Here is a 72,089-nt window from a genome sequence, read left to right as displayed (position 1 = left end):
TACGATAAAAATTTAGAATCAAATCGAATCAAATTGAATTATGATGAATTGTTAAAAAAAATTAAATAAAAAAATCAAATCCAACCAATATCACACCTATGTTTTAACCTAAACTCCAATTTTATTTCATGTGCTAGACATTTGTGCAAAAAAGTAAGGTTAATTACAATGTTAGTGGAAACCTGTTCTGTTAATGTAAGATAATTGTTGCGGGTGTTTTATATTGCAAGGATGCTGAGAGTTACGTATTGGGTTTATAGAATTTGGAGGAGGTAAGTTGAGATATGGGCAGAGTTTCAGTATATAGTTGATTGAAGGAGCTTAAATGGTTGATTATTCTATGGAGTTAGGTTGGTTTATAGTTCGGATAAACTTCTCTTGATGCATGGCCGGATTAGAGATAAAAAATCCAAACCATTCGATGGATTCTGAATTAATCCGTTCTAAATAGAACAAATTATTTCTTTTGAAAAGTGGATGTGGGGTAGGGTTGGGTGGATTTTTTCTTTTGAATAATGAGTATGGAGCGATTATAGTAATTGTTTGCCCCACCCTGACCTTCTCCACTATATCAAATTATTATTTCATCTTTTTATTTATAAATTATTAAAATGTTAGAGAGTAACAACACAATATAGAAAAAAAAATCCATGTTTTATGTTTAAATATTTTTTAAAGAATTATACTTAAATATTTACTTGATTTTAAAAATATTGAAAATATTAAATATAAGTAGTAAAATTTAAATTGAAGTGGGACGGAATGAGGCAAGAATAGATGTATCCAACATCTATATAGGTGATAGTAATTTTTAAAATTATATATTTATAGTGGAGCAAAACAAATAGCAAAATAAAACATACAAACTATGAAACAATTATGGATTTAATAATATTCACCTCCACTCTATTCCATTACCATCAAAATCAAAAGTGATTGATCTTAATTGCTAAAAATGTTATTAAGTGGCCAACTCCGAAACAAGAAGCTCATAACATATAAGCTATCATCATGTTTTTCACAATCAAAATTATATATTTACACCAACATCAAACATAAAAAATTGTTTTTTCCAATTCTATGATACGAAGATTAAATTATAGTTTTAATTAACCTACTACGTGGAGAGTGGAGGAAAAATAAGAAAGGCAATGCCATCCATTTTAGTCGTCCTTAGAAAGACATCTTGTCGGAGATTCCTACAAGTTAACCACTTTGTTTGACTACAACAAAATAGCATAAAGTGATAGTCATATTGGAAGAATGTAAAAGGAATCAATGTCTTGTCTTAAAAGTTTAGTTTGTATATCTTTATGAACTCATTTGCATTATCTTATTCTTTTTGGGGGTTATATATATATATATATATAGTGCTTCTTTTGCTAGCTTTTTGCATGTTTTGCTTAGCCTCCAAGTTCCAAACCCATCCTTACCATCTTCAGTAAATCTTCAAATGATTTTGGTTTGAATTTATCACTTGAACCTTTTTTTTTTTAATTTTTAATCAATGCTTTTGGTTTTAAAATCCAACTGTTTCACCATGCGTATGAAGACATTTCTCGCTTATATTTACTCAATTAATGTAATTTAGAATAAGCCAGTCAACCTAAATAATTCAGTGTTAATTATATGCCTTCACCCACATCTAATCTCAATAACATGCAATTTCTTGTCGAAGCTCGCTTTGGCTTAAAAGCTCGCATTTTGCTATTTAAATCATGGTGAAATATTAAAATTTTATTTTATAATTAAATTTAAATAAATAATATTTTTATTGATTAAATTTGTTTATGGATCAAACAATTCACTCCATACACTAAGTTCATCTCGACCGGGCTAGGAAAATATATTTTTTAACTTGAACCAATTCAATCCAACCCGAATTTAAATTACATAATAAAAGAATTGAACCGACTTTGTTTGGTACAAATTTTTGTTAAATAATAAAATGTTTTCATGTGAATAATAAAGAAAATGACATTAGGAAATTTGGGTTTCAACATGAAAACTTTTTAAAACCAAGTTAGAATCTATAAACCTATCTAGACAATGTGTATATTAATAAACATATCTCAAACAAATTAAATCCTAAGTTAAACCTGCATTATTACAAACTTAACTCATCTCTATTGTATAATTCTATACTAGAATTTTGTTGAGAAATTCAAAATTGACAATTTAGTATTAGAGAGAGTGTCCACTTATCTGTCCACCAAATTTGTGTGGAGACAATTTTTATATTTAGGTGTTGATAATTTATTGAACATTATTTTTGGGTTATCCTAATTACATGATGAATATGTAGCCCATTATGGATGATCTTTCTATTTGAGAATATGAATATTGGTAATTGATGGATTGAAACTCTCTAAAGCAATATTTTGTATTATGGAATTTGGATTGGATCGTGATTCTAATGTTGAGTTGCCAAAAATCCATATTTATCTCATATGTTATTATTGTATTGTAAAATTTTTATGGTATTACTGTTTTATTGAGATTGTATTAGATATTCTATGCAAGTAAGTCTTGAAATCAACATCTATATATTTGAGAAACTTGCTTAGAAAAATGTACCGATAGTTAGGCAATTACTCTAGTCTTAAGAGAATATTTTTGTAAGAGTGCTATTTTTAAAGTAAAACTTATTCTGGTTTTACTTGTTATGATCACAAGGAGTGTTCATAGTGATAAGAGTAATGTATCTTCAAAGTGCAAGGGTGAGGGAAACAATCACGGTGTGTGTGTGTGATTGAGTAGGTTCACTTTGTAATTGTTGAAGAGAGAAAATATTTCTAATTGAGCTAGCTTCCGCAGATGTAAAAAAATTGAACTGTATAATCATCTTCTTGTGTTCTGTTTTTTTATTTAGTGCTTGGAGAATTATCCACCAACTCATACACCAATATGATTGTACTATGCCTGTTCTTAGCAACGTCCTTTATGCTAGCAAATTTTGTTATTTTATTTTATTTTATATTGTATGTTTTAGAAATTAGTTTGCTTATTCAATTTATTTTTATTTATTATTCAATTTATTTTTATTTATCTACATCACATATAAAATATTTAACTGAGTTGGTAATATTCTTAGTCTTGCCTCAACTCTAAAATACCAAAAACAATTTTATTCTTTGTTCGAAAGAATAAAATTGACTTAAGGATATTTATATATATTTTTTCATGTTAATAAGTCTAGAAAAATCATAACATTTAAACTCCATTCATTATAATTGTTTTAACACAATTTTATAATTTCAACAAAATCATATTTTGGTTATACATTTATATTGTAAAATTGTTATGCCACGTTGTAAATGCACCATAATCTAATACAATATATGTGTGGGAATGTAAAGAGCATGAGCTTTAGTTGCATTTATTTCATAAATCAATTTTAGTTGCACTTATTTCATAAATGAAAATTATGTATTATTAAGCTTGAGTTGTCGTACAATGTTAGGCACCATGTAAAGAAAAGTTGAATATGATCAAAGGTAGTCCATCGAAGAGCATATTTTTTAATAAAATTAATATATATTATTATTTATCCGTTTGGTTTACTTTCTCAAATTTATCAATATTTTTAAAACATTTAATATATGCATATAAAATATATAATGAATGAGATTAAATAAAATTTATGAAAATTTATCTCATACATTAAACAACAAGATTATCCGAACAAGATTATCCCATGCTAAGCATATAAAAATAGTCTTAAATTAAATAGAATGGTGGTTAAAACTTTTGTCGGATACTAATTTGACATGGGTTCGAACTATGTTACTTTTTTCTTTACTCCTAATATTATATTGAAAAAATTTCATAAAAATATATTCATGATGCTTTTAGGAATTTAACCCTTTTTTCATTTAGTTTGTTTTATATAAATTCTGTATTTTATTTTATTTTTTGAATTTTTAATTTCAAAGTTGCTAAATTTTAGTGGTTACAGTTTTAATATTTATTATTATAAACAGTAAAAAATAATAATTTTATTAAAATTATTCATGCACAAACTGGTGCACGATATTCCATGGTGCAATTAGAATTAGCTGAAATGAACTGGTGTAATCGAAAGTATTAAAAATTTTATCGATACAAAATAGAGTTGGTCGTTCTAATTTTTTATTAAAATGATGCACATTGACCGGTGTAACCGGAAACGATATGAAACTAACTACATTGAATAGAACACCTTCCAAAACATACCAACATGTTAATATGAGTTATTTATCTTAGATTAAACTTAATTAATTTGTAGCGTTAGGTATTCGTTAAGTACATAAACACAAGGAATGTCAAAAATTATTAATCATAATTAATTTAGTAGAGAGATGGTAACATATGTTTGCAACCACAGGAGGAGTCATGCGAGATTGAAACGTGAAGTGGATTTTAAGCTTCAACCAATATTTGGGATATGTTCAGCTTTGGAAGCTGAATTATGGGCCATCTTTAATGGCTTGACTCTAATCTTGGATCGGGGGCATGACAAAGTATTGATGAACACAAATAGTATGAAGGCAGTTCGTGCTATTCAAGATACTTGTTCTAGGGACTCAAATTCTATATTGATCAGACAAATTCAACAGTTGTTAACAAATGTAGATTAATGGCACATCCAACAAATTTCGGGAGAAGATAATAAAGTTCAAAGATTATCTAACCAAAATGATTTGTAATAATAATAATAACGATAGAGTGAAGAGTTAGTTTTGGTTTAAACTTCTTTAGCTATGTTTGTTTACACACAAAAAAACCTTCAAAACAAAAGTTGGATCTTCCAAATAATCATCCAACACAATCAATCAGCTAACAAAAGACACAAACCTCAGCTAAATGGAGACTAACAATAATACCCAAAACCCAATTTATTATCTAAGTAATGATTTCAGTTTTGGATATTTAAATAGGAATGTTTAGATGGATAAAATATACCATAATTTATTGAATTTTTCATAAGTTTAGAATTATTCTTTACACTTTTTTTAGGAGTCCACATTTTAAAACTCAAGTTTAATTATTAACATTGTTAAATTTGTTGATGCAACATTTTAAAATAAAATAAAATTATTCACTTGGTAGCAATATAACTGAAAAAATGACGTTATAAGGAACCTGAATTTAACAAAATAATTTTAATAGTGTTAAAAATTAGACCTGAAAGTAGAAAGAGTAAACTCCTAATGTAGCGACGTAAAAATTTCGCTTTCGGTCGCTAATTGAGGCGATTATTTGAAAATTTGAAAATAAAATTTCGGTTTAAAAAAAAAGGGAGTCGCCACCTATCTTTTTTCTAGGTGTGATCGGACACCTAATAAATCATCTTTTTTAGAAAAGAAAGTTTATTCTTGAACAAAAACGAAGGCCAAACTTGGGTCTACGTAAAAATCCTGAGAAAAATAGGGTTCGAGAGTCGGTTATGCACGAGGAAGGTATTAGCACCCTCATGACGCCCAAAATTGGTATCTTTACTAAACACGTATTGTCTTGATTTTTAAAAATACGAATTCAATTTGCCATTTAACCATAATCCGATTGAAAAACGAGAATTTTTTAAAACACGAAAATTTTTGGGATCCGATTTTTTTTTTTAAAACATGAAAAATTTTAGAAACGCGAAAAGTTTACAGCATTAGAATTTTGACAAATTACATATTCTCATCTACATTTTAAAAATAAAGTTTGATCACTTACCAATAATCACAAAAATAAATATCCTATTTCAAAACACGAGAATTTTTAAATTTTTCGATTTTTTTTAAAAAGGACGTCCCATTTTTAACACTAGCCGATGATATTCACCCAACATAGCGATGAAATCAATGGTTTAATATTAAATCGGCACGTTGCCTTATTTATAAATAAAAAGAAGAAGAAAAAATGAATAAACTATTTTTTTAAAATAAAATTCATAAATAAATAAACAGTGCAAACATGATATAATGAAGTGATTAATAAAAAACATTATAACATAATATTAAGATATTAGAGTAATAACAAATAATATTTACAATAAAAGAAAAAAAGTAAAATGTATTAGTACCATAATAAAATAATATATGTATAATAACAATATGTACAGAAAGATGTATGTATACCAAATAAGACATAATAATACTAAAATAAAATAATAAGTAACAATAGTGAAAATAATAAGCATAATAATAAATATAATGATATATAAAAATAATACTATATATAAAAGTATATATATACGTACAATAAAATATATACTAATATTAATAATAAATATAACAGGGTAAAAATAAGTATAATAATATATTAGATAGTAAAATAATAATAATAACAATAATAATAATAATATGTGAAGGTTGAGAAAATAATAATAGAATAATAACCAAAGTTTTAAAATCATAAAGGGATATAAATAAATGGTAAAACAAAGTAAAATAAATGTATGTAAAAAGAAGGAATAGATAAATAAATATAAAAGAAATATAATAGTAATAGTAATAATAATGCAAAGCTAATTAATTTAATAATATGATAATAATAATAGTAAAGGAAAAGGAAAATCATGAAAGGGAAATACGGGGAAATATATAAAAGGAAATAAATAATAGATGGATAGACAAATAAATAAATATTAGCAGCGTGAAAATGATAAAATAACAAATATTTAAATGAAGATAATAAGAACAGCAAATATTTAGAAAGTAAGCATTAAAGTCCTTAATATATATGTGAGGGATATAATGTAACAAACAGATGAATAAACAAAAAAAAGAGACTGAAATGAAATACGCGCAAAAGTGGAGGACCGAATTGGAAATATTCCCATACCATCAAACGGTGCCACTCCAACCAGTACTAAAATGTAATTAAAATAATATTTTGGGCGGAATTTAAAAGTAACAATGAGCTTATTTGAAAGGAGCAGAAAGGAGGAGAGACCATTTACACAATTTGTCCCAAAAGCAAAAATATGCTTGGCCTAGTATTTGTGACGCCATTTCATCTTTGTTATTTTTTTTTATTTTTTATTCTTTACTTCATTTTTGTTTAAGCAAACAAAAAACACCCCACCTCCTTTTCCCTTTTTCGGTTAAGGTTTCTAAACCCATTTTTGCCGCCGTCATTGTGGCTCTTTGAAGCTGCCGGGGCTTTCACCGTCGACAGTGGTCAAGGCCACCAAAATCTAGGTAAATTTTTCTTTTTTCTTTTTATTTAAAAACGATTTATAATGAAAAACTATGAGATTGAATCAAAAGAAAACAAAAAAAAGGAAAGAAATAAACTAAAGGAACAAGAGAAATAGATATTAAAATCCACATTTTTTCTTCTGTTGTTTTGTTTTTTGATTTTCAATATATTTGTCTAACAGTCTTTTTCTTTTTTTCAAAACAGAACAACAGCCAAAGGAAATCAAAACTAAAAAATCTTCGCCCCCCCTTTACAATATTTTGCTTGGCTTTTTATAGCCATTTTACAAGTTTTTTATTACTACTTTTGCTATTTTTTTGTCTTGCTTGTTTGCTTTACTTTTTGCAAGGCATGGAAGTGACTGGTGGGGTTGTCAGAGGCAAGTGGCACCGAAAGTTGAGGCTAGGTTTAGGTTTTCCCTTCTTTTTTTTTTCTAATTTGGGCTATATTTTTGGGCTAGGAATTTTTATATTTTTTTTTAATTTTGGGTTTGGATAGTTGGGTTAATTTAGATGGATGTGGGCTAATTGAGGTTTGGGTAAGTTAGGTGGTTTTTTTTTTGTTGTAAATGGATTTAATTTGTGGTAGGCCAAAATTGACCTGCAACACCTAAAATTAAAAGTATAGAAACTAAATTCTAAATTTACGAACCAAACAAAAACTTATCACTTTTTTCAAAGCAAATTGTGGATCTAAATTTTAAAAAAAAAAATTCATATATTAATGGATGTTTACCTTTAGGTAGCGTGTGTATGATAGAAAGCAGCCAATTTTCTGATAATTTAATCAGTTGAAAAGTTATTCTAATGTTTGATATGTCAAATTTTATTTACTTTTCTTGAAATTTCAATGGGAGTTATTTTCACATGAACATGACAAAATGATTTCCATGATAAAATATGGCAAAGTTATTTTCCCATGTAGATTGAAAAGTTAAAAAAATATAAAGACAAAATTAACCTTATGTTATAGTGATTTAGTGTATTAATCTATTAAAAATGTAATTAAAAAGAAAAAGTTATTGCCTTTTTGGTTTGTGATGCTGCTTAATTTTCTCTATTGCATCAACTAATTCTTCGCAACAATCATATTCAATAAAATTATAACATTAATTATCCCCTTTTATTACCTTCAGGTTTAGGTATTAGTAGGTACATAAATACACAAATTGTATGGAGTTAATTTAGCATTGATTGGATGAATCCCCCTTTATTTAATCTCTAGCGTTAGGTTTTCATTAAGTATAATTACGAACCCCCTTCGCATGCAAATGTTGACTATCCATCCTAATCTGCATTAGACAAAAACATTAAAGCAAATATCTATTAAACAAATTAAGCTGTTGTTTTTGACAAATTATTAATAATAATAAAGTAAATTTTAAACCTCTTTGACGAAACCTCCAGGCTTTAACTTAGCAAAGGCTTGCTCTTCTTTCTGATAATTATACTACTCATAAAATAAAGGTTTAACCAAGACCTTAATAAAAAAAATTAAAAAAAAAAGTCAAATTAGGCTTTAAAAAAGTGTACTTATTTAATCTTTAATGAATAAAAATAACTAATTACTTCATTTCATTAATTAATCTTTAATGTTGTACATGTAGATGGCTACTAGCCAGCAAAAAATACCATGCGGCATGTCATATGAGTAATAGTCGATTTTTAGTAGTGTCAAAAATAGTGGTTTAAGGTCATCAAATTGGGCAAGTAAGCTCGTAAATTTTATTATTTAATATTTATGAGTCAAATATAGTTTAAAAAAGATTTTTGAATGGGTAATTTATGTTTTATAATGAATTATTAGGTTTGAGTGGTAAAATCTTAGGTTAAGTGGTTTTAGAAAGTGAGGTATCGAGATCTCGTTTCTATAAATCGAGCTGTAAATATTTTTATAAATACTTATAGAGTGAAATTAAGGTGGTATTAAAGTTTTGTTGAAAAATTTAAATGTTTCAATAGTTAATCAATTAAAAGGATTAAATTGTAAAATATGTAAAAGTTAATCACCATTTGATTAAATGAGTAATTGATAAAGGAAAGGGGACTTAAATGATAATTAAACCATGGTCAAAGTTTCCAAGCAGTGGTGTTATGATTGATTCCACTAGCTTTTGGATTAATTGTTCTTTTAGTTCTAATAAGTTTGAGATTAAATTGTAAATAAGTTTATTTAGTTAAAATTTAATTAAATTGAAGGACCAATTGTGAAACTAAACCTTCCTTTGATGGTAATTGTGCCATATATTTATGTGATGGACAAATATGGGCATAGATTTAGTGTTTTAAATTAATTATTAATTAAGGGTAATATGGTAATTTGATGGATTAAACAAAATTAAAATAAAAACATAAGAAAAAAGGTGTGGTTATCATCTTCTTTCCCAACTACACCCGAAAGCTTCCATGAAAATAGAGCTAGGGTTTGGACAAACTCTAAAATTCAATCGCTAAGTGATTTTCGTCCTATTTTTAATAAATTTTATGTTTTTTAGATCGTTGCAACTAGATTCAGCTAGTTTGTACTTTCGATTTTGAAACTGTTAAAGATTTTGAAAGTTTCCATTGATGAACCTTGTGATTTTTTTATATTAAATGATGAATTTAAGATATTGATTGTTATTTAAAAGTATTTTATTAAGTGATTTTTGATAAATTTTTCGGTCAGGGATTAAATTGTTGAAATAGTATAAATACAAGGGTTTGTTGTGAAGTTATTGCAAAAATGGGTTGTATTGAATGCCATGAATATTCGGCTAGCTTGGATTTGTATTAAAAATGGTTAAATTGCATGTTTTGTGTTCAATGACTAAATTGAATAAAAGTAAAACTTTAAAGGCAACGTTGTAAAATTTTTAAAAATGACCAAATTTTCATGAAATGAATTTTTTATTGTCTAAATTAATATATTGAATGAAATTATTTAATTTAGATCAAGATCGGGTGGAAAATCAAGGAAAATAGAAATTATCAAAATGCCCCTAAATCTTGGTATTTCTGCAATTTATCCAACGATTAAAAATTAATATTTGTATTAATTTGATGAATGATATTATGCAGTTATTTTATTGCTGAAAATGAATTATTGTTGGAATTATAATATTGAATTGAATATTCGGGTTGAATGGAACGTGAGATTTGAGTACATTCGTTATTTGGCGTATGACGCTATTGAAGGAAGATATCGGCAAATTATCCAAGTAAACCCGAGTTCAGTATTTTTTTCCAACTCTCGTGTTTTACTTTCTGTTTAGTTCTTTCGAGCTTCTGTTTAGTTTTTTCGAGCTTCTGTTTAGCTCCTACGAGCTTCTGTTCAACTCTTATGAGTTTCTGTTCAGCTCTTATGAGTTTTTGTTCAGCTCTTATGAGCTTCTGTTTAGCTTTCGAGCTTTTGTTGATGTATCTGTAAGGCCCAGCTCTTATGAGCTTCTGTTAACGATGTACTTTTATCGTGTGTCTAGCAAGTGAGGATAATGAGTTTTGTTTGAATTAGGTGTAATTGTTTTAACTGTTCTATACCAATTCTGGTTCTTTCGGTAATGTGATTATGGGTTGTTTGGGAGCGAATCGCGTGGAACGGAATTCTTCTCATGCAAATTGGTAGTCAGGTTTGTTCGTGAAGTTGGGTAAGTATCGAGCGCTTGAATTTCACTATTGATGGTTTCGTTTGTTCAATTTAATTGTGGATTAAGAACTGATTTTAGGAGTGTGTAATGTCGTTTGTAAGTTCTGATGGGCTCAAGATTGTTTACGCGTCAAAATCGAACCTAGTTTGTACACTTAACATGAGAAAAAAGGTTCGATAAAAGCTGAAAATTGAGTCTATTGATGCCACACGGGCGTATAGCCGGCCGTGTGCGAGACACGATCGTGTGACTGACGAATGTGTGACCATGCGCATGACACGACCGTGTGAAGGTGTGAGTGTGGCCGTGTGAGCCACACGGGCTAGGCTAGAATGGGCGTGTGAGCCTACACGGGTGAGCCATACGGGTGTGTAGGTTTTGGACCAGGCCGTATGGGTCACATGGGCAAGGCCAAGTTGGGCTTGTGAGCCCAAAATTCTGAAAATTTCCCTAAGGTCGCACGGGTCATTCCAATCGACTGTGGGCCTACCGTAGAGTCGGTAAGGGCTAACCAAACCTTGTTTATTGTGATCTAATACTCAGTCTGATCTGAGTAGGAAATTGATATGTATGTCTGACTGTACTGTTAAGTATGTATTTATCTGTATACGAGCATGTTAAGCATGTTTATTCTGTTATTTTGGCACCTGTATTCTGTAATTTGTGTTTATGGTGGGATTTGTATATGTGAACGAAGTGACCTGTACAATGACTTTTCATCTATATTCTGGCAGCTTGACTGCATATTATCTGTTATGTGTCGCATCGACATTATATGGTGTGTAGGGATGGGTGGGTGTTTTTAACCCCACATGGTGTGACGGGATGGACGGAGATGGTGTGTAGAGGATGGGGGTAGGATTTTGTACGTATGATTTGTTATCTGTTATCTGATTCTGATATCTATTTCTGTTATGGACTTAGGTCCTAATCTGTGTTTGACTGTATATTAAATTCTATGTATGTTGCATGACTATCTTTGTTGGGTTACACACTAAGTTTACAAAAACTCATATCTGTTTGTCGGTTCTGTTTAGGTAATCCACAAACATAGGCGGGTCGGTGCGACGGAGGCTCAGCGATGACCACTTGACGGAAACTATTTTCATTACTATTATTTAACGGTTTTATTGAAATTTCAAGTTATTGTGAGAGTTTTTGTAATTTTTAGACTCTCCGGACTTTTTGGACTGTTTGGTTTGAATTTTTGTGTTTGATTGCATTATGATTTCTAAACTATGATGATTCGACAAAATACCGGTTTTACGCGAACAAATGTTATTTTTAAAACATGAGCGTGGTTTTGTTTTAAACGATTTTCAAACTTTCGTTGCGAACTAATTGGTTAAATTTAAAGAACATGTAATGGTTTCAGTAATATATATAATTGGATATGTTTTATAAAACTCGAACGTTTTATCAAATAACTAAACATTGTTTTATCGAAGTATCATTGGTTTCAAAAATTTTTTTTGTAACACTCCCAGATTCGACTATAACGTCTAAGCTGGGTTTGGAGTGTTACATAAAAAACTGGCATATTTTCTTAATTTAGCTATTAGGTTTTCATTAATAAAAAATAAGAGTCAATTGAGGTTTTAAAAAAGTGTACTTACTGAATCTTTAATGAATAATTATTAGTTCATTTCATTAAGAGAAACCATTAATTGATTAATTTAATCATTAACGAAGTTGATGTAGTTGATGATAACCAACATAATATGCCACATGGAAGGATATTGATGTGATATGTTAGGTCAACAATTTTTCTAAATAAATATACTTTCAAAATTATAAATAATTAAAAAATTAATAAAATTACATCTTGAATAAACTTGGAGATAATTTTGTCCGATTCATTCTAGATGAACTTCAAACTATAAAGAATTTAGAAATTATAAAAAATATTAATAATTATTTAAAATTGAAACAAATAACTTTTTATATATTTAATTTTATTAATAATTTATATATATTTGAATTTAAAAGTTCAAATTAAAATTGAAATAATAATTTTATATTTAAAATTTGTATATGTAAATTATTATTAAAATGATTCGAATTGTATATAAAAATTATTATACAGTCTTTTGCATTGTAATAATTTTTAAATAATTATTAATAATCAACCTTGCAACAATATCATGCCTTCTTAACCCGTTTTCTCACCTTACTTTACCTTTCAAAACATTGTTCACAATGGATAAAAGGTGTAAGCTTTAGCACGAGTACAACAAATAATTTATGAAATATTTTAAATATTTTAAGTATATTTTCTAATTTTTATGTTTCTTATAATATTTTTAAATATTTCATTAATTTTTAAATATTTTAATAATGTTATATATATATAAATTCATAATTTTTTACAAATTTCATATTTTCATAATTTATATTTTTAATTTATATAATTTATTATTTTTAATAACCTTTTACAATTTGAACTATTCTTATATATTATTTTTTTGTCATTTCTAATAGTTTTATATATTTTTATATTTTTGCACTTCAATATTTTATAATTTTAAATTTTTTATGATTTTCTTTAATTTTTTTAAAGATTTTTAATGATTTTAAATATAAAATATCATTTTAAATCACATGGTACAATTTTAGCATACCACGTGGTGAAAATATCTAGAAAAAATTATATTTGTTGTTACTTTGTAACAATTGACCGTTAAATTTAACGATAGAGATTAATTGAGTAGGAAAAAATATAAAATTTAATTAATTTTGAAAAATTTAGGAGATTATAAAACCTTTTAATCTTTTTTTTGATAATTAGAGGAGAGGAATAAAGTTGCTTAGAATTAAACTCAAATTTCTATGCGTATATCAATATAGCCCTTGCCACCGAATCAAGAGATTGTTAGCAACAGTCTTTTCAACTTTTTAATTATACCTAAAAATAGATAACTCTAAATTCCTAATACTAAAATATAATTAAATCATCAAAATTCTGAGGATCATGTGTTATCTAGAACTAATGCTGGGTCCTCACAAATGAAGAGAGTTTGAAATCATCAAAGCGAATATGCTGAAGATCATGGTTTAGGTTAAAATCCTTACGTATTTTCGTTATCGGAGATCTCAAGTCTTCACCAAACCATAATTAAATTAATTAATTAACTAAGCTGTCTGAATGTGGGGTACAATGGCTTTGAAATTTTGATACCCATCAACACTGCCTTTCTTCATAATTTGAGGTCAAACATATCACCAACTCATTGAGAATAGATCTTTTCAAACTAAGTAAAAGACGTGTTTTAAAGTTTTCACCCTGCAAGATTTTGTATCAAAAGTTAAATTTTATTTTCATCTCTTTGCTAAGCAATTGAGTAAATTAGTTAGATCAAAGAGTAAATTAGTTATTCTGTTAAAAGTTTTACTCATTTCTAATATTTAAAACGAGTTCTTGTACGCTATAACGAAGTATACATGGCACACAATGTGTAACAGCCTGGTTATTTAGTCAGCTATATTTGTTTTTAGCAATAGAATGGACCAATTCCCTTTTTAATTTAACATTTAGTGACTAATTTACCTATTTTTCGAATAAATGAGACAAAATGCAATATAACTCATAATACAGAGACTTCCATAATACTTTCACCCGTTTTAACTAGTTATGTCTTCATCTACAAGTTTTGTCATTCGTAATTAAATTGTTACTCAAAAATAAACTTGGAGTTTAATTAAGGCGATATGTATAAGCATATTTTTTTTTTTTAAAATAGATAGAATTAAAAATGTAAATGAGATATTTGTACTTATAAACCACTCAAATTTGACTCTAAAAGAACTAGAATAATTAGGTTGATTATTGAGTCCGACTTATTTTTTTTTCTGATTTATTATTATTGTTTTAATTAGTATTGAAACTTGTAATTCAAACTACAGTTGGAGTCAGTTTTTTTTCTTTTTTTTTTTAGAAAAAGAAAAGTAATGAAAATTTTAAATTGAAATCAAGGTGGAGTTATGAAGCAAGCCAATTTAAGTATGCTAATGCTTTGAGTAATTAATAAGGCTAATCAAACTTAAGTTGAAGCCGATGTAGAAATAATCTATATGAAGTCAAGCATCAAAGTTTAACTAGTTTTTGGTTAATCAAGCATTAGTAAATAAAAATTTACCTTGAACTAAGTTTGACTTAAGCTTCTTACTTGAGGTAAGCTTAGGTGGAATATATGTATGTAACAAATATAAAATTCAAATAAATTAGGAATAGTCAAAAAAGAGTTTCCTTTTAATAGTTTTAAATTATGTAAAGTTTTGTTTTTTGAGGACGTAAAATATAGCATGCACATTGTGAAGAGTATTTAATTAACCTTGAGGACATCTCTATATAAAGCGACGATTTGGCAACCTTGAACGCACATTTTTACTTGAAATTAATCCTACATATGGCTTCTTCTTTTTCCAAGTTTTCCCAGACTTTGCTTCTCCTTGTGCTTTTCTGGGGAATCACCAGCAGCAGCAATGCTCAACTTTCAACCGATTATTACTCAAAATCATGTCCAAACTTGTTTTCAACTGTCAAATTCACTGTTCATTCTGCTATAATGAAAGAGGCCCGCATGGGTGCTTCACTGCTTCGACTCTTCTTCCATGACTGCTTTGTTAATGTAATTTCTTCTACTCTCAAAATTCAAACTTTTTATCATACTTGGAGGGCATGTTCTTGCTTTAGTATCATTATTTGAAATATCATTTATCGTAAACGTTTAAAACATAAGACCTTTTCATTAAAAAGTAAGGATTTATAGGACACATTTTCTCACATCCCGATAATAAGGTATAATTGTGGGTGATAGGGATGTGATGGATCATTGCTACTGGACGATACGTCGTCATTCACGGGAGAGAAAAATGCAGTCCCAAATCGAAACTCAGCTCGAGGATTCGATGTGATTGACGACATCAAGTCTGCAGTAGAGAATGTTTGTCCCGGTGTTGTTTCTTGTGCAGATATATTGGCCATTGCTGCTAGGGACTCTGTTAAACTTGTAAACCCTCTTACTAAGTATCTATAAAAGGAAAGGGTAGTTGAGAGAATTAATAATACTCATTTGGTATATATATGTATGTAGTTGGGAGGACCCAATTGGGACGTGAAGCTTGGAAGAAGAGATGCAAGGAGTGCAAGTCGGGCTGCTGCAAATAATGGCATTCCTGCGCCAACTTCCAACTTGAATCGACTCATTTCCAGGTTCAATGCTCTTGGTCTTTCCACCAGGGACTTGGTTGCTTTATCGGGTTCGTCCTCTCTCTAAATATAAATGTTTATATACCGTATCTTGGATCAATATTTGTAGAATCATAATGTAAATTGTTCAGGAGCACACACAATTGGACAAGCAAGGTGCACATCTTTCAGGGCTCGCATATACAACGAGAGCAACATCGATCTTTCCTTTGCTAAAACCAAGCAAAGCAACTGCCCAAGATCGAGTGGGTCAGGGGACAACAATTTGGCACCACTTGACATCCAGACTCCAACATATTTTGACAACAAGTACTTCAACAACCTCATCGGCAAGAGGGGGCTGCTCCACTCGGATCAAGAGTTGTTCAATGGGGGATCCACCGACTCCATTGTAAGGGCTTACAGTAAAAACCCGAGCTCCTTCAGCTCTGATTTTGTTACAGCCATGATTAAGATGGGAGACATTAGTCCACTCACTGGATCAAAGGGAGAGATCAGGAAGAACTGCAGAAGGGTTAATTAATTCATGGGTTATTATTATTAGAATAAAGGCATGGAAATTTCGATTCCTCAAGTCGATTTGTCGTGTTTAAGATTATTATGCTTTAGTGTTGTGTGGGTTTTTTTGTTATTATTCAATTTTATCTATTTCGTATTTGTGCAATGGCTTAGGCCCAGTTTCTGAGAGACTTTTGTGATAATTAGCTTTGATCAGAATTATGATTATTTCAGCATTAACAATGTTTTTCTTAGGCCCTGCTTTTATTTTATGCTTTCAATATTTAAAATTAATACATTACAACATATAATTGGGGCATTGATAATTGACCTTAGTTTTTATCGATATTATTAATATCGAGATAATAAATATGATAAGATCATTTTAGAGTCGTTTAAAATGAATACAAATTATGCAGTAATTTTACTTAATCCTATTATAATCAAAATTTTAGCTGATTTTTTTAAATATAAATCTTTAATTCACATAAAGATCACATACCATTTATTTTCCTCCTAAAAGAAGAAATTTTAAAAATTATAAGATGTATATGCAAGTTATTAACTATTGGAGAGGCTTTGTTATGTGCATAAAGATGACAAGCCCATTGGATAAGCTTTGATGGAAAACTAGGTCTAAGGGCTTTGCACAACCTCTTAGCCCATACCTATATGTTCCATTTTTCCCTTTCCTTTTTAACTTGTAGTAATCTTAATTTTTTTTTTGAAAATGATATAAATTATATAAAATAAAAAATTAAATATGTTTTATTATTTATAATAAATTCTAATAATATTTGTTCTTTTGACATAATGTCTGAAATTACTCATAGTCCTCTCCAACTCATAAATAGAAAGATAATACGTTTTAATTAGTGTAATCAAACCCATATTTTCCTATATTGACAATAATATTTATGTTAATTAAACTAAGATTCAATCGGCAAAATAATTTTAATAATTGATATATAATTTATATTTAATCAATTAAGCCCAATAATAGAAACCCAAATTCCAAAAAGATAAAATAGGTTTTATACCAATAACTCAAATAAATCTAACCCAATAAATTAGAAGTCCTGAATCCAACAAAATTAATCTAAATATTAAAATATCTTATAACACAATCCAATTTTTATTATTATTATTTTTAAATGCTATAAGAAAAACCCTAAAACTCCCCTAAAACCACCACGGTCAAAACTTCGGAGTCTCTTTCTAGTTCGTTCTCACTGTCAAAGCAAGCGGTGGTACCGGCACCGGCGCCTCATTCACCTCAGTTCTCACCGCTCAGATTCCTTGTAGTCTCCCCGTTCATTCTCATTTCGGTCTCACCGTTCTGCCTTCCTCTTTCAGATTCACTAAGGTATTCTTTGATTTAGGCTTCAACCTCCTTGGATTTTTTGGGTTTAGGGTTAATTTTTGTGGGTATTGATTTTATTTGTCTTTATAATTACTACTTAATTTTTGTGTGTTTTTTAAAATATATATATATGCTGATTGGAGACAACTTGTTTTACATTTGTTTCTCTTTACTGCATAATGCTTTAGTTTGCATGGTGCCTTCAGTTTTAGTGAATTTTAAAACGTTAAAGAAAGTCAACGGGGTAATTAACCAAAGTTTTCGTTACATCTATGCTTGTTTAATTTCACTTTTATGAATGTTGGGACTGGAAAATTTTAGCATATGATAGGGTTTATGGCTTTATGAACTTATGCTTTTAGGTACTGCACGTTCATTTTGATTGGTTTGTTTGATTTTGAGGCAAATCAAAGAATTAAAAACTCCAATGAGATGAATGTTTAGATTTTTTTAAAAAAAAGTTATATTGTACAGGAAAAATAGGCATACGAAAGAAGAGTTGGTTTTACAGACGGAATTGACCAAAGTTAAGTCGGGTCGGTCATGGCAATTTGAGTCAGTCGATTTGGTTATTATAGATTAGTGTCTGTTAAATAAAAATAACAGACTGAACCAACCGAGAGAACCAAATGCTCATCCCTAGAACAGCAGGCTGTTATAGCCCCTATTGATGTGAAAATTTTTCACACGTATATTGAGTTCCTTACCGGTGGATGACAGTGCCACTACTGCAAATAGTGGCTGCAACACCACTATGCCACCCCTATTTGGAACCCTCGTTCTGCTCCTACTGCTATAGTTGATTGAATTTGTCAATTCCTTTTATATTTCTATCTAATGCTATGATTTTATTTGTTTATAGGATTACTCAAAAATGTCTAGTAATGAAAATGTTATGATCATTGAGGACAAGAGTAAATGATATACTTGGTTAATGAATGCCTTGTAGACAAAGAGTTAAACTGTATTATTATAGAAGGTATACAATATAATTGGTATATTACATTTTAATTTGCTTTTGAAAATTAAACTGTATTATTTCTCATCTACAAAGTTATATTATTATTTTTATTTGTTGTATCATGTCCAAATGAGGATTGTACTTGCATATTTGGGGGAGATCATGAATAAATTTTCATGAGTTGATATCAACTATGGCTATTTTAGTCTTCTAACAATGGATTCTTATTATTTTTCTATTGGTGCTAATGTGTTTTTATTATCTTAGTTGTTTGTTGCATTTTGAAAGTCACAAATTTGTATTTGTCTATTCTTACATAAACAATTCAAGTTGTTTGTTGCAATAGTTATAAATGTATTGTTTATTTTATTCAGTATAGTGTAAAAAACTAAATGGATTATGATACAGGTACCAAAATTAGCTTTCGTGCATGTTGCCATCCCTATTCTTCATGCCTCCTGAAACTGTTTCCCCACACCTCCCTTTATCTTTTCTCTTCCATTTATCCTTGTCAAATCTTGCTACCATCTTGATTATATCCTATGATCTTTCTTCCTCTGTTTCACACCTTTTATATTTAAAATTTTTGATTTGGGAAGTGGACAGTTTTTGCAGATAGTGATTTTGACCTTTTATAAGCAGTCAAAGTGAATACAGAAAAGAAACAAGATGAAATCGGTTGTGGGCATTGTTGTATCAAATAAGATGCAGAAATCAGTGGTAGTAGCGGTGGACAGGCTCTTCCACAACAAGATTTACAACCGCTATGTCAAGCGCACCTCCAAGTTCATGGCCCATGACGAAAAAGATGAATGCAACATCGGTGACAGGGTATGTCTTTCATTTTCTTTCAGTGTATAAGTATCTTGTACTTTAGTGTCATAGTAATATTAACAATACTTGGATATGTACTTTTCTTAGGTTAAATTAGATCCTTCTAGGCCGTTGAGCAAGCGTAAGCATTGGGTTGTTGCTGAAATTCTCAAGAAAGCTAGAATCTATACACCCCCATCTGTGGATACTGCTGCAAATGCAAGTGCCAAGAATGAAGCACCACTTTCTTCAACCTCATAAGGTTCGGTTTGATTTCGTTGCACTTGGTTGTAAAAATCAAGTTTTTGATTTGCATTTAAAAAACCCCCATTACTGTCTTTGTCGTGCTTTTGAGCAATAAAGCACTAATTCATTTATGGAGGTTGGTCTTTATGAAAACAAATTCTCCTTTTGATGTGTTGTGAGTGTCATTATAATTAATTTGACCAACATGAGAGCTGTTTGCAAATATAGTATTTCTATTGCTGAATTTGGTCGAATGCGTCGCATGCTTTGAATAGATTTATGGACTACCACATGTGATAATCTAAGATCTAACTAACAATGTTCAAGATGGCATGCTTGTGCAGCTGATGTTTGTTGAAGGTGTGTTCTGCTTTGCATTGATATAGTCTGCCTGTGTTTACTGTGTTGTAGAAAAACAGATATGGAAGAAACTTCCTTGTAATTCGCTTCTCGCTAAATAGAATAGTATAGAAGTGGAACCGTGGGTTATTTTAGATGGGAAGTGAATGAGCTAGACATTAGTTAAAAAATGAAGAAACAAAATAGGTGTGGTTTTATTATATTAAATTATCCTTCTCTGATGAGAGAGGGAGACCTTATTTTTTCAGTTACCTTGTTCCAAAGAATTCTTATACTGAACCCTTTTTAGATGCTTACCTTCAACAATTGAAGTGATTTTATGATCCCTTTCACACTTGCAGCGCCACCTCGACCACCCCCCCCCCCAAAAAAAAAAAAAAATTATTGCATTTAAAATATTATTTCATTTTGACTAATGGTAATCACTAAGAATTGTCTGTTCAGATATGATGAATGTTTGAACAATTAAAGAATGAAGGTCTAGAATTAGCTGGTTTTGATGGAAAAATTATTATATGAACTCTTTCTACACAACACATAGGCAACAAGACTAACAATTTTTATATTCATGACATTGTTACATGAGGATTGTTTTCCATATCAGCTCCCACCTCTTCTCTACAACTGAGACTTGCGAAGCTCTCAATTAAGTTGTTCAAACAGAAACTGATGTTTCGTCTTATCGATGTAAAAAACATGGTGTAATACACTAAGCTTGTTTCCACAACTGGAAACCATGTATAATAATTTCACCCGCGAAGCTTACGTGTAAAATAAAAGATTCATCGTCTTTCTTTTCCAAATGATGAAAATGGGAATTGGCTCCATTGAGTTTAACAAAACTATCAAACTTGTATATGGTTAGGGTTGCATTTTCTAAAAACCCGAAGAAATAGCAGGATTTCAAATTTCATGAACAAGAACAATGGAATTTGTTGTTGACATGATCCAAAATTTAGGTTAAGAAGTTGGAATTGCAGAGGTGTGAGTAGAATTGGAGAGGGGGAAAAGAATGTTGGCATGTATTAATTTGGGTCCATTTCTGAGAAAGGTGTATATAATAATTTCTTGGGCATAATGTAGCATCAAGTGAACTACTGAGCTTTCATCTTGAATAAACAATTTTCATTCTATACTAAAATCAATTTCAAGAAGGGAGTTCAATTTTCATAAGAAAAAAAAACACCAATTAAGTAAAGTGGCTTTAATTAAACTGAATTTGTTAGCGAACAAAAAGAAGAAAATATTTATAAATAAGAAATGTGAGAAGAAATGACATTAATTAAATTGGGGTCAAACTCTATTATTTTATAATGAGGATGGAAAGAGAATCTTGGGGTCCATGTTGCTTTACGATTTTAATGTTTTATTTTGAGGGAACATCTAAAACATTTATGTGCTCATGCTCTCTTCTTTTTCTTTTATGTACATTAAATTTTGTATCTTCTTTTATATTAAAACAATGTATTTTAATCAAATTTATATTTATGTAACTTATTGTAATAATTAAGAGGAATGAGTTTTGAGTACTTTCTTTTAATTTAAAATTTGATAAATTTATTTATAATTTATTTCATCTACTATAATCCATATTTTTACATGAAATAGTGACATGTAAAATATTAGAGCATTAAGTAGTACAACAACTTAGAAGAACGGAACTCAAAACTAATTATAGGTAAATAAATGATTAAGAAAAGTGGATAAGATTAAATCTACAAATATTTTCGTGGAAAAATTTCTCAATAATAAAAGATGGAAAATTATAAGTAAAATGAGACTTTACTACTGAGTAAATAACCGAAAGTACAATATAGAGGTATTCAAAACAAAAAATTTTAAACCCCGAAAAACAAGCTCTCTGGCTTAAATATAAAATTCCCTACAAAACTCTCTTAAAAACTTTTCTCTTAACTTTCTCTCTACTGTTATGTTATGATCTTTTTTTCTAAAATTACTAAAAGCTCTTTTTATAGGTTAAAATCCGTGGGTTAATATGATTAAAATATTCTTAAAATCATCAGAATTCAATTAGAAAAAATAATTGAGTTTAACTAAGAGAAAAAATCCAATTTTGTGAGGAAACATGTTGCATCGTTGTGACGTCGTTCGTCATATCGTTGAGACATCATGATCTTCCTCATCGTAATGTCCTGTTTTAACTTTGTTTTAACATGAACACACTCTACATTAACAAGTATAAATAAAATAATTCTTACTTTGAATATATTAATTATAACAAATAGGAAGTAAATATCAGTTTCAACTGTAATCACAATTATAAAGAAATTCTGCAAATGATCAGTTTGTCACATATTAAATTGATGTCTAAATGTGTACTTGTGGAATCTTAGTAAGGGATGTGTCTCCCTAATAATCACATCAACTTCACTTAATATATTACTTAAAACAACATCTGACATTGTTGCGATTTTTATTTACCACCTGACACCTTAATTCGCCAGAAATTAATGTCATAAAAATATATATATATATATTTATATATATATAATTTATTATCCTTTTTCTTTATTTCTGATCATAACTATAAATTTTCGTACATATTAATCTAAAAGTTAACAAAAAATCTTCAGACATCTTTCCCTAAGAGCATCTAATATGTAACAGCTGTCTCTGTTATAAGTTGCAAAGATTCCTCTTATCATCCCCTTAATTACACCTACTGTTTTTTTAATTCTAATTTAATTTTTTTAGTTTCAATACCAAAACCCCATGCAAAATCTCTACGCTCTTCTCTCTCTCTCTCTCTCTTTTACTTGTAGAAATTTGAAGGCAAACATACTTAAAGAAACATAGGTCAATTGGGTAAGAACCTAGGATGTTGTCTTTTTACTTCTTTTTTTTTTTTTAATTTTTAATTTTTTCGGTTTTCACCATTATGTTCACCTTGGAGGCTTTAATTAATAACTTAGCCTACAATTCTTGACCAAATTTCTCTCTATCATAGCTATAATTAATTTATATTTCGTACTCGTATATTAAATTTATAATATTTTTATAACATTAATTTTTATAAATTTCTTTAAAAATCTTTAATAAACTGAAAAAGTAATATAATTATTTTTTCAAAATATTTAACTAATTTAGAATTAGATATGTTATTGTTATTTAATTTTTAAAATATTTAATATTAAAATAATACAAGAAATCATCATGGTTTGAATATTAATATTAATATATTATCATTTAAATAATATTATTAATAATTTCTTTCAAGTTATTTATTTTGTATATATGGTTAAATTAATTTGTTTTAATGTCAATTTTCAAATTTTGATTTTTTTAATTTTCTAATTATCTTTTCTCTATTTTAATCAATTGATTTAATTAATTCTTATTATATTTGAAAACTATAAATTTAATTTGATAAATATTATTAATATGTGCCTTTCTTAAAATAATATATTTTTGACACAATGTCTAGAACTACTCATAATCCCTCTCCAACCCATAAATAATAAGATAATTCGCACTCGAACTCATATCCTCCTATATTGACAACTATGCCCATGTCAATCGAGCTAAAATTCAATCAGCTTTAAAATTATATTTTAAGCTTAACAATTTAATGTTAATATGATAACATTAAAAGTTAATACAATTAAATAAAATCTCAAAATAAAATATACTTTATTTTAAATTAACTTTATATTTAACATATACAAAATTATAAAGAAAGAATTTAAACAAAAGGCAAGGGATGACTTAAAAAATTAAACGCAACAAGTAAAAAAGTAATTTACCCAAATTGTAAATAAATACTTTAAAAAGAGTACCATGTATTAAAAACTGTAATGTAAATATGATTATTTACTTCTTTTTTTTAATCTTGTATTACTAGAGTATATATATATAATAATAATAAAATTTTTAAATTTTTCATGAAAAAATTGTTTTTAATATTTAAGAAAAACCAACCACTTGAAGAATTGATCCCTTTTAATGTTTTTTTTTTCTTTAATTCAAGAAAATTCCTAACAAAAGTGAGAAAGAGGAAATATTGAATTGGTCGACTGGTTTTGGATTCAGTGAATTTGATGAAAGAAAATATTTGTTTGGAAATCCCTAGATATCAACATTTACTAACTTTTCACTCTATCCCGCATTTTACTCTACGATAAATGCTTTTACATATGCATAGATTAGAGCACTAACTTTTAACTCCACTTAATTTTAATTATAAAATATAATATTTATTCTTTTCTCCATTAAGGATTAATTTTAAAATAAATGAAATTTATTATTTCCAATTTTAGGTGTTTCCTTTTAATTTTTCAATCAAATTTAACTCATAAATTTTATTTTTTTAGCATTTTAAGTGAAAATGTCCTAAAGAAAAACAAAATTACAAAAGGACTAAATTACACAATGTGTAAAGGTTAAGGATTAGATTTTTAAAATTAAGACTAAATTGACATAATGTATAAATGTTGTGGATTAAAGTTGTTATTTTGCCAATTTTAAAAGTTGTTACTGTCACACCCCAGTATCGGTGAATCAAAAAGATGAGTAAAATACGTATGTAAATTGTTTAGCGTGCTGTGTAACATAATCCGCCACCCTGTTGGCTGGACGACATGTCAGAGTATTGGAGCATATTAGCGTTACAGTATTTGCCCGTTGGCGGTATTTAAGGAATTTATTGCAAGATGTTTTCAAGTGAAGAAAAATTATGCTCAAGAAAGTGCACGCCTATGAAGAATACGCCTAGAGTTTTTTTTTAAGCACTAAGAGCATGTCAAGTTTATGAGAAAGTTGTAGGAGACTTAATTGTCCTTAAGACCACACCAAACGTGAGTCATTGCCAAGACATAGTACGCCCAATTTGCATAAATACTGTTCAAGTGGGTCTTGTATCGAGTTTAGTTGGGAGTTGTTGGGATTCTGCAGCAATAGAAGTAAAGATCAAAGTAAAGAGCTGAGTAGCAAGATGTATGAAAGATTGCTTGTGCACTAAAACAAGTTAAATGAACACACTATCACAGCGACATGATTGGCCACTTTTCAACGAAAGTCAATTTGATTGATTTGATCCTTCCCATGACTAGTCAACAATAAGGTAAACCTTTGCCGGATTTTCTTATACCTACCTTAGATTTGGTAGGAAAATTAGGGGGATCGAGAGTATATTTATGGGAAGGGGACATTTTAAATGGTTATCTATCTACTTAATGTTCAGGTTCTTCTATCTGACCTCAATATTCTCTTCTTCTTCTTCGTTAAAACCGAACTAAGATATCATTTAATGAGTAGATGATTTAGCTTTATGGTAAGTCTTACAGCTTTACACGTTACGATTATAAAAGGAAAGGGTGTTACAGGAAGGCCTTACTTGAGGGTCGCATGTAGTTGAAACATTAGTAAAATATCTATAATGGGGATTCTAATGGAAATTTTATGATATTTTAAGTAGTTGCTGTTGTTGGTTTAGGACGAACATTTGAAATGGAAGCTCCAGGCCGAGTTAAGGTAGGTTTCTAGTGAGTCTCTAAACCCAACTTCTACACATTATATTATAATGAATCCTTGTATGGTCAATGTGCATATCTTCTTCAGTAGTTGCTATGTGTATGTATGGTTATATGTTCTCCGTGAAGTACTCATATGTATACTCTAAAGTGTATGATGCACTGTATGAATATGACAATGTGTGGTAAGCATGCATGAGAAGTTATATGTTAGGAAGCATGACTTTGTTAAGATTATGAGCAAAATCTGCGTAGATGCGTCCATTATGTCAGTTGAGTTGTAATGACCTAAAATTCACAGGCATCGAAAAAGTGTTATCGGGCCTCCGTTTTAGTAAAACGAGTTCATAAATATTTATTAAAAATATTTACGAAGCTAGTTATGTATTTAATTAGATTTTGGTTAGGTAAATTTGTCTTAATTAGGAATAATTAAGAAAAAGGACTAAATTAAAATTGTGGTGAAAGTTGAATTATAGATTAAAGAAATGCTAAAGGGACTAAAAAGGTAAATAAGCCAATTGCAAAGATTGAGGCGGTTTAAGTGTAAAATATAAAAGATACTTTTTAGTTAAAATATGTATATTATATATATTTTCTTAATAAATAAGTATGCAATAAATTAATTATATTATTATATAAAATAAATAAAAATTTTGACAAATTTTGACAATTGTATGGTGATGATAATATACATGTGTAATAAGTATATGTATACACTTGTAAAATATATATAATTACTTATTGTTTAAGAAATTATTATTATATTATATTATTATAATATTATATTAATTAAATAATAAACAAAACACATAAAATGGAAAAGAAAGAACAAAGAAACAGAGAAGCAAACGAAATAGGGCGAAAGAAAGAAGAAAAGAAAAGAAAAAAGAAAAATTAGGGTTTTAAGGTTTTAAGTTTAAATTGGTACGTCAATTTAGTCTATTTTTCTTATAATTTTGATGTTTTTGGAATCTTAGAATAAAGTATCATTGGATTTATGTTGAATTTTTGTTAGTTGATAGATTTTTAGACGTAGTTCATGATAGGAAAATTGATGAATTGGGGATTTATTTGATAGATATCTAGTTAGAATTGGTTAAAGGATTAAATTGTAAAATAAGTTATAAGTTTTGTGCTAGAGGGACTAAATTGCAAGATTTTTGAAATTAAGAATTTATGATGAAAATTAGTTGGTTAAGTTTAAGTTTAGTAGAAAATTGAATGGAAATAAAGCATGAATTGTGATAGGAATATAAATGAATTTAGTTAGGACTAAATTGGAATTATAGTAAAAGTTGAGTAGAAAATTCAAGTATTAGATATAAATTGGTGTTGTATTAATAATTGAAAATTATTTTAATTTTCGTAGCTTACGTCATACCGAAGACATTGGCCAAAAAAGGGAAAGAGAAAGCAGACGGGGAGTAACTCGGGAAAATTCTGGTTTGTATTACTATAATTTGAATTTATTTATTATCAATTATTAAATTTTAATTAAAGTACTTGGTAAGTGAAATTGAGGTGAGTATGAATATTGCATTGAATAAAAGTGAATGAAATTATGAATATGTGTGAATATATGAATTGTATATTGATTGGAAAAGTGAATTGAATTGAATTGAATCTAAGTGAAATTATCTAAAATGTGTATTGATCAGATATTATAAAGTGATATAAATACCCTATTAACTAGTCGGGCTAAGTCGGATATAGTTGGCATGCCATAGGATTAGAAGTGTTCAGGGATACTTCGACCTCAAATCGATGAGACACTGAGTGTCATTATATTACTTCGGATAAATTTGATGAGGTACTGGGTCTCAACTTACTTCGGCTTGGCTGATGAGACACTGGGTGTTAACTATTGTTTCGAACTATCCGATGAGGCACTGGGTGCCACTCTGGTGTGTTTGGTCAGATCCGTGTATCCGCCAAAGTCCGAGTCTTGTTAATAGGGGCAAATAAATGAAATAGAAAAATTTGAATGAAAATGATCGACTTTGTTCATGAAATGGAGAGTGAATTGAAATTGAGAAATAAGAATGAAAAGAATGAATCAAAGATTCATGAAGAGATTGATGTTCAAATGAGATGTTATATGATATTAAATTGGTGAATAACCAAATTGAGTTGCTATTGTTGAGAAATGAAAGTTAAGAATAAATTAGTTTATTTATGAATTAATTGTTATATAATTTGATATGTTTATTTGTTATTTTACTTAAATAATTTAAATTATAGTAATACCACTGAGTATATCCATACTCAGCGTATGATTGTTTTCTGTGCGCAGGTTAGTAGAAGTCAAATGATCCAGTCTAGCATCTAGAACCGATCCCGACCTCAGAAACTTGGTGATGTATATTTCTTTTGGTAAAGGTGGCATGTACCTAGGTTAAGTATATGGGTCAATGTAGTTTTGGTTGTGTATCTTAATATATATAATGTTTTGAAATTGGTTATGAGGAATGATAAGTCATTAATATAACACATTTGGTACTAAATTTGGATTGAATTTGAATAAAGCTTTCTAAGTTCACTTTGATAGATACATATGAATGATTATTTAGTAAGTTTTAGAGATTAAATTTTTTTATATAATTTAGGTGTATTTGTAAATAAATTGTATAGGTTGTGATATTGGTTTTAGATTGACTGCGGTTTAAATTTGCAGGGTTGGTTAGGTTGTTACAAAGGGTTTATATTGAGTTCATACGGCCCCATTATATGGGCGTGTGAGCCCTGTACTTAGAAAGAATCTTGGAATTTTACGAAAAAGTTTTCGAGCACTCAAATTGGTCTCGATACACTTCTAACACGTATTTTGGGCCTCGAAGGTCCATTAAAGGGACACTATTAATATTTTATAATATGTATGCTATTTATTTGTATAATGTTCGTAATTTGTCTGAAAGGTCTGGTAATGCTCTGTAACTTTGTTCCGGCGACGATTTAGGGTTAGGAGGTGTTAGATGAGTGATGCATGACAATGTATGTTGACATTAAGGGGGTTCGAACGGAGTGTCGGGAAAGTATGTGATACAATAACGGACCTCGTGGTGGTACTTTGATGACATCAATTAGGATAGTAAACATGATGGTAATTATGGAGAGTATGTTGTCCGTCGGAATGGTAAACACGAAGACCAGTGAGGCAACTATGTGGAAAGACCATGGCCATGACATATTCTAGAAATGACGGATGAGCTGCATTTGTCTACTAGAGTTTTTGTGTGTCTCGGGAGCGATGATGGATAAACCTCAGGTTATGCTGAGTTTAGGCAAATCCATATCGTCAAAGACGACAGTTGGTCTGGTGCCTTGATGGCAAACCAAACCAAGCCTTTGTGGTGAATATTCTGTAAAGCCTTTGTGGGGACTTCTTTATAAAGCCTTTATGGCGAATATTTTGTAAAGCCTTTTTGGTGAGCTATCTGTAAAACCTTTGTGACTAATATTCTGTAAAGCCTTTATGGTAGACTCTCTGTAAAGGATTTTTGGTGAGCTCTCTATAAAACTTTCTTAGCGTATTATTCAGAAAGCCTCAGTGGCGGAGTAATCTAGGGAATTCTTGTGGCAAGTTTTCTAGAAGGTCTGTATGTATTGTAAATTCTGCAACGCCTAAATGACGAGTTGATATTCCACATTTGTGGTAAGACCTGGGCATGTCTATATGAAAGAGTTCTCGACAGAGTACCCGTTTAATGATTCAACTATAGTGATCCTCTATGTCAGGGAACTTTGTGTATTTGAAATATTAGTAGTGCAAATTTCTGCCAAACTCGAAATTTCTTAAGTTCTGTATTAAAGTCAACCGAGATTCTATTGCCTGAATTAAAACCTTATATTTTTTTAAGCAAGTCTAGTTGTCTGGACTGATTTGGAAACACGATGTAACTGGTGTTTTGATAGTCGCTAGATCCAATAAAAGAATTCGCCAAGAGTAGCATCAGTTGGGTATCATTCTGAGAAGTGCATTAAACTACTATCTACAAAGAAATTGTGTAATGAGATTTGAAATATAGGGTGAAGTCTGTGATTCGCCAATTGGGTGAGAAGTGTAAACATGGTTAAGTGAAGAGATTGGCGTATAGTAATTCGCCAACTATGAATCAGATAAGTATCCGCCAAGGTCTGAAAGGAAATCCAAAACCCTTAAGTTGAGAAATTCTCCAACATAGCTTAAAGGTAATAATGAATGAGGCTTACTAAGTTATTTTGAACTTACATGTGTCTTTTGGTATACAGGTTCCGAGAATCGAACTAGTGCAGTGAGAGGGACCAAGCCAGGGATACGTCATGGTGGCAGATTGAAGACAATATTATGCATACAAAGGGACACTTTTAGAAACCTGTTTTCAAATGACAAATAGTAATACACACCACGAATATGTCTATTTTGTCAAAGTTTATGATGTAAGGCTTTATACTATCTTTAAGAGTCTATGACAAACGAGAAATGTTTCATTCAAACCTTTTGTCTTAGAAAGGATTTTAAATAAATAAGATATACATTGCGAATATTGTGACATTTTATATTTGGGTTTGGTAAATTGGGTTGGGTATAGGGTATTACAGCTACTGTTAGCCAGTTGGTGACTGAAGAAGACAAAATTGAATAGTTATGTGTGACCATTTTGTAAGTTTTAATAGTTGAGTGACCAAAAAAGAATTTTGGTGACTACTAATGTAGTCTAAAAATATAGTATTTAAAAAAATCTTAAAAAGTATAAAATATCTTCTAATAGAATCAAAATAAAAAAAATCAAAAGTTAATTTTTAGTAATATATCAAGAATTAGTGGAATAAAAAATTTCACAAGCGGGTCTAAGATGATTTCAAGTGTCCTTTTAATTTTTTATGAAATAATATTTGGTACATTTTAATGAAGTTTTAGACTCCACAAGTAAGGTCAAAAGATTAACAAGTGTACTATAATAATATAGTAAAATATTTAAAAAAAACACATGGTAATTTTTTAAGGTTACTTGTGAAATTAAAAAAATACACAGTCAATTTTAGACCTATCCATGGGTCGACCTATGATTGAGTGATGATTGAGGGGAAACGTAAGTGATGCTGCTGATTAATCAAGCGACATCGAGTGTCACTATAAAAATCGAATCATTTTCTTAAATAATTTTTAGTGTAGATCATTTTGTTAATTAATTAATTTTTTTAAGTTATTTGTATAAAAAATCCTCACAATAGTGATCATAAATAATAAATAATAATGTAAGGTTACACCTGTTTGTTTTCTATAATAGGTGGCAATCATCCTTATGTTGAATAGAGACCATAAATTGTAAAATCTTAGGCAGATTGTGAAAGGAAGAGCGGAATATCCTTTTGGTTATTATTATTATTATTATTTTAATCAAAGTGGGAATTCTTTTTTATTTTAAAGAAAATGAAAGGATTGTATATAGAGACAAAGGTGAGATGCCACGATTTCAAGCAACCATGACGTGAGACCAAATTCCATCACATCTCTTACAATTCTAGAGACTCAACAACAGTAGATCATCTACTTATGTAATACATATATATATATATATATATATTAGATTATTACATAACCATGAGGTAGTTAATGTAATAAATTTATAAATGATTTAATTAAAAATAAATGTGATTTTGTTTGAAACAATAAAGCTGAGTTAATAAATATTATGATGTCTTAGGTTTAAATTTTATTATATGTATTATTTCTTTTAAATTATAAAGATAAAAGTATCTTCAAAATAATGTTTGGTACTTTATAAAAATAATGAGTTTTATTTTTTATAATTTCACAAACTGAATTGAAATTCGATTGATAGGTGAAATAATCTTAATCAAACACTGAAATATTAGTATAGATAGTTAGTACTTGGTTTGAATTTTTAAGGAGTTTACTAGTATAAATCACGAATACAACTACAAATAATACATATTTGATTATTTAGAATTGAAATCAGATTAACACAAAGCACAATGAATTAAAAATCAAAATATATTTAAATAAAGTTCACACATAATAGGATTAAACCCAAAATAATTTAAAAGGAATCTATATTTGACATTTAGGTACGATGGAACTTGAACTTAAAAGGCGAAAAATTCATTCACAATACTCAGTTTAATTTAAATGATAATGATGGGGTTAGGTTTTAAAACAAATTAGATAGTATAAATGTGTATGTATACTTATATTTACTTCGCTTTATATATTTTTTGTTATAATTATTTTTGATATTTATAAATTTTAGTATACTAATAATATATATTTAAATCTTGAGAACAATATTACTAAAAAAGATAATTATAAATCTTTAATATAAACCGTAAAACGAACTTATCCAGAAAAAGAAAAAGGGGTGATGAATGAAATAAAAAGTTTGCCATTGCTTGCTTAAATGAGCAATACAAGTTCCAAAATGCCACTTAATTTCCCACACGCCAAGCAAACCCATGATTGAGCAAAATAATCTTAGCTAGCTGGCAAATGGCACTATCATTGACTAAATATCAATATTTTTTTTTCACTAAATACTAGCTTATTGACAAGATTCAGTAGTTTTTATTAAAGTGTGCCCAATTAATACAACTTTGAGATGGGTCAACCCAATCAATAATTGAACCAAATTCATCAGCTGTGATTAATTAATGAGGGTTAGCATTGGCCTAGATTCTCACTTTTGCTGGCTAGGTCCTTTACTATATAGGGAGCTCGGAGAAATTCATATTTTAAAATTAATTTGCAATTTAATGTAACTGCTGAAGCACCCATAATAGTAATTAAATTCTAGTGTGCCTAAAAGAATTATTGGAATAAATTTTAAAATTTTAGGTGCAATAGAAATAAAATAAAATCTAATAAATTTAAAAAGATAAAATTTTTGGTTTTCTTTTAAGAAAAGTAAACATTTATGTCTAACAATATTAGCTCGATCGGTTTCTATAATAGCTAGACTTACCCCATTAAATCATATATTATATCATTCTTATAGCATATACATTCTAAAATAAATACTTAAAATTATCAAACTATTGACTAACAGGAGAAAGGAGATGAAGATATAGGCATAAAAATTATGGGTACATTAAAAAAGTAATTATTTACAAATATAATTATGAAAAAAGTTGATATGTTGAAGGCCTGAAAATGAGCAAAAGGGTAAAATATCTTTAACATGTAAAAATAGATTAACAAAAAATTATAATAAGAGTTATGTATGATAAAAGTATTTCATTTGTATGCTTTCAACAATCCAAACACCCAAATAATAATAATAAAAGAAAAATTCTTTAGAAGTTTCTAACCCTACTTGGGGATGATCAAAACTATATATACCTTTTGTCTCCCCTTCCCAAATTCATGTCAATATTAGATCCTTCAATGGCACAGAATAGCATGTGCTAACAGCCTGTCTTTCACATGCAACACATTCACCCTCCCACACACACTAATTAAATCGAAAAATTGGTGATATTGGGAGACTGAAATAAAATTATAAAATTTTAAAGTTCACCAAAATTGCTATTATTCCATTACTAGGATCTCCCAATTTTACACCCCAATAACAAATTCTCACTTGTGTTTGCCATTGTCTAGGGTTGGATATGTAAGTCACTCAATAGCTATGCAATATGAAATTCTCTGGTAAAAGTAACATTAATGCCCTTATACAATGAGTCGGATTGTATTTTATTCTCTTTGGCAAAAAAAAAAATAGACAAATTAGTTCATATATGTTATATCAAAGAGCAAAATGTCCTTCTGTCAAAAATTCTATCCATTCCTACTTTTAAAAACTGGCCATTGTACGTCGAAGGTACACATGGCACACAACATACCACAATCTGGTTATTCCGTCAACCACACTAGGTTTTAACAATACAAATGGATAAAACTTTTAACAAAAAGGACTAATTTGCACGTTAAAATAATGTACAAAGACTAATTTGCTCATTTTTTAAGTAGAGAAGGAAATTTGTAATCTAACTCTTAATATAGGGGCCTCTATAGTTTTTAAATGAACTTTTCTTTTATAATCAGTACTATCTACTGGACATGCATGTCACCAAGGAGAAAAGTTATTAATGTTGCGGGAATTAGAATATATATTGTCCATTCACCGTATGATAGTGGCCATATTATTGAATGAGGAAAATTTGAAAGAGGAGTGGAAATCAAGATAAGAAAATAAAATGTAGAAGAAAGAAACACATCAACCAACAAATTTATAGGTAAAGGGCATATATATGAAAGTTTATCAATTGTTGAGCAAGCTAGACAGTAATGTTTTGAGTGAGTAAATAAAACCAAAAAAAAAAAAAAGCAAGGAAACAAGAATACTCATTTCTTCCTCATTTTTATTCCATGTTTGTTTTGCATCATTATAGAGAAAAATAAATGGGGATTCTTTTGGTTGTCAGTCTAAGGTAATAAATATCTTTTTATCCAAAGTAGGAAACATTATCATTTGGAAGGGTGGTATAGTCCGTAGAAGTGGTGGGTTGGGTGTATATGGAACAAGTTGTAACGGCGGTGGTAGTAGGAAGAGGAGGTGGTGGTGGTGGAGGTGGTGGTTGAGTGGTGGCTGGCGGTGGTGCAGCCACCGAAACAGCCCCAGATGAGAGCATGGCTACATGGGAAGAAGGTGGTACAAGGTTAGCTTCCCTACACTTGTATTTTATTATCTCAGCCCTTACTGCATTCAGTTCAGCTTGTAAAGATTGAACTTGCTGTTGTAAAGCTGAAATTGCACCCATGCACCCATAAACTGGATCTCTTAACCTCACATTCGCCTCATAAACAAGACTGTTGGCCGCGTCGACTCGTTGGCTCTCCGGTACTTCCTGTATTAATACACCATGAAAGCCACCATTAGAGGAAAACAAGATCTAAAAGATAATAATTACTACGGGTTTAGGGTTAATTTGAATTATGATCAATTCTTACCATTAGCATCTTTGAGACATTGCTAGCACCAAACACCTTGTGAACAGAAGCAAACTTCTGGGGTTCATGAGGGGAGAAATATGGAGAAAATGGGCATTCTTGAGCACACCTACGCCTCAAGAGTTTGCAGGCGGCGCATGGTGTAATCGTATTTAGGGTTCCAGGAGGACCCAACATATGCCTTCTTCCCATCTGATAATTGGCTGAAACATCTGCTTCTCTCTTGATCTTCTTGCCTATCTCATCAAATCTCTCCCTAAAACACCCACGAACCCAAAAATAAAAAATAAAATCGAATTATTACATTATATATCTATAAAAACCAATACATTAATTTGATTAATATAAATGAATAATCTTCTTATAAGAGACAATTAAGCCTCAAAACCTCCTGAAAAAGCTAGTCATCGTATGTATTAGGCTCCTACAAAGCCTAAAGATATCTATGATCACATTATCCGAAAATATTATGACAAAATATATCTCGATGAGTAAAGAAGGAACATGAAGACATAATATATATATGTGTATGTGTGTATTTATGTAGAGATAGAGAGATGGAGAGAAGAGAGAGATAAAGATTTGTACTTCTTACCTTTCTCTGGACATTCAGGCATGCTCTCAAGTATGGAGAACAAATTTGTGAAGCTGATGAAATGAAGAAGAAAAAAAAGGGAAAATGAGAGAAAGGGTGGGAAAAGAGTGCTTAAAAGGCAAGATATACAGAGGGAAATGGTATGGTCCACTGTTTATATAAAATGGAATTATATAAATAAATAGACAAAAAGGGGATGCAATAATTATATTAAGTTGAGAATAGAAACAAAAGAAAGCTAAAAATAAAAATTTATGGGTAGTTGCTAAAGTTGATGTACGAGGGTTCCTGGGATTTTTATGATTTGCCACTTTGAGAGCAAAAGCTTTAAAGGAAGCTATAAGGGGAGAGGGGGATTGAGTTTGGTGAAATTTATGTTTTTATCTTTTTTTAGTGGAAAAAACAAAAAAAAAAAATAAATCTACTAAGGGTGCTTGTATTCTTTTAAAATTTAGTTTTATACTTTAAATTTGAGATATTAAATTTCTGTATTTTTTATTTATAATTTTAGTCCCTCTGTTTAATTTTTTGTTAAAGTTAACAATATCACAACTAAAATAAAATTTTAGCCCTCAACATTTATAATTTTCTTATCAAATTTGTCCTTTCCTTTAAAAATACATAAAATTTTAAAAATTAATTTTTCATATTAAAAAAACATAAAAATAAAAATTTTAATTTTAAAATTTTAAAAACTTTAAAATTCAAAAATAAAATATAAACAAAAATTGTAAAATTCAATGTTATGACAAGTCAGACTCGAAACCAACTGGAGTATCAATCTGGTGAGGTGTAAAAATTAGTTAACTTGTGAATCGATATGAATTGATTGAATCAAGTAAAAAAAATTAATTGAACTGACCATTGAACCGATTTCGAATTGGTTTGACTAATTAGTTCCCAAAACAACCAGTCCAACCAGTTCAAAGCAAATAAATTATTAAAAAATCAAAATAAAAATATATAAAAATTGGTTCAATTGTCTTTTTAGCTTGGCTCAAGCTATCCGTACCAATTTGTGAATCTACCAAAATTTAAAAATTTTAAACTTTTTTAAACTTCAACATTTACATTCTTTTGTCATTTTGGTCCATATCCTTTAAAAGTATCGTATTTTTTAAAAATTAAAAATATTTTTCTTATTTAAAAATATTATTTAAAAATAAAAAATAAATAACTCTTTAAAATTCAAAAATAAAAAAAATTTAAAACATAAAATTTCAAATTTCAATGTTATCTAAACCGAACTGGCCTTGATTGGATCAAAAAACAGTTGGGGTATTAATTCAATGAGAGGTAAAAATTTGGTTAACCTATGAACTGATACAAAATAATTGAACTGGGCTAAAAACTAGTTCAATTGGTAGTTGGACTGATTTTTATATTTTTAATTTTTAATAATTCATTTGCTTTGAACTGATCGTTCTGGAAACCAATTGGTTAGACCGGTTCAAAATCAGTTCAATTGGTTTTTAGCTTGGTTCAATTAGTTCGTACCGGTTCATAGTTCAACTGGTTTTTACCTCTCGCTAAACTGATGCCCCAACCACTTTCCGGTTTGACTGGCTAATTTAGTTCGATTTAGATAACATTGAAATTTAAAATTTGAAAAATTTATATTTTAAAATCAATTTTTGAATTTTACAGATTTTTATTTTATTTCATTTTAAATATATTTTTATTTAAAATATGAAATAAATAGTTTTAATTTTTTAATTTAAAGTACTTTTAAAGGGTAATGATAAGATTAACAAAAAAAATATAAATATTGAAAGCTAAAAATTATTTATGATTAACATCATTAACTTTAATAATAAAATTAGATGGAAAGGGACTAAAATTTTAAATAGAAAATAGAGAGATTTAATGTCTCAAAATTGAAGTATAAGAATAAAATTTTAAATTTAAAAAGTGGAAGGAGGTTTGATATATTTGAAGAGAAAAAATGCCAGCTCTTTCACTGCTTGCACACGTGCGACTCCTTAAATGTTTTGACTTTTGGAAATTATCGAACTATTCAATTTTTGGCTTTGCCCACATGTGGTCTTTGCTTCTTCCTTAGGAAAGACCCTAATCTACTCACCTTTTATATATATATATATATATATATATATATATATAAATTAAGTAATCAATTATGTAAATTATCATGTTTATGCTTGAATACTTTTCTTGACTTAACAAAAAAAAAAAGAAAAAGAAAAATGTGTTTTCATGTCAAAACCTTTCTATTACCTATAGTGGTAAATTATTTTAATTCAACCCTAATTATTAATATAATTGTCTTTCACTAGTGTTAATTTAATATTTGAATTTGCGGCTTTCTTTGAAAAGTAATATAACCGCTAATGAATCTGAATCTATGCAGGAAAGTAAGAAAAGGCTTTGGTCTCTAGAGTATAATTTTAATCCCTCTTAAATAATTTAATTTAAGTTTTTTTTGTTTTGGATAAAATAAAATAAAATTGTAGTTTTAGCTTTAAACTCTTGAACTTTATAATTTAATAAAATTGTAGTTTTTAGCTTTAAACTCTTGAACTTTATAATTTAATCTCAATTTTTTGTACAAATTTCTTGATTTCTCTTTGACATGAATGTCTGCATACATAATTTTTATTCAATTCTCAAATATAATTTTCTTTTGACATTAAATGCGATTTGAAAAATATATTTTGTAAATGTTGAATTACTGTTTAAGTTGTTACAACTAATTGCAATTTATAAAAACAAGTTAAAACTAGAAAAGAAAAATAAAGAATACAACTAATTAGTTACATGGTTCGGATCCAATCTTACATTAGCAAGGTCTTGTTCGAAGAGTAATCTTCTATAATTTTCATAGTACAATAGATATTTAGCTTAACATCACTCATACTCATTGTAAGCTTACTCTCATATAATTATAATGATTGAACTCTCTCACTAGCACTTTCTCGAATAAAAACTTAGTTAAAATTAAAAACTTAATTTGAATACATAAAAAAAACCACTCAGTGATGTTCCTCACAATGAACAGAGTAAATATGTTAGTTAATATTAGGCACTATAATTTTCATGAAGCAAGTTATTGTGATGAGAACAAAATTTACAAAATTTCAATCCATATCAACCATTGAAATCTTATTTATGATAAGTGAATTTTTTTTTGATTCGCATGTCCATTAAACATTAAAAGATAATGGCACTAATTTTTTTCGAGTTTCTTTGCTTGATAAAAAATTCTACCACAATATCTGCAACTGATTATTACCACAAGTTGGAAACATTTTTTTTTTTTTGCATGTTTTTCTTTTTTGTTCAAAAATAAAACAGAAATTTATCGGTTTTGTCTTGTCATGATATTGAGAGCTTCAGCCACCACAATATCATTTGCAGTTTAGCAAGATTCGTCAAAATTCTTTCATTCAATATTCATTTTCATAACAAGGACGATCATACCATTTATTTTTTGCATGTGTAATTTCTAACAATATTACGACTAAGACGATATATATATATATATAAAAGAAAGGTTAGGTTATGATCCAAATACATGTAATTGAAAAATGGGATGATCATAGAAATGAGGTTTAATTGTAAAGGCCAGCCAAGCATGTTAGTTTCTTGTCAAAATCAAGAAGCCATCTCCACTAAAAAGGACCAAATCTTGGGATCTTCTAGTTTCGAAAATGAAATTTAATTATTTATCAGGATTGCCGTGTACTACCCGCAATTTGTTGTTTCAAGATATGACCCAATACACCTTAAGTGTTGTAACCTCTATTTCAAGATGTCAGCTAAAGCCTCATACATGCACACATCACATGAACTTTTTTTTTCATTCCCCTAAATAATTTAATCATCACAATTTCAATCCCATTTTTATTTTATTCCTTTTAACCAAACTCGGCCCTTATCACCCCAGTAGAGCTTGAAAGCCCATTTCATATATATATATTTTTATAAATCAACATATTAGAAATTAATTTCTATTAATAGTTCTAATTAAAAAGATTTTTTATTGAAAAATAGGAATTGGATTATAATATACCATATCTAGATTCAATTCAATTTAAATCTAAGGTATAATCGGACACTTCAAAATTCTATATTGATTAACTGAAAGCGTTTTTTTTTTCCATTTTACATAAGACTATCTCTAACTTATAGAGATGTCACTATCACTCAATTTTAAGCTGAGGCTAGGGAAGATTTATTGAAATTTTATCATGATGAGATGTTACAGTCTCCGATGGATTAATTTGCTAAAGAGAAAATGTCAAGGAGGAATATACATCCATGATGATGGCGGTTCACCTTGGATTGGAGCAGAGAGTTGCACTTCTCAAAGAAGAAGAGAATTGGAAGGACAAAGCACAGTTGGTTGGAGAAGAAAGTTGTAAGTATCTTGCTGTGTGCTCTATCATCTCTCACGTGTTGTGATTAGGCTAATATATGGGAGATAAAAGAGGCCACGAGTCTTGAGTTTATTGGCAGCAGCCATATCTTATCTCATTGAAGTGGCGGTGATGTGTCATTCTAAATTGATGATACGATATCTTGGGACAATTAGGTAATCAATGGGCCCAAGGCTCCATACGCATTTAGCGGAGATGGCTTAGCGAAAGTTCGTTATGGTGTTGCTTGATGCCTAAGGTTCATTTGATGTGAGGTTTGCCCTATAGGGACACATGTATGGTATGTGGTTCGTTGATTGAGGACATGTAAGAGACTTGTGGAAGAGGTATAACAAGACTCAAATTCAAACTTTGGGAATTGAAGGGTAATTATAAAAAATTTAGAGGTTTTCTTTAAAAAAAACTTGAAATGTAACAGCCACAATTTCCGATTTGTCATATATCGACATATTGAGAAGCTTAGTAGAAATCTGATTTAAAATTTATAATGCTTTTAATTGGTTTATTATTATGGAATTGAATATATTATAGTATATCAACATATTATGGACATGAAAATGTGGTTGATGACAAAAAGATAACTTTATAGATAATTTTCAAGCTAAATCTCGTTGTGGAGATGTTAATGAGAGTTTGAATCTTGACTTGGTGTTTTAACATTATGAATGAAACTATTAATTTGTATTATAGTGATTATTGCCTCGAGTGTTATTCTAAACTTGTAAATTTGATTTAGTACTGACATTTTGGAAATACTGAAACAATGCCCTATTAGCTTAGTTAAATGGTTAGGATATAATTGGCATATCAATAGGGACTCTTGTTTTGTACTACAATACTCTTGTTACTTTCACTTCGGTGCTCTTGCTCTTGACACTTTGGTGCGATTCTAATTTGGTATTCAGCCCCTTGAGCTTCTGTGTTGCTGCTATTATAATTCTAAACAACTCATCTCAATTATCCTATCTTTATTTTCTAGGCGTACTAAGGGTTGAAGTTAACTAGCTTTGATTTCTAATAATAACTTGATTTTGACTTTAAAAAACAAATACTTGAATTGTTTTATGCAAATTCTTGTATGTGTTCACATGGTACTAAATTGTTCTTTGTTTCTTTGAATTGTCATGTAGTTGTCATTCACATTATTTCAAAATGTATTATATAATCTTCTTCTTGACCCGAATCTTAGTTTTGAAGGCAAGTATATAAGGTATTATCCATACTATCTTACTAAACTTTAAGCTTAATGCGCCTTTGTTTTTGTACATAAGTCTTCTGAATCAAGGCTCGATGCATCTCGAGGATCAAAAGCAAACACCATTATCAACATCGAAAAGTATGAAATATTTGCATTTGCAATTGGTACCTAGTGACATCTACTAGAAAAGTCATTTAGCGATACAATATAAATGTTTCATATAACTATTAGTTGTGATGCTGATGATATCTACCTCTATTTTGTTTATTTTTTATTAGCCTTGAGTCAAATTCCATATCTTTTGAATGTATGCATACAAGCCTTGGTTTTCCATGCTTTAGATTGGTTAATGGGTGATTTTATAAAGGTTTTGTACAGCCCAATTTTGGGCCCCCCCAAAAAAAAAACCCCTAGCCCAAACCTAAACAATTTTCAGCAAAGAAAAGGGGTGAAGAACCCTAGCTGTCGCCCTACCTTGGCCACCTACTCCACCACCCTTGTCGGCCACCCACCTTGGCCACCTACCCCACTACCACTGTGCCACCACTCCACTTACACCTGCAAAAGGAAGAGAAAAGATAGATAATATAAAATAAAGCATGTAACAAGGCTATAAAAGCCATCAAAACACAATGTAGAAGGGACTTTTTTTTCATCAATAAAAAGAATAGATTTAAACACAAGAAAGAGATAAAGATACGGGCATAAAATCGCAGCAAAAAAAAAAAACAAAGAAGAGTTCAAAGGCTTCAATAAAAGGTTTATTATCTTCGTTTTTGTTATTTCATTTTATTTTTTTTAGAACCTATTTCCCTTTTACTAAATACATATATATACATATTTAAAAAAAAAAATTACCTTTCGGAGTTCCGGCCATCAGGCGCGGTGCCAATGACAGTGGCCGTGATGGCTGACGGTGGCGGGACGAGTGGATCCATGGCCAGAATGAGGGCTGAAGAAGAGGGGGAGAGAGCTTCTTGAAGTTTTTTTTTTTTAAACAAGGGATGAAATGATTTTTTTTCCAAAAAATTGACTTATATAGGCCCGCCCCCAAAACAACGTCGTTTTGGGGCTGGCCTCAAATGTCCAAAACGACGTCGTTTTGCTCTTGGACCGACCCGACCCGACCCGTCCGGCTTTAGATCCGCGTGTTTTTTAAGCGGAGGGGTTATTTGCGCTTTTGGCCCCTTCGCTTTTTCATCATTTTTCAATTAAATTTGTTATGCTTTTAAATTCGCTCCTTTAGTTTTATTTCGTTTACATTTTGGTCCCGATTAAAGTGCAGCGTTTTGGGGAAAGGAAAAATTTCCTTTTTAGTCCCCCATGTTATTCGCGCACTCCAAATGGGTCCTTCCCCTTATTTTTATTTTTTTGATTTGGCCCCAAACTTTTACTCTAGATTTAATTTAGTCCTCTTTCTTATTTTTTGATATTTTAATTAAATTAATGAATTAAATATATTATTATTATTATTATTGTTATTATTATTCTTGCTTGTTATCTTTATTACTATTACTATTGTTATTACTACTTCCATTATTTTTATTTCTAACTATTATTTTTATGTATATATTATTATCTATATCATCGTTATTATTACTATTATTAAATATCTTTATTATTACTATTATTTTTGTTCCTTTTATTATTGTTTATCATCATTATATTATTATTATTACTCCTATTATTATTATTATCATTACTTCTTTTTTGTACTATCATTATTGTTCACACATATACGTTATTGTTTATTATTATTACTATATTTTTGTATTCTTTCTATTATGTATTACCCATATATTATAACTACTATTGTCATTATTTTACAATTGTATTTTAATGTACTATTAATATTAGTCTTATTTTCATTATTATTATTACTACCATTATTCTTTATTGCCATGGTTCTTATTTTTATTTTTATAGATATTATTTTTTTTCATTTTTATTAACGATATCACTATTGTTATATTTAGTATTATTCTTACTTTTATTATGACTACTACTATTATTATTATGGTTTCTCTTTTATACACTTACGTTTTTTATATAATACTTTGATTTTATTATGTATTCGTTTATACTTTCATGTAATTTGAACTTTGAAATTTTTTTATTTTGTATCATTATTTTGTTTCATATAATACTTATTTTTATTTATACCACTATTATTATTTTATCATTTTTAAGTTTGTTTATTTTCTCATATGTTTATTTGTTTATCCTCGATTTAAAATCAAATTTACACTACAATTTGTTTTGTTATTTCATTTATCATCGTATTTATTTCATTTTATTTCGTTTTATTCTCATTATCATTATTTCATTATATTTATTTGTTTATTCATACATGTATCTATATATCTGCAAGTTTATGTTACTCGTCATTATTATTGTGTTTATATCATCACCTTTGTTATTATTATTATGCATGTTAATGCTGCGATTTGTTTCTCATTTCACCATGTGATTATGATTACGTTGGTCCTTTACTCGACGCATATAATTGTGTTTTCTAAAACAAAACAAGTTTCGTATTTAGACAATTTGAGAAAATTGTGCCCTAACTTACTGGGTTTCGATTTTTTCTCATTTAATTTAAATAATGGAATACTCTTTTAAATCGCTATACGAGTTTTTTTAAAAAAAATAATACTTATTTTCGGAAGTACGAGGTGTTGTGCCTTAACTTACTGGGTATGACACTTTGTCACCTCGAAGTAAGAATATGTTTTAAAATAAAGGCAATATTTGGTATTAGGAAATTCGAGAAAACGTGCCCTAACTTTCTGGGTTTCGACTTTTCCTGTTTATCCTAAATAACCGAACAACCTTTAAAAAATTTTAGAATATATGAATTTTAAATAAAGGCAAGCTCATTCTCGAAGTTTGAGATATAGTGTCCTAACTTACTAGGCGTGACATTTTATTACTTCGAGATGAGAAAGTCTTTAACATTTATTTTAATTTATTTGGTCATTTTCAAATTAGCGTTTTTACGAAGAAGGATCGTATTTCAGTGTCTTTCAAGCTTTCAATTTTTGACACTAAGACATTAATTAATCAACTAGGTACCAATTTTTGGGCGTTACGAGGGTGCTAATCCTTCCTCGTGCGTAATCGACTCCCGAACCTGTTTTCTTGATTTACGTGGACTAAAATCGTTGTTTAAATAAATCAAACCATTTGTTAAAAACAACCACTTTTACAAGGTGATCCAATCACACCTAAAAAGATTGGTGGCGACTCCCGTTTTCGTTTTTTGCCAAGTCGATACCCGTTTTCCACAAAAAAATGGTTACGACAGGTTTAATATGCTACCTTAATGTTTTGGTTGTTTTGACATGTTATAACTCATTTTGACCATGTTACATGTGCAAAATTTTTTATTATAATATCTATTTTCAGAAATAGAAGAACATGTATTGGGTTGGATTAAATTGTAAAATGATGAGTTAAAAGTTCAGTAAGCACATACAATTGAACCCAATACAAGAGAGGCTTGAATCTCTATCATAATACATATAAGGGAAGGCACACCCAATTAGTCGTCCCTCTCTCCTAGTTCAGCTAAGGGATTGATTTTTTCTATTAAATAGACATTAAATGTATTTTACTAGGGTTTCACTTCCTCTCCTTATAAATAGATGGCACTGGTAAGGCTAAAGATATAATAAGTGGTATACAACTTTGAGATGTTGTTATTCTACCCGAAAATAGTGAGAATTTATTTCAAGCATAAATTATATTTTCCCGGAATAACAATTCTACCTGTTTCTATAATAGAGAAGTTTTTACTTTCCCACTGAAAGTAAATAAAATATTTTTTGGTTTTGTATTTGATTCGAAAGTGTTCGAGTCTAAAGTCGAAGCAGTTCATGGTACAAGAATAACGGAGAAGATCGTTCAATTGACAACAGGTAATGACAAGAATCCATCTCGCTCAAAGCACAAATATATTTCAGGAAAAGTTTATTGCTATAAATATTACAACTAGTTCAATTTTCAAAATTTATTTTTCCGCTGTACAGAAAATCGTTTTCGAACTAGATTATTTCCAACAATGTTAGCTTTTGTTAACTTTACTAATCACATCCACATGGCAACTCACGTTTATGCTACGTTAACAATTAATTAATTTTTTTACAATTAAAATATTAAAAAATATGTTTTTTTTTATAATTTGTAAACTTTTTAATAATTTTTTAGAATTTTTTAAAATTTAAAAATTAATTAATTATTGATGTGGCATCCATGTGCAATCCACGTGTAAGTCACGTCTGTAAAGTTAACAAATATTAATTTTTCATTCGTTTTTTAGTGATTTGACAAATCGTATAAGTCTAAAGGTTAAAAGAGGCAAAAAATTAAATAGTGATCTAAAATAATATTTTTTTATAAAATTAAAGAGCCAAATAAGTCATTATACGTAAGATAGTATTTCATATATTGATTCCATCTACCTTGATCAATTTTGTACCTTAAAATTCCTGGAATGATTTAGAATGACCTCTTTATACTGCAAGAGAGTAACGTATAAAGCAAGAGTGCGCTTGTTGATTATCCATTGAATATCAATATAGAAATACGCTTCTCTGAGCAAGGAGATCGAATTTAAAACGAAGAGGTGTATTTGAAAATAACATACAATAAATACTGAAATTTATAATTTGAAACTAATTAATAATAACACATGAAATATATACGATATTAAAATGGAAGAAATCAAATTAAATTGTGAGTAAAAAAAATTTAAACACATAAATACATCATATTAAGAACACTAATAAGTAAAATCAAGTTGTCGCCTATTTTTCAAGTTCATCTTTCCCGGGAATAGTTTGGATTCGAATTATCATTGTACCAAAACAAGAATACTAATGCATACAATTGTTCATCATGGTGTTGCCATCAACTTTGAGTTGGTATTGAGTTAGCTTTTGACACCAACTCAATTAACAACATTATTAATACTAGAAATTCTACCACACATATATATGTGTGAAAGTTACACACTTAGAACACAAAGGGTGTTTAAAAATAATATAAAATAAATAATAACACATGAAATATGTAAAATATTAAAATAAAAGAATAGATTAAATTGTGAGTAAATAAAATTTAAACACGTAAATACATCACTAAAAACTCTATCATACACATATGCGTGTGGCAACCACTTATTTAGAATACGAATTTATGTTTAAAATAACATAATGTGAATAATGAAATGATTAATATATACAATTGATGAAAGTAATAAAGTATATATAATATAATTAAAATAAAAATATTATATTAAAATAAAGCTTTGGTTCAATAGTAAAGGTAATATTTCATTGATGAAATAATAGAGGTTCAAATTCAATCACATGCAAAATTTTATTGATTTTTAAAAAGTAAATGACTAAAGTACTCTTGAATAATATGATTTATTTTATTACGAAAAGACATTTTGTAATTTTCATAATCGAGTTGGTGTCAATATATATAAAGATTCTGACTGAATTTGTGTCACTCATAATTGGGTCTCAATTCGGTTATTAAATTACCAAAATGCTTTTAACAAAGCAATAAATATTAATTTAAGGGTACTTTTGTCTTTTTATATAGATTTAGAAGAATTCTAGCTTACAATGAGATTTTAACCCAAAACACCAAACATACACTCTCTCAACTTTGTCATTTTAACTAAAACAAGGTTTGGTTTATAAGTGAATTCTTAATAAATATATCGTATAATTATTTTCATTCATATTGTGGGTATGCCATAATTATTTTTCAATAAAATACATACAAAATTATAAAAATATTTATTAATAAATGAATATCTATTTTTCTCATTTTCTAACATGACATTTATTAAAATAATAATTTTAGAAATAAAATAAATTATGAAAACATATGAAAAATACTTAAGCACATTCAACTTTTCTCATTTTTTGTAACACTAACAACTACCATGTTCAGGTTGGGTCAAAAACTATATCCTGAGGCTAAAAAGCGCAACAACTGCCATGTTCAACTTTTTCCTTTTTTTCCATCATTGACTAGAACAAGTTTGTTGCGTTTGAGGTTATGCTTTAAGGTAGGCATGATTGGGGGAATATATAAGTGAGGATGAGGTCTTGGAAACCTAATAGATGGAAAGCCATGCCGGCAACTACACAACTGATTTCTAGTCTAATGGCACGATGATGAAAGATATGAAAATCGAGGGGTTCAAAATAAAGGTTATTAGTATTGATAGTTGTGAGCAAAGACGGTGCCCAATGCTAGAGAAATTCGACGAAAACTAAGGAATAGGGCTAGGCATATAATAAATTATTATTTATAAATTAAAAAAAAAAGTAAATCTTGTTTGTGGGTTTAAAAAAAAAACTATTAAATCTTGTTTGTGGGTTTTAAAAAAAAACTATTTTACTTATAAATTATTATTTTAATAAATAAATTTCGGAAAAAGATAAAAATAAGTATTTATTTATTTATGTATAGTTTTGTATGTATTTTATTGAAAAATGAACCATTAATTTTTTATTTTAAATTTTTTAAAATTGTTATTTTAAATTTTAAGAATAAAAATTAAATTGACAAAATATGTAAAGTTGAAAGTTAAATTTATTGAAAATTTTAGAATTAGGACTAAATTAATAAAAATCTATCAATATTATTGGGCTACTTTTATTATTATGCCAATAAAATCACCACAACAAAATTCAACAACAACAAAAACACCCTATAATAATAGTTGAGTTATTATTTGTATAGTTTACCTTCTCACATCTTGAAAATCAAGTTAGAAGGAATAGGTTTAGTGAAACTTAAAAGAATCACATATTAATTCTTGAGTTAAGATTTCGAAATTATGTAAGGTAATTTGTTTTGGTTTAATGGTTAAGAGATGTGAGTTGTGTGTGTGTGTGTGTGTGTGTGTGTGTGTGTGTGTGTGTGTGAGGTTTTGGGTTTAAATCCTGTCTTATGAATTTTTGTTACTTTTGTCTAAACCCTTATATTTGGGCGTATGATTTATAAATTAATTTCGTTCAAATAGTGACAATGATGACTTAATTAATGATTAAGTGGTAATGCTTTAGCTTACTTTTTAATTATGTGTTCGAATTATTGTGTATACAGAGTAGAATTATTATTATTATTTTTTTATGTTTTATGTTTTAAACTCCGGGAAAGATTTTAACTAACCAGGGATTGAGTGGGGAAAGTGAGTGGTTTAAAAAAAAATTTCTAATTAATTTTTCCCAAAATTCCCATGTTTCTCTCCCACTCTATTTCACGTTTCTCTTCCCCATCTTTGCAGTTTCTTTCTTCTTTTTTTATTTTTTTTGTTCTGCCGTTCTCTATCCTATTTCTTTTTCCCTTCTTTTTGGTTCATATTTTGACAAGAAAATATCTTTTACCCTTTACTTCTGCTAGTTCCATCTGTGCTGGACCTTTACTTCTGCAAGTTCAATCTGTGTTGGGGCGTGATCATAGTCTTCTTGTGTAAGCCACTTTTCCATTTGAATAAGCTCGTACATATTTGTTGAGAGTTTGTCATGAAAATAAGTTGATTTAATTTCTTGAACAATTTTATAGCATCTGAGTTGCTTGGGTCAAAATTGGATGGCTAAGTTTATCTCTTTAAGTCAGGTTTTAAAATGGTAGTCTTAATTACTGGTTAGTATACACATTATGCGATGGAATCAATTGTCTTCACTGTTTACTAATAAAATCATTTACTTATAAGTTGTCGTTGTTGCAAGCTTTCCAGCATCTTGAATTGTGTACTGTTATTCTTTTTTATCTTTTTGGTCAAATGCTTCTTGGATATGCTTAGAAGCTGGTAATTCGATTGAAGTGGTTTTGCATTAAAACCCCTCATATGCTTTGACATTGTTTTAATCCCTCCTACCATCGGTTCTAAGAGTCAAAAGTCAAGAAAATTGTTCATTGTTTTCTTTGTTAATTTTATGTATTTTAAAGCTTGCCACTCAATTGCGACCTATCACCACCAATTCTTTTTATCACTATCGTCCAATTATAGGTAAATAATACTTGATTTAATTATCACTGTATTATTCTTTCATCGTATTTTTAGAATCACCTTTGGTAATCTCCGAATATCGTGTTTTGGCATGGAGATTAAGTTACCCTGCGATTGTTTATCTTTGCAATATATCTTTAATATAAGTTTGTATGATTTTCTACTGCAAACCCTAGAAATGTGGGTCGTGTAAATTAAATGCTTCTAAGCTACGAAAATTTAGAAATTCGGTTTGTGATTCTTATATTTTAAAACATTTTACTCTTGTAGTTGAATTATTAGTTTAGTGACTATGATGTTATCACTCAGTTCATTTGAAATTTTACTTGTCTGTGATTTATTAAATTATTTTTAATGATGGCTACTTTGGTTAAATCGTGATTTTTTATATTTAATTGATTTTTTTTTTGAAAATCGTTGCTAAAGTTAGGACTTTAATAATTGATTAAATTCTCAGTAAAATTAGTTGGAAATTCTTCGGATATAGTTGGCATATTTTAGAGCGTATGGTACTCCATCATTTCTTGGTGTTCATTGTGCGGACTGTTTCGAGCATCTGAGAGCATTGTTATAGTTGCGCTTTGTGCATTTGGTGTATTAGTTGGTCATTGACTAACTCACATTTATCGCACAACAAAGTATTGTCATTGTTGGCGCTTGCACCATTTTCATCGGTCGTTTGGTGTTCGGTTGGACATTCATGTTTCTGAATATCTTTCCTCCTATTACTTGGGCAAAAGGGATTAAATGATTTTGCACATTGAATTGAAATGTTCTCGCTATTTATTGAATGCATTGATAATTTGTCATTATCGTTTTAATTGTTATTTTTGTTAGTTCATGGGTTGTAGATGATCTGTAATGCGTTTAGTCGCCTTTAATGGTGTTGGGGTTTTCTAGGTGAAGTTTTTGAAACAACAATCCTTCGGTGTTGTGATTGCGGTTGAGGACTACTATTGCGATTGTTTGGGGTATTGGTATTCTTTTCATAGTTCTACATCAAAATTTATTCAGGTGTATAACGAAAATCCAAAAAAATAACAAACGGAGGAATCGAAAAAGGAGACTGCCAACTCCACACGGCCATGTGCTAGGTCGTGTTGTAGGCTGTGTGTAGCACACGACTGTGTAGACCACACGGGCTAGGCTATTTGGGCCATGTGGACCACACGGGCATGTGTATGTTGTGTGTTAGGCCGACTGGGCCACACAAGCATGTGTAGGTCGTGTGTTAGGCCGTGTGGGCCACATGGGTTGACCAGTTGGGTCATGTGGGTCACACAGGTGTGTAAGCCCATTTTTTGCAAAATTTCACTTAGGCCTATTTAACTCGGAGATTCGTAATTAGAGTTTTCGTAGGGGCCATACTGCTTAATTAAGGCTTTGAAATAAGGTATCTGTTAATCTAATTCTGTGTATGATGTGTTTAAATATGTGAAATATATATTTGCATGATTCGATTAAGTTTTGATGAGTATGATATGTTATTCGTTAAGCATGATTTGTATTTGTCATAAAAGCATGTGTGACACGTATATTTTTGACATTTGTTAGTTCTGCATGTGCATTGGGATGAAATTTGTGTTTATGGAGGAAATGTGGGCAGTTTAATTTATCTGTAATTTCTGGTGGTTCAGCCATATATATTTATACACGTACATATGTATTTGGTGATAAATCGCCTATTGATCTAAAAACTAAGTTGCATATATTCTTAAAAGTGTCATATTGACCCTAAGTGGTGTGTAGGGCTGTATGGGTATTTAATATCCTATACGATGTGTAGGGATGGTCGAAGATGATGTATAGCGGATGGGGTAGGATCTGCATATGCATCTGTATCTTAATATGAACATGCATCTGTGTCTGAATCTGAATATGAAATTGTATTCGATTATGAAATTTATCTAATTATGTATATGAGAGTATGTTTGAGTTTGTATCTGAAAACGTAACTATTTAGTTGTGCATATCTGATTTGTTGTTTGGGTTGCGTTTTACACACTGAGCTTTATAGCTTGCCCATTTATTTTGTTTATGACTTTTTAGGTAAACTTTGAGTTTGGAATCGGATGGCGTGCAGAAGCTCAAATTGATTTCAATTCATAAATTAAGATAATTTATATGTTTAATTATTTTGGACTGTAAATTTGTTTAGACTTCGTTTTGGTTTTTGGTTCCGTTTATTTGGTTTTCAAAATTATAGCATTGAAAAGTTTTTTGGCAGCAAAATTAAGTAACCCCTAAAGAATTTTTTTTTCTATAAGTAAACAAATAGTTTTAGCAAGTGTTTGTCTTTAAGCTGGAAATGTTTTGCCAAAATTATTGCTTTCAAAACACGATTTTGAATTCAAATTCTGGGTTTGAGATAAGTGATTCTAGATTTAAGTTTTTCTAAACATCTGTGAAAGTTTTGCCAAATTTTCTGTTTCCAAAACGCACTCCAAATTTAATTAAAACAAAAGTTTTTAAACAAGTTGATGTAATTTCTCAAATATGGCTATAATGTCTAGGCCGGGTTTGGGGTGTTACATATAGTTTTTTCTTTATTGCTTTTTTCTTTACGTTTTTTTTTTTATTTTCCTTTCTTCTTTTCCCCATACCTTGAGCATCGCCCAACTTCTTTTGCCATCGTAAGTGGTCTGCACCAACCAACCATCAGCACCACGCTCCTCCTCTCCTTCCCCTCTCTTTGATTATTGGCTTGGATTGGCCAAGAAATGATTTGAAATCCTCGAAACCAAATCTATGTTCGAACTCTTCTTTGGCTAGACATCCATTGTACGCGGCCTGATCACAATGGAAATTCAATATCTCTCCCTCCTTGCCGTGAGCCACTTTTCCACCATTGGGATCGTCCAAGAGACACCCCGAACCCCTTCAACTATGAAACGAGGAGTCTTCTCCTTATTGTTTTTCGAGTCGAGTGAATAAATTCCGTGTTAATTGAGTTGACGAGTTTTATTTTATCATCCTAACTCGATTTGAATTTTTTTTGAAATCAAGTCGAGTCGAATTGAGTGAAATTGTTCGAGTTAAATTAAAAATATTAAACATGTCAAATTAAAAACTTGTTAAAATATAACTAATTCCATGTTAGAGCACATAAATTTGAAACCATATATATTTGAAAACTTTTTCAAAACAAAATAATAAAAGAATAAAATATTTTATTATGATAAACTTGAATCATTAATTAACATATTTAGGTTCTAAAATTATTATTTTAGAAAAAATTAACTTTCTTTATATATTCTTTAGAATTTAAAAAAATATAATTTTTAAAAATATAAAATTTGAAATTTTTATAAATATTTGGAATTTTAAAATTACTTTGTATTTTTGAAAATTATTTGTAATTTTGTTGAGAGAGAGGCTAATTTGCTTATTTTCAAAATTGACAAGGACCAAATAAGTATTTACACTAATCTGTTATTCAAATTATTCGAGTTGTAAAACTCAACTCTACTTAAACTCAAAATTAAAATTACTTATTTAAGTAAACTCAAATAACTCAAAATTTTAAAAAATAATTAATTTTTCGAATTTTGCATTTTCTTAATTTTGAATGTATTGGTGGTGTATAGTGATTGCGAGAGAGTGCGAGTAGGAGGGGGAGGCCAAAAGTGATGTTAGGGAGCCCAAAGTCAAGGGAAAAATAGGTGAAAAGAGTACCCTTTTTTTCTCATCATTGTTGTTAAGTCAAGGGGGGCAGGGTGTTTTTAAGTCGAGGAGGCAGAGCTAGGATGATGGTTGATGGTGAATTGGTGATGATGTGGGTGGCTAAGGCAGGGGTGTGGTGGCCGCGGAAGGCGAGCTGTGATGGGAGTGGACAACTTGTAGGGGCCAAATTGCAATATTTTCATAGCTGGTGCGTTTTCATAATTCACATATAACTTTATAATAATTTTAATTCCTCTGATAATATTTTATATTTTCAATTTTATATATTTTGTAATTTTAAATATTTATAAAAGCTTAAATGTGACATGGTAAATTCGTGGCAATATCTTATTTTCTAAAAACTTTTTAAAACATAAGTCTCTTTTTAAAAAATCAGATAAGATTGATATTTTCAATACAATCTAAATATCATAAATCCAGTAAAACAAAGTAAACTATATCAAATAAAAATTGATTTTATGAATAGAAACCCAAAATTACAGCTTAGTCATAACTAGTTCAGAACAAAGAAAGTCGTCATCTAATATATTATCTAACCTTTTAATACATATATGTAGCCATCAACTATATAGAAGTATAACTAAACATTGCTTCATATTTCTAACCTAAGACTCTAGATTTGATATTTGGTGAAAACCAATACATGTATAAACAATGATTTTGAGTCTTAATACTTGGGAGGCAACGTTGAATGCTTCCATCCTCAAGGTAGTAAACACCAGCTTCACGAGAAATTAATGGATAATCTTGTTTGTGAAGGCTATAATCCATGTCATGTAAGAAGTAAATACAATTCTTATAAAGTTTGTCACAATTTTTTACTGCTAAGCAATCTCCGGCTCCCACAAATAATGATTGATTACCCACATCAGTTAATACTGCAGTATGCAATGTATCATCAATTGTCTGAATCTTCTTTACTTGGAACGTAGCTGCTTGAAAATACATGAATAGGCTTGTGCGATCACCGTCGTCATTGTCATTGTCGCTGTCGCTGTCGCTGTCACTGTCGTCCAAATCCATTATTCTGTCATATACTTGAGTAACCACCAATAATTGACCATTTGATTCCACCAAATAAGGCCACCGGAAAGAGTCCTTATAGTACAAAATGCTCTCATCGGCATCTGCGGCAAAAATTAAATTAGTGGGTGGAGGTGTGGAGCTGATCAACTTCAGATTCACACGTTGACTTCCTAAAGTTATGGAATGAGTTTGAAAACAAGGATCTTGATTATTATTTTCCTTATCTGAACTCAAGATGCAGGCATATAATTCCCCATCAAAGAAGGAGAAATTCCCATAATAATACTCATCACCTAGTAGCCCTTCAACGATGGTCCACCTCTCATCCTGTGGTCTACAAAGTGCCAAAATTCTGTTATTAATAGAAAATTTTATCACTACTATGCATTGTGATGCATCAGAGGAAGATATTTCAACTCCATTTATTATGCAAGCAGCAGGGTTCCATCCAGGGTGTCTAGCAGTGAAACTATCTTTAAAACTTGATATTGTCGACAATGGTGGAAGCGGAATTTGAGACCTTGAGATGGGATCAAACAAAAATATTCGTAGATCATCAACATCCATGCCTGTGACGAGGAAAAGCCAACCTTTAGAACACCCAGAAAACCAACCTCCTTGGGCGGATCCAGGGAGATTAAACTTACGAATTTTGCCCTCACACATATCAAAGAAACTCAAATATTGAGAATTTCGGTCGTAAGGGAGCATCAGCCATAGTAGCTGTGGCGTTCGCTTTATATTTGATCTCCATTGCTTGCAGACAAGGTCGAACCGGAGACGATCCTCTAAACCCAAACGCTCAAAGATTGAACTCCATATGTCATTGGGAAGTTGGTTCCAAGGTGCATGAACCGTCATCTTGCTTGTCGATGACTTCAACAATGGCCTGGTCTTGGAGAACGAACAGCAACCTCTCAATAGATTAAACGCCAAAGTTTTATAGGCAAGAAACATATATTTGATCATCCTCATTGTGTTATACGAAAAAAAGAACAATTTGATGAACCATAAGTGCTTCTAATAGCTATGATATAAATATACATAAATTGATTTAAGAGTTAAAAGTATGATTAGGACTTTAATTCCTAATTTTAAGATGTAATAGTTCCAATGAACCACTAGAAACAGCACAGCAAATTGTGGTGGTTCATTATTAGGATTTGTCATTAATATTTTCAGTTCTAATTTTTTTAATAACTATTATCTATTTATATTATATATAATATTTAATTGAGTTGATGTGATCCATTAATCGAGTCTCAATTCAGATGTAAATTTACTAAAAACTCTTTTATTTTACAAGGCAATAAATATTATTTTGAAGGTATTTATATTTTTTACATTGTGATAAATCTAAAAAAATATATGCATATGATATTGTTTGAACACAAAAGAGCTTAATACTTATCCTCTCAATTTTACCAATTTATCTAAAGTCACATTTAATTTTTACGTTAATTTTAATAAATTTATTACATAATTATTTTTATTCATATAAATGTGTCATAATCTAATATTAATAATGTTATTGATTGAATTACCATCAAAATCAACCTAAAATTAATAATAATACCCATATATTTTAAATATGTAATTTATACATGCGTAGTAATTAATTTATACTTATACTTTGTATTTGAGATTAGATATTGGACTTTTTTTTAAAGAATTGCCTTTTTTTCTTGAAAGAATTATATTTCAATATTTTATTTTGCTAAAAGAATTCAATTTCAATTGAAATCATTTAACCGCTTTATCAACATGCTACTTATAAATAGATCATTAATGGGTTTTGGATAAGGTTTTTTATGTCCGGATCCAGTTTAAATATGTAAAAATAATAATAATCTGCAGTTTTTTACTGTTTTATTTCTTCTTTTGTTTTTTTTATGTTGTTTTTTCACTATTTTACTATCATTTTACTTATTTTAGTTTTAAATATACATATATTTTTAAATTTATTTTTAATTTGTTAAAAATACTTTTAATATTTTTAATATTTTGATATATTATATTTTTAAAAAATTATATAAAATTAATATTAAAAGAATTAATACTGGTCGGGTCAGTCGAGCCCATTTAATTTTAACATTTTTATCCAGTCAAACTTAGAAAAATTTTAAGCCTATTTTTAAGCCGGACCTAACAAATGGGCCTAAAATTTTAGTTGGGCTCGACCGACTTAGCCCATAAGCACATATACTTATAAACCGCACCTTAGATTCAAATAAATTCTAAATATCTATGTAACAATTTTTAAAAAGAATTGATGAAAAATTAAATGTGCTTTTAGTGAGATGCTAAATACTATCTTTAAGGTTTAAATTCAATCAATTTATATATATATATATATATATATATATATATATATATATATATTTAGATTTTATAGAAAAAAAGTCAAAAACACTTTTAAAATAATATTTATTATTTTGTAAAAATAAATTTTCTTTCTTCTCTTTTCTTTTCTTTTTAATTTCATAATTAAGTTAGTATTCTATTAATGAGTAGTACCAACTCAGTCAAACTATTAGGTATATTTGATTCACATTATATAACATTACACTCCCATAATCTCACACTTCAAATTAAGATTACCTTGTCTGATTCAAGCCATTTCCACCACCCATAACTTCATATTCTCAAATATTATTAAGATGTTGGAATATAGGTGTAATCTCACTATCACTCATTCATTAAGTTATCTTTCATTATAGGTAGAATTTGAAATTTTAGATCAATTTACCCTTTATTTTTTATTTAATATGTTTTGTTCTATTTTCTCTAATAAATTTAAGTCTAAATAAAAATTATATTTATTTATTTTAATAGTGAAATAATAGCTATCATACTTTTAAGTGTGTTTAGTTGGTCAAATCTTACATTATGGCTAATAATATTATATTCTCAACATTTCCACTGTAATCTTGTATTCTCAAATAGTGTCAAGACATGTAATATACTATGTAATGTCATTAATGCCCATTACATAGTTAATCTTAGATTACAAAGTAATATTAAATTTTGAACCAATTTATCTTTTGTTTTATTATTTTAAGTAATTTAATTTTTCAAATAAAATTAAAGTCTAATTAAAACCAAAAATGTATTCTTATTATATTTACTCTAACATTTTATTTATTAGTATATTAATTAGGTTATAATTATAATGACGGTTGGTGTTGTAATAACTTTTCATGAATTATTATAGTTATGATTTTATAAAAAAATTTCTACATCATATATTTTAATTATTAATATATAAATTGTAATAAAATGTAATATTTTATCATAAATTTATGAAAATTGAAACTAAAATTATTAAATGAACTAAACTTTTGAAAAAAATAAATTGTATAACAATGATAAAACAGTAAAATGTACTTCTAAGTAATCTTGCATTTCATCAACCAAGTATATGAATCTTACATTTTGACCAAATGAATCAAACAAGGTAATGTAACATACCGGACATTCCACCTCATAATCTTACAATCCCATAATCTTATTACAATATGTAATCTCACATTTTTGAACCAAATCTTCTAAAATTATAATGGTTATATATTTTAAAGATTTATTTATTAGTATATTTATTAAGATAATAATTAGAGAGAGATCCACTTATAGTGTAAAATAGTGTAAAACTAAATGTAGTTTTTCACTTTTTGTATATATTTTATGATTAATATTTAACTATCCAACTTTCATATTTCATATTGCATTCATGTAGATCATGCATGCCAAATTTGAATAATATTAAAATTTTCTAACTATTTTTATGTAAAAAACTTTCGATTGTTCAATAAATATTATCATATACATTATCTTAGATCGGTATAATAGAGATATGGGATCAGTTCAAAATTTACATGCATGACAAGTACAATTATATTGTTAAATTCAATAGTTGGAATGTTAAAATAATATACTGAAATTCCTCCCTTATGATTATGATTTGTATATTTATTTCAACATCATATATTCACTTATTAATATATACATTGTAATAAAAATAAGAATTATCAAATTTAGCATAGTTTTATAGAAATTGAGACTAAAATGTAAGAGCTTGATTTTTAATGGTGTCGAAAAAGACGATTTCAAAACCTTATTTCCGTAATTCAAGATCGTAAATATTAAATTAGAATATTTATGGAGTCAGTATAAATGACTATTAAAGTTTAGCACTTCAATTTTGTCTATCTATTAATTGCTTAATTGGGGTATAAGGACTAAATTGTAAAAGTCTTATCACTATATATTTTTAATTGGCCAAAGGTTCAAGGACTTAACTAGCAATTATTCAAAGGACTAAAGTGACTAATAAACCATTTTTAATTAGTGCATAGTGGATGATGATGTACATGTCATTATACTTAATTAATTTAAGTTTAAAGTATAATAAACTAATGTTTAATAAAGAAAAACTTGATTCATTAAATCTTAATTATGTATATAAGTAAAGTGAGGGGGAAAAGATGAGGGTTATCATCTTTCCCACTTTCCATTGAGAAGAAAAACATAAAAACTCGATGGTTGAAGGCTTGAAGCATTCCACCACACATTAGGTAAAATTTCTAAGTCATCTTCTTATAATTTTTATATTTTTGAAGTCACGAGAGCTTGATTTAGTTAGTCCATGTACCACTTTGTAAAACCGTTAAAGTTTTTGAAAGTTTTCGTTGTTGATTTCTTGAAGAAATTGGTGTTAAATTGATAGATTTTAAGCTTAGATGTGAAAAAGGACTAGATTGTAATGTTTGATTGTTAGGTTTGTACAAAAGGAATAAAGTGAATAAAATGTAAAATTTATGTGAAATTTCAGTAATTCTAGATAGTATAGGGCCCCTAAGGTATGTACTTGAAATCAATTTTAAAACCAAAGCTCAAAATTGAAAGTTATGGCTATTTCAATTTTAAGGACTAAATTGAATAAAATATAAAAATTTAGGGTATCAAAACTAAAGTTTCATATGTTCATTCATATCATGATATAATGTATAATTTTTTATATTTATGGATTGAATGAAATAATCGAATAGATCAAGAATTGGATCAAACAAGAGATAATCGCGGAAAAGCTAAAATTATCGATTAGTCCTTAGAGTTTCAACTTGTTTTCTATTTTGACCAAGTAAGTGCATATGATATATATATATATATATATATATATATATATATATATATATATTTAAGTTTTCATGTATTTGATTGTTGTATGTATGTTTGATTGTGAATTGATTGGTGGTGAATTGATTCAAAAGGCTAGATTTGGACTAAATTGTAATGAAATGATTTTATGTATAAAAGATGCCTGGGAGAACTTAGTAAATGTTAGGATACGATTGACATGTCAATAAGTTCTTGTGCACATATGTACAGATTAATGACATATATTGCTGAGGTACTACATTTGTTATGGATACTCAAATACATGTGGGACAAGTTTAGCTCGGATGAGTAACCCGATATCATTTTAAATGTTTAATCTGGACGGGTAACTTGACATATATACATGCAATTGGAAGTCTCATTATAAAGGTTTAGCCCGAACGAGTAACTTGGGATGAATATATTCAGCTTGGACGAGCAACTGGTGTAGTATAGTACTTGTGTATCTAAGTTCGTTTACTAGGGATTATTGGGTGGAACAATTCATATGAAATTAGAAATTGAAATGAGGTATAATGATCTCGATGTTCACTTGTGAAATGTTAAATTGAACTTGAACAATATAGGTATCATCCCATGATTGAATAAGTTTTGAGTTTTGTTAATCAAAATGACATGAATTGGAATGATAAGTGATTGAGATGTTATATATTACATGATGAAGCTCACCTTGTTGTTGTTGTGAATTGTTATGTCTAGCCAATCTATGTCAAGCTAAGTAGCTTATTGTGCTTAATTGAAATACAATGTAAGTTGTGTTTAATGCCTATGAACTTACTAAGCATTTAATATGCTTGCCCCGTTATTTTCCCTTTTCCTTGTAAATCGTCACCTTGCAGAACACGTCAAGCCGGACCGTCTCAAAGCTCACACTATCCTTATTTCGGTAGCTAATTTGATTATCTTAAGTCAAGGAATTGTGGGATGTATATAAGTGTTTTGGTATATACTTTGATATATAAGATGTCTTGATGATTTGGTTTTTTGATTCATATATGAAGATGAATGTATAAGTACTTCATACTTAATAAGATGTGATGTTCTATAACTATATGCATGGTAGATAGAATGGCATGAAATGAGATAGGATTGGTAACTTTCTCGGTTGGTGAATGAGATGAAAATGTTTGTGAACATACATAACTTGTAACATGCCTAAATAATGTGACCTAATCTTGATAGATGAAGGTTGTGCTTAATGCTTTTAAGTTCTATATGTGTATATGTTTTTATAAGTGATTATAATGAAATTGAAATGGTATGTTTCAAAGTAGTTTGACATAGATAAAGCTTAGAAATTGCATGACTTGAATATTAGGTTGTAATGACATTGAATTGTTTCGGTTTAAATGGTGTAGAAGTAGTGATTAACTTGATAAGAAATTAAACATAGATGCTTGAACTATTTGGCATGTTTTTGGCATGTTTTGATTAAATTGAAATTGGTTTTTATTGTATAAGTTGTATGGTTTGGCTAGAAATAATGAACTAGGTACCAAATGACTCGTTTTTACCAAATACAAGGTTCTCATCTCGATGAACATTTTTCCTCTTTGCAACGCCGGACAATAGTATGTGATGTCGCAACGTCAAGTGGCCTAACGTCTTGAAATGAAAAACTATTTAGAAACATCACAACATGGAAGAGATGGCGTCATGACGTCGGCCTTGAAGTTTTAAAACTTTGCAATTTGGTCCTATTTTGCACTTGGGTTGACAAAAGAACTTTCGTAAGCTTGATTAAGGCCTGAAAATAATGTTATTGTAATTTAATCATGATTGATGTTTGAATGAATGTGAAAATGACTATTTTATTGTGGATCTGATTAGTGTTGCTCTGGAAACAGTTGTAACATCCTGTAGCTCGGACCCAACGATTGGGTCGGACGAGGGGTATTACAAAAAAAATATTAACTGAGCTAAACTTGTTAAAAATAAATTCAATAACAAGGACAATTTAGTAAAGTGTGCTTCTAAATAATCTTACATTCTGTCAAGCAAACACTAAAATCTTATCTTCTAGCCAAATGTATTGCATCAGGTTGAAATAGCAAAAAAAAAAAAAAAAAAGGTTGTCCAAAATCATGATAAAATGAACTTGAATTCGACTCAACTCAATTTGATCACAAGAAAGTTAACAGTCCAAGTTTGCTTAAAATGAACCCGAAATGCTTTAAAGCTAAAATAACACAAATTTGTAATGATTCAAATTTAAAATGTACTGTTGGATTTGGGGGAACTCAACTATAAATAGAGGCATTCCCCTTCATTTGTAATCATTACATTCAGAGTTATTAAATATATTTTGGGAGCATTTACTCAAATTCTTGGTATGTTTAGTTTTCTTGTGGCTTTTCTATTTGATTCGTGCTTCGTTTTCTTTTGCGTTTGCTTCTGCTTTATTTCGGTACTTTAGAGAATTTCATGGTGAATTATCAATTTCGAGAGTAAAGCTGAATTAGGCGAATTTAAAACAAAACCATTGCTTTAAGGCTACATGGTTTGCCGGACTAAAATTCTAACCTCATGACAAAAGTTAAGGGTTAAGAAACCCCTTTCCTTTCTTTTTTTTCAAGTGAAACCCAAGGCCTTCTTTTCTCTTTTCTCCTTTTTTTTTCCTTTTTATTTCATTTCTCTCTCTTTCTCGTTTCTTCTTTTTCTTTCTTTTCTTTCATTTTTTTTCCTTTTATCTTCTTTTATTCTCCATTTCCTCTCTTTTTCTTCTCTTACCCTAGGCATTGCCCAACTCCTTTTGTCATCATAAGTTATTTGCTCTGACCAACTGTCACCACCAAACTCCTCTCCTTCCCCTTTCTTTGATTACCAGTTGGATTGGTCAATAAATGGCCTAAAATCCCTCAAAAATTGAACCCTTGTTTGAACTCTTCTTTGGCAAGATCTCCACAATGCGTCATCCGAACATCGTTGAAGTTCAATCTCTCTTTGCTATGGTCCACCTTTCCACTGTTAGGTCGTATGAATGTCTAATTCAAGTTTTAAAGTTGATTTGATGAAAATTCATAACTAGCTAATAATATTAACAATTAACATTCATCAATAAATCCTCAAACTTGAATTAAACACTAAAAAGTCAATATAGTTATTTTTGGATACCAAAATATATAATTTTTATCAAATACAAGCATCGTATTTGAAAAATGTCAAACTTAAATACCAAATAATATGTTAAGCATATAAAATAACATTAATGATTTTTTTATTCCTGTAGAGTTAAAAAAATGGTCAAAAGACTTCAAATTATCAAATTCAAATCAGCATTAATTTATAATTTAAAAGTTTCGTATCATTTAAAAATTGAACTCAATAATTAATAGATTGGAACAAAGTTTAATATCTACTATTAATAATTAAAATTTTAAAACCTATAAATCCATTAAAACAAAGTAAAGTTTATTGAATTGAAAACTGACTTTATCACTGGGAACCCAAAATTAGAACTTAATGCTTTGTAATCAGAACAAAGAAAATCGTAATCTAGTATATTACCAAACCCCCTTCGTAAGTATAACCAAAGGGTTTAACTCGGCATTGCTTGCTTCCTATTCCTAATCAAAGATTCTGGATTCAATATTTGGTGAAAACCAATACATGAATGAACCATGGTTTTGAATTTTAATGCTTGGGAAACAATGTTTAATGCTTCCATCCTTAACATTATAAACACCAGCTTCACGGGAAACTAATCTATATTCTTTCCCACTGCTATAATCCATGTCATGTAAGAAGTAAATACAATTCTTATCAAATTTGTCACAATTTTCTACTGCTAAGCAATCTCCGGCTCCCAAAAATAATGATTGACCACCCAGATCAGTTAATCCTGTCATATGCAATGTATCATCAGCTGTTGTTTGAATTTTCGTTATTTGGAACGTAGCTACTTGAAAATACATTAATAGACTTGTAACATAGTTGTCATCGTCATTGTTGTCATCCTCGTTGTTATTGCCACCATCGTCATTGTTGTCGTTGTCTCTGCCATTATCATTGTCGTCGTTACTATGGTCACCACCACCATCATCATCATTGTCACTGCCGCTATCATAATCATTGTCGTCGTTGCCGCCAGCCTCATCATTGTCGTCGTCACTATCGTCATCGTCATTGTTGTCATCGTGATAGTCCCAAGTGCTTATTGTATCACATATTTTTGTAACCACCAATAGTTGACCATTTGCTTCCACCAAATATGACCATCGCGAGCAGTCCTTATGATACAAAATTCTCTCATCGTCCACTGCAGCAAAAATAAATAAGTGGGTGGAGGTGTGAAACTGATCAGCTTTAGATTCACACGATGGTTTTCTAAAGTTATGAAATGAGTTTGAATATTAGGAGGTTGATTATTGTTTATTTCACGATCTTCACATAAAATGCAGGCATATAATTCTCCATCAAAGAAGGATAAATTTCCATAAAAATATCCATCAGGTAATAGCCCTTCAACAATGATCCATCTCTCATCCTGTGGTTTACATAGTGCCAAAATTTTATTATTGTCATAGAATGTTGTCGCTACTATGCATTGCGATGCATCAAAGGAAGATACTTCACTTATTATGCAAGCGGCAGGGTTCCACCCAGAGCGTCTGGAAGTGAAATTTTCTTCAAAACTTGATATTGTCGACGGTGGAAGCGGAATTTGAGCCCTTGAGATGGGATCAAACAAAAATATTCGCAGATTATCAACATTCGTGCCTGTGGCCAGGAAAAGCCAATCTTTAGAACACCCAAAAAACCAACCTCCTTAGGCGGATCTAGGGAGATTCAACTTACGAACTTTTCCCTCATACATATCAAAGAAGCTCAAATATTGGGAACTTGGGTAGTAAGGGAGCATCAGCCATAGTAGTTGTGGAGTTCGCTTTAATTTGTTCTCCATTGCTTGCAGACAAGGTCAAACCGGATACGATCCTCTAAATCCAAACGCTCAAAGATTGAACTCAATATGTCAATAGGAAATTGGTTCCATGGTGCAAGAGCCGTCATCATCTTGCTTGTGAAGAACGAAGCGCAACCGTTCAATAGATTAAACCACACAGTTTTATATGCGTGAAACATATATTTAATCATCCTCATCGTGTTATATGTCGAAGGTCGACTAAGCACGAAAAAGAAAACGCAATTGATGAAACACAAGGTGCATCTTATATATATTGACAGACTTGCTTCATATATATAGATAAACAGATTTGTGTCAGAGTCGAAGTACCTTACGGACTTTAATTCCTAATTTTAAATGAACTAATTGGGTTTTTTACCCAAATAATATAAAAATAATAATTAATTACGAAAAAGGTATGGAAAACAGAATAATTACGAAAATAGACATTTGCTACAGTATTCGGATAATGTGATCTAAAAACTCCAAGGACCTTAAATGCAAATTTCCCATTTTAATTAGGTGCTGCCTATTGCGGCACCAAACTATAAAAGGGTAAATTGCACCCTAAACTCCCTTATTTATTATTATTTTTATCCTCTTTTAATACCAAAAATAGATTGGCCTCTTATCAATTAGCCTAAAAAATTTCTACCAAAAAGTATTTTTGTAAGTAAGCCGATTACAACTAGAAATCAAATTTTTTATTTTAAAAAAATATTTATAATTTTATCATCAATGTGATTTACATGACATGGTATAGAATTATAATTATAAAAGTTTTAGAAACATCTTATTATGTATAAATTATAATTATTAGTTAAATTTATAGTTTCTAAATATAATGAGAGCAAAAGAAAACTACTATAAATATCGTTAATTGTTATGTCAAATAAAATTTGAACAATAAAAATATTTTAGAAAAATAAATAAAATTTATTTCAAGTTGAAGTAGGCTTACTTACAAAAATACTTTTTGTAGAAAAACATTTTAAACTAATTGATAAAAGGTCAAACTATTTTTATGTTAAAGAAGAATAAAATTAATAATAAATAAGGGTTTAGGTGCAATTTACCCTTTTAAAAATTTGGTGGCGGCACCATTAAAGCGTTTTTTCACTGCCAATTAAAAAGAAAATTTCATATAAGGTCCCTGGAGTTTTTAGATCATCACATTTTAGTTTAGTGTAGCAAATGCCTATTTTGTAATTATCCTGTTTTCTATACCTTTTTGTAATTAAATATTAATTTTATATTATTTGGATTAAACCTGAACTTATTCGATTACCTTTAAAATAAATTAATTGAATTAGAAAAAACAGTAGGTTGGTTATTTTAGAATTCGTGATTAATATGTCATTGTTGTAATGAAATTGTAAAATAAGAAGAAGCATTCTATTTCAATTATAATTACAATTATACTTAATTTTTATTTGTCATTCTTTGAATTTTTGGAAGAATAGGATGATCTTGAATGGCGGTTATAAATTATACGCCTAGCTAAAATATGAACCAAAAGAAAATTTAAAATATACCATTAAGTACTGTAATCTTCACAAATTCAGATTTTAGTTTTACTTTTACTAATTTAGTTTATTCACTTTTTATATTTTTAAATTTAGGCCCAATTAATAACCGTGTTAATTTTTTGTTAAATTTGTTAATGTGACATTTTGAAGTTAAGAAAAAGTACTCAATTATTAGCTATGTAATTAAAGAAAAATTAACATTATAATGAACTTGAATTTAATAAAATAATTTATGCAGTGTTAATAGTTAAACTTAAATTTTGTAATCTGAAAAACAGAGAGACTAAATTCCTAGAAATAAATATACAAGAATGAAATTTTAAATTTATTAAGAGTATAAAGACTTATGGTATATTTTAACCAAAAAGTATACAACCTACCTTTATTATACAACAATTGTCTCATCACTTTTGTAATTGAGTTGAGACAATTTATAATGTTGAAAAGTTTGAGCTTGAGTTAAACTCAAAATTTAGAATTCAATATTTGATTCGAACTTGATTGAATATCTATTTTTAAGTTTGAGCTCAAGCTCAATTAAGCTCGATTTGATAATTAAGCTTAAGGTTAATAATATAGTATAAGCAATAACACAATTTAATAAGATAAAATATTAAAAATATATATTAAAAATAAAAAGTTTGTGAGCTATCCATGTCGAGTATTACTATTCTCAAATTCACTGAATCAAGTTTGAGGCTTTTTCTAATCGAATTTGAGTAGCTTGCAAGCATCAATATCTCATTTACATCCTTAGTTGCTAACCAGTGAGGTGAAGAAAGAGAAGAAGATAATGGTTCAATGAAGAAGGAAGGAATGGATATTGGGAGGAAGTCTCAATTCTCTTAGAAGAGATGGGAAATTATGTGGGTTTTGTACATGTTTTTGTGAGTTATTTGCATGACTCTTTCACAGTGGAGGACAAATTTGGCTACATGTTCTAAGATTTTTGACATAAAAGTCTGATTTGATACCCTTGACAGTGATGGTGATGCGATGTCTTAGGATGAGACATGTTAAAGGGACTAACAATTAATTACTTTGGGTTCCCATGTGGTCCTTGTCGAAACTATTTTTTTGAAAAACGATGTCGACTTGATTTTGAAAATAAAAACGAATAAAAATAGGAGTCGCCACCAATCCTTTTTTGATGAGGTGTGATCGGGTCACCTCGTAAAAGTGGTTGTTTTTAATAAACGATTTTATTTATTTAAACAATGATTTTTGGTCCACGAAATTCAGAAAGACGGATTCAGGATTCAGTTACGCACGAGGAAGGATTAGCACCCTCGTAACGCCCAAAATTGGTATCTAGTTGATTAATTAGTGTCTTAGTGTTGAAAATTTGAGAACTTTGAAGAAAAAATACGATCCATCATTAAATTACTACTTAATTGAAAATTTTCTGAGAAAAAAGACGTATTTCACGTTAATCGAGGAAGAGAATTATGTCCCGTAAGCTATGACACAATATTTTAAATCTTCCAAACGAGAATAAACACCGAAAATTATTTATTTTTTTGAAAGATATTTGATTATCTTGGTTTTAGAAAGAAATCATATTCTATAAGTTAGAATACAATCTTTTCTTAATACCCGATAATATTTAAAATTCGGGCTTCAAAAACGTTCGTTTATTCGGATTCATCGAGAAAATTGAAAACCCGTAAGTTAGGGGACGACTTTTCAAATTTTCAATTGTGTGAAAACGAAAATAACATTTGAAATGCCCTTTTTTTTATTTATTATTCGAGACATGATAGAAACGAATAAATATTTAAAAACGGCTCATGGCATGATTGTAATAATAATAAAGTGATGATACATACACATAAAATGATAATATAACTAAAATAATAAATAAACAATGGCATTAATCAATTAAATCTAATATTAATTAAGCAATAATAGTAATAAAAAATAAAATAATGAAATAAAATGGTGATAAGAAAATAAATGAAATGCATATATATAAAGTTAAATTTAAGTATTTAGAAACGAAAGAATGAAAAATAAATAAATTAGTATAAACAAATATAAAATTTAGGTTAAAATGGACATAAAATTTTAATAACAATAATAATAGTAAAATAAATAATAAAAAATTTGAAAGTATAAAAGATATAAATAAACAGATAATAAAATGATAATAATAAGGGTAAAAGTAAAAATAAAACTAATCTATAAAAATAATAATAAATAAATAAATAAACAAACAAATAAATATTAAATATTAACTAAATCAGTTTAATAGTATTATAATAATAATAATAATAATAATGATAATAGTATTAATAATAAAAATAATAATAGTAAAATAATAATAATAATGTTAAAATTAATTAATTTAATAAAATAGCCGAAATAAGAAAAAAAATGACTAAATTGAATTTAAAACAAAAGTTTAGGGCAAATTTGAAAATAAATAAAAGAGAAAAGGACCGAATCGAGTGCGCGAATAATAAGGAGGGACTAAAGGGGAAAAATATCCCCGCCCTCTAAAACACAGCACTTTACACGGGGCTAAAATGAAATCAAAGCAAAATTCTAGGGAAAAATTAGAAATAAAAGAAACTTACTTGAAAAACTATAAAAAAGTGGAAGGGCTAAAAGTTCAATTAGCCCTTCTGTTAAAAACACTTTGATCCTAGGCCTGGAGCTAGTCGGGTCGTGGGTTAAGGCTCAAAACGATGTTGTTTTGGTGCTTAAGAACGCCAACCAAAACGGCGTCATTTGGAGAAGTTATAAAAGTCAGATTTTTTTTACAAAAATTTCATTCTTTCATTTCACAAAAAAAAAAAAAACTGAAACCCCTCAAAAATTCTTTCAACTCGCCTCCGGCAGGATGAACATCGGTGACTTCTCCAGCACCGTTCGCCGCTTTCAACTGCCATGCACGGTGGCCGGGGCTCAAAAATGATAATTTTCTTCTTCTTTTTTTATATTATTGATATACATATATATAAAAACAGTTAAAAAAAGAAAATATAAAAATATAGATATATGTATGTAATTTCGAAGAAGAAATATAAAGAAAAAAATGAAAAAGATGATAACCTTCATTATTCGAATCAATCTCCTCTGTTCTTTTTTATTCAAAAACTGTCTGAAGAATATACAATCGTTTTTTGCTTGGCTTATAGAGCCATTTTACAAGATTAATTTATTATTGTTGTCACTTCTGTCTTTATTTCTTGTAGGTGGCAGTGCAAGCGGACGGTGGTAGCAGTGGTGGCAGCGGCAGTAGTTCGAAGGCGCACCTAGGGTTTGAAAAATTTGATTCTTTTTGTTTTTTTTTTCTGTTTGGGCTAGGGTTAGATTAGACTTAGTTGGGTTTAGTTGGTTGTTTGGGTTTTAATTGGGTTGATAAGTTTTGGGTTAGATTTAGTTTAGTTGGGCTTGGTTTGTTGGGTTTGGTTTGGGTTTGCTTATGGGCCCGGGCAGAATTGGGCTCGTACAACTACCCCTCTTTGCTCATTTTCGTGTAACAGGAATGAAGTAAAGACTTTTAAGAAAGACCAATTTTGCCCGGTCTCGCCGAGTCTTGACTTCTTTTGGTGCTTCTCTTCTTCAAGTAGCTTCATTCTAATCCACTATATCTTGTTGCTTTGATCCACTCCACCGCAACTTCAGAGAAATAAGACTTATAGTTTCAATCTACTCCGCTGCAACTTCAGGGATATGAGATTTGTAACTTGTAGCTTCAATCTGCTCCACTGCAACTTCAAAGTGATAAAGTTTATGGCTTTGACCTGCTCTACTGTAACTTTAGAGAGATAAGATCTGTAACTTGTAGCTTCAATCTGCTCCACTGTAACTTTAGGAAAATAAGATCCGCTATCTTCAGTCTACTCCGCTGCAACTTCAGGAAGATAAGGCTGATGGCTTCAATCTACTCCACTGTAACTTCAGGAAGATAAGATCCGCCATAATTTGTAGCTTTAATCTGTTCCACTACAATGTCAGGGAAATAAGATTCGCTGTCTTCAGTCTGCTCTGCTGCAACTTCAGGAAGATAAGGCTGGTGGCTTCAATCTGCTCTATTGCAACTTCAGGAAGATAAGATCCGCCATAATTTGTAGCTTCAATCTGTTCTACTGCAATGCCAGGGAAATAAGATTGACTGTCTTTAATTTGCTCTGCTGTAACTTCAGGAAGATAAAGTTGGTGGCTTCAATATGCTCCACTGCAACTTCAGGGAGATAAGATCTGCCATAATTTGTAACTTTAATCTGTTCCACTGCAACTTCAGGGAACTAAGATTCGCTTTCTTCAGTCTGCTCCACTGCAACTTTAGGGAGATAAGGCTAGTGGCTTCAATCTGCTCCACTGTAACTTCAGGAAGATAAGATCCACCATCTTCGATCTACTCCACTGCAACTTCAAGGAGATAAGATCTACAACTTCAATCTGTTCCACTGCTACTTCAGGGAGATGAGATTTTTGGATTCACCGATCTTGCTACATCGTCCTCTAGGGGACATGACCTGTAAAATCGATTTCATGGGCCTATGCTTATGCCAAATGATTAGGATGTCATGATCAAAATGAATCAAATGCTCCTAACTAGATGTGTATGAATGATATTTGCATGAATGCAAAATGTCATGAGAATGATCCCTTATTAATGTTTGGGTTGTTATTGCTCATTGTTCATTAAGGTTCTATCACTGACGCAATATCTTGTCTTCTTGTTCAGCTGATATCTTTGAGAGAAAACCTGAAGAAATGTCACAATTTAAACTCTTCTTTCTCAAATATTTCGAACCCTTAGGTTTGGTGAGTTCTAAATAATAGTCTTGTTTCAGGTTCTTGTACTATTTAGAAGCTTCCAGAGTAATATGCAGAACTCATTTTATGAAAGTATTATTAGTTCAATAATAGTTATTTCAATGTAAAATACCTGAAAAAGATCATAATGATGGACAGAACTGAATTCTATCAGGTACAAAATTTGAAAAGAATAGATTAATCAAAGAAAGTAAACATTGCTGGAATACAAAATGGGTAAAAGGAAAATAGGTGCCTCAAATATCGCAGCCTGAGCTTCTTTGTACGAACTTCTTAAGGACCATTTTGAGCTCAATTTGTGTTTAGGAGATCAATAGTACTTTGTCGATGCCCCAAGATGCAGCATACCTCCTCCTTATTAATTCAGGAATTACAGGACTACCGCATACCCCACCTTCGATCAAAATTTGAATTGCCCTTTCACAGGTTTTCAATTCAAAATCCCTTTAGTCTCAAGGCGCCCTTTGCAGGTTTTCGCCTTGTCCTATCCTTTTTTTTTTTTGCAAGTGAAGTATTTCTTGACCGAATCTGAATTCACAGGATTGGGTAAGCTTCTGCCATCTATCTCGGTCAATATCAACGCTCCTCTAGAAAAGGCCTTCTTTACCACATAAGGTCATTCTCAATTTGTCATCCATTTTCCTCTAAAATCTTTTTGTATGGGCAGGATCTTTTTCAATACTAGGGTTCCCTCATGGAATTCTCTAGGACGAACATTTTTGTTTTAAACTCGCATCATTCGCTTTTGGTACATCTGACCATGACAGATGGCTTTCAACCTTTTCTCTTCGATCAAGTTTAGCTGATCATATCAGAATTGGATCCATTCTGCTTCATCCAACTTCAATTCTGACAAAACCCAAAGAAAAGGAATCTCGACTTCAATGGGCAAAACTGCCTCCATTCCATAAACCAATGAGAAAGGTGTTGCCCCGGTGGAGATTCTGATAGACTTTCGATAAGCATAGGGGGCAAATGGTAACTTCTCATACCAATCTTTATAAGTCTCAGTCATTTTTCCTACAATCTTTTTAATGTTTTTATTAGCTGCCTCGACTGCACCATTTATCTTCAGGCGATACGGTGATGAGTTGTGGTGTTTGATCTTGAACTGACTGCAGATCTCTGCTAACGTGCTGTTGTTCAAATTTAATGCATTTTCAGATATTATCCTTTTCGGTGTTCCATATCGACAAATAATTTCTTTCTTTAGGAATTTGCTAATTGCCAATTTTGTAACATTGGCATATGAAGTGGCTTCTACCCACTTGGTGAAGTAGTTGATGACCACAAAGAAGAATTGATGCTCATTTAAGACTTTTGGTGAAATTGGCTCAATGACATCCATGCCCCACATAGAGAAAAACCATGGAGAAGTTATAACATGTAGAGACGAACGAGGTACATTAATTTTTTCTCCATAAATTTGGCACTTATTGCATTTCTTGGTATAATTGATACAGTCTCCTTCCATGGTGGACCAATAATAGCCGAATATCATGATTTGCCTGGCCATTGTGAAACCTTTGGCATGCATTTCACAGATACCCTTGTGGACTTCTTCCAAGCACTTGATCATTTCTTCTTTAGTATAGGATCTCTCCATTTAAGACATAGTCACTGGCCAGTCTTCTTAGTGTTCTTTTGTCATTTTCAATTGCTTGGTCAGGGTATTCACGATTCTTCACATATCGCAGTATATCGTGATACCAAGGATGATCATCTTTTTCTTCCTCTTCTTCAATGTTGTGGCAATAAGCTGGAGCCTTGTAAATACTCATCTGAATAAGCTTTACATCTTCATATTTGTTTACTTTGACCATAGAAGCCAAAGTTTCCAGGGCATCAGCCATTTGATTTTCATCTCACGGAAGGTAACAAAAAGTGATATTATTGAATTCCTCGATCAACTCTAGGACCAGTCTTTTATAACTAATTAACATGGGATCTCTGGTCTCCCACTCACCCTTGAGTTGATAGATCACTAGCACAGAATCCTCATACACCGATAGTACCTTGATTTTGCATTCTATTGCTGCACGAATACCCATGATACGTGC

At 29.6% G+C, this 72,089-nt stretch overlaps 4 protein-coding genes across 6 annotated transcripts; 2 read left to right on the top strand and 2 right to left on the bottom strand.

Moving 5' to 3' along the window:
• The first annotated feature begins 15,146 nt into the window (after positions 1-15,146).
• LOC108449905 (peroxidase P7-like) lies at positions 15,147-16,748 on the top strand. 2 transcript variants are annotated; one of them, XM_017747283.2, is made up of 4 exons: positions 15,147-15,426; positions 15,616-15,807; positions 15,892-16,057; positions 16,139-16,748. In XM_017747283.2, exons 1-4 carry the CDS (start codon positions 15,205-15,207, stop codon positions 16,528-16,530), a joined length of 972 nt encoding a protein of 323 aa, XP_017602772.1. In that variant the 5' UTR covers positions 15,147-15,204; the 3' UTR covers positions 16,531-16,748. The 2 variants fall into 2 exon arrangements, with proteins under 2 accessions (XP_017602772.1, XP_052884718.1); XM_053028758.1 differs by lacking the exon at positions 15,616-15,807.
• Positions 16,749-17,628: 880 nt separating this feature from the next.
• Positions 17,629-20,111, top strand: LOC108449906 (uncharacterized). 2 transcript variants are annotated; one of them, XM_017747284.2, is made up of 3 exons: positions 17,629-17,871; positions 19,445-19,660; positions 19,751-20,111. In XM_017747284.2, the coding sequence occupies exons 2-3, from the start codon at positions 19,499-19,501 to the stop codon at positions 19,901-19,903; spliced, it is 315 nt and encodes a 104-aa protein (XP_017602773.1). In that variant the 5' UTR covers positions 17,629-17,871; positions 19,445-19,498; the 3' UTR covers positions 19,904-20,111. The 2 variants fall into 2 exon arrangements, with proteins under 2 accessions (XP_017602773.1, XP_017602774.1); XM_017747285.2 differs by having other exon boundaries at positions 19,436-19,660.
• A 13,958-nt stretch (positions 20,112-34,069) lies between these two features.
• On the bottom strand, positions 34,070-35,590 carry LOC108451959 (LOB domain-containing protein 15). The gene is made up of 3 exons (XM_017749675.2): positions 35,283-35,590; positions 34,688-34,943; positions 34,070-34,584 (listed from the first exon to the last, which is right to left on the bottom strand). Exons 1-3 carry the CDS (start codon positions 35,294-35,296, stop codon positions 34,183-34,185), a joined length of 672 nt encoding a protein of 223 aa, XP_017605164.1. The 5' UTR covers positions 35,297-35,590; the 3' UTR covers positions 34,070-34,182.
• A 17,612-nt stretch (positions 35,591-53,202) lies between these two features.
• On the bottom strand, positions 53,203-54,603 carry LOC108451451 (uncharacterized). The gene has a single exon (XM_017749139.1). It carries the CDS (start codon positions 54,601-54,603, stop codon positions 53,203-53,205), a length of 1,401 nt encoding a protein of 466 aa, XP_017604628.1.
• Between the last annotated feature and the right edge of the window lie 17,486 nt (positions 54,604-72,089).

The sequence above is a fragment of the Gossypium arboreum genome, chromosome 5 (genome assembly GCF_025698485.1).
Source record: "Gossypium arboreum isolate Shixiya-1 chromosome 5, ASM2569848v2, whole genome shotgun sequence".
NCBI classification, from domain to species: domain Eukaryota; kingdom Viridiplantae; phylum Streptophyta; class Magnoliopsida; order Malvales; family Malvaceae; genus Gossypium; species Gossypium arboreum.
Note: the sequence above shows the minus strand (reverse complement) of the source record. Positions and strands in the feature narration are given on the sequence as shown.

Excerpts from the sequence above, each read along its gene's own strand:
- LOC108449905 (XM_017747283.2), top strand. The coding sequence starts at position 15,205 with ATGGCTTCTTCTTTTTCCAAGTTTTCCCAGACTTTGCTTCTCCTTGTG. Across the intron at positions 15,427-15,615 it reads TCCATGACTGCTTTGTTAAT|GGATGTGATGGATCATTGCT; the intron begins GTAATTTCTTCT and ends TGTGGGTGATAG. Across the intron at positions 15,808-15,891 it reads CTAGGGACTCTGTTAAACTT|TTGGGAGGACCCAATTGGGA; the intron begins GTAAACCCTCTT and ends ATATGTATGTAG.
- LOC108449906 (XM_017747284.2), top strand. The coding sequence starts at position 19,499 with ATGAAATCGGTTGTGGGCATTGTTGTATCAAATAAGATGCAGAAATCA. Across the intron at positions 19,661-19,750 it reads AATGCAACATCGGTGACAGG|GTTAAATTAGATCCTTCTAG; the intron begins GTATGTCTTTCA and ends TACTTTTCTTAG.
- LOC108451959 (XM_017749675.2), bottom strand. Across the intron at positions 34,585-34,687 it reads ATGTCTCAAAGATGCTAATG|GAAGTACCGGAGAGCCAACG; the intron begins GTAAGAATTGAT and ends GTATTAATACAG.
- LOC108451451 (XM_017749139.1), bottom strand. The coding sequence starts at position 54,603 with ATGAGGATGATCAAATATATGTTTCTTGCCTATAAAACTTTGGCGTTT.